The following is a 72,089-nucleotide window of genomic DNA, read 5'->3' as shown; positions in this document are numbered from 1 at the left end:
CCGCTGACGTTCCGGTTACCTACCCTGGGCGTTGAAGTAATTTTGGGCAGTGTATTTTTCTCGTTGTGTTGATGCTGTCCAGCACGGCGTGTAGTTCGACAGCTGAGGTGTGTTGGTAGTTTTGGACGTTTTTGTGACTTGGCTGGATTGGGCTCCAGTATCCAGAAAGCTTTGCTATTGACATCTTTTGTCGTTTTGCCGGTCAGGTGGAGCAGAACTGATCTTGTTGGTTGGTTTGTCGGTTGGCTTCCGGTTGGCTTGGCTTCCGATTAAGAGGTTGTCAGTCTGGCTGCCTGTCTCACCTAAACGTGCGTTAGTGTTACCTTCCCAGGCTAACCCTTGGAACCTTCTGAGCGCCGCTCCTTGTGTTTTACATACTGGTTTCCTTTCCAGTCTTAAGTACTCTGTGTGGCCTTCAGTCGAGTTTCATCCTTGCAAAATTAAAATTGAAGATTCTTTGTGTCTAGACCTTAAGCCATAAATTGGTTTCAAGTTGGTATGTGGCTTTAAGCCGAGTTTTCAGCTTTTCAGTACGATTAGTCGTAATAATAAACACAATGAAATTAAATAGTTATTATTATGCAAAATAAGCACAAATAACAAAATCTCTACATAACATTGAGCAATCAATAATTTTTTTGACCGTACCAGACAATGGCTGACCAGGAAGAGAGAGAACAAAAGGTTCCGAGTCTTTGTTGACTTAAAATTACATAGATAGTACAATTACAGAGATATTAATTTCATTGTAATTTAGTGTCTATTAAGCAGCGATAAAATCGTCGCAACACACAGTCATGAAATCCGCTAACACTTGGGGAACATTGCAAAGACTGGTAAACCAAAAACGAATAAGTGTGCACTCGGCAAACGAGTAGTCTGAGGTATCTGAAGTCACACTGTCGGTACAGGAAGAACTTCACCACAGGCTCCCAGTCTAAACTACTCGCAAGTGAAGTGAGTCTCAGGACAAGTCCCAAGTACCAACCACACATGCAAGAGCTTGACCAGAAGTGCTCACGAGACCAAAGTCCTGCATCCAAGTGCTTTGCACCTCTCAAGAAAAAAAAAATAAAAATAAAAATAAAAATAAAAAAAATAAAAAAAATATCCGTTTTCCCGCAAAGTGCACGGACGACACTGCCTTCAGACCGTCTTGAGCCAATCTTAGAGCTCTATAGGCGCTAAATCTCCTCTCCCATACGGCAGCACAAACTCAGGTCGAACCATGGCAAGAGTTAAAAAAACCTGCATCTCTGAAAAAAAGGAAGTTTTCGCCCAGGGGTAAGGGATGATTTTTTTTCGGTGTCCCTACCCATGGCATCAAGCAAACAGATACAATATCAAAGATCTTTATCTAAATCGCCTGTCCCTTGGAGCTTGTTTGTCCTAGCTATGAGATGTAATTAAGATTCAATCTCCAAACGTTTCTCAGACGCCGGATTTTTCTTTTACAACCGATGCGATCGGGGGGAAGTGGTTCACTGGCCTATTTGCACTATCGGCATATACAAAAACTTGTTAATTGTTATTACGCGTGGCTCTGCACGCAGTGCCCAGTTTACGACCTCACTGTGTAGACTCGTTCCTTTAGACTGTCGCCCCAGGCCTGGCTTCTACTGGCACCGCAGCAGGTAGTGCGGTATTGTTCTGCTGGAGACCTGTATCGACAAGGGGCTGCCCTGTCTACCCTGTAACGCTGTGGGCCTGTCTGGCAAGATTTACAAAGGGATGGGCTCGCTGCCAATTGGTTTCAACTCCCGACAAACCGTTTCTATGAGCTAAGAATCATAAAAATACTTCATGCTTTTAGCGCCCAACCAGGCTCCATCAACATCTGCTCAGGTCGTTTTACTTTCAGGAGTCTTGCTCATGGTGCATCACGTTGTAATGAAATCTTTAATATTTTTCCGTACGCGAAAAATAGGTGAGAGAGTAACTTGTCCTCTCTCAATTTGGTTGCCTGCATGATGTAATCTTTAGCGAGTGGCTTGGAAAGGAAATGGCGTAACTGAGGAAATTTGTGGAATCTCGTTTTCGAATATTTGAGCCCATTATAAAGGCCACAGGCAGTATTTGACAGAATGCGACATCTCCAGGAGTGACCATTTTTGTTGGTATGATTGCATAAGAGTACTGCCTGTAGCATTTGTCGTTTACTGAGATACCGCACAAGATGAGTTTGCAACAGTTGGTTCCACAAGTGCTGTGGACCTCAGCCCGCAGAAGCAACATCGCTGCGCGCAAATCAGTCACGCTGCCCGTGAGAATCCCATCCCCTGGAGCAGCAGTGCCACCAGGAAGAGATACGTGTGCTGAAGTATCAGTGCACAAGCAGAAGCTGTCAGCTGCAAGTCAGTCCGAATCTTGTTAGGGAGTTTCTGCAGAACTCTCGTCATGTCTTCAAGTCTCCAAGTCGTTGAGTGAGACAGAAACACTGGCTGTGAGAGAGACAGTGGTTGATCTTCAATAGATATACACTACTGGCCATTAAAATTGCTACACCAAGAAGAAATGCAGATGATACATGGGTATTCATTGGACAAATATATAATACTAGAACTGACATATGACTACATTTTCACGCAATTTGGGTGCATAGATCCTGAGAAATCAGTACCCAGAACAACCACCTCTGGCCGTAGCAGCGGCCTTGATACGCCTGGGCCTTGAGTCAAACAGAGCTTGGATGGCGTGTACAGGTACAGATGCCCATGCTGCTTCAACACGATACCACAGTTCATCAAGAGTAGTGACTGACGTATTGTGACGAGCCAGTTGCTCGGCCACCATTGACCAGACGTTTCCAGTTGGTGAGAGATCTGGAGAATGTGCTGGCCAGGACAGCAGTCGAACATGTTCTGTATCCAGAAAGGCCCGTACAGGACCTGCAACATGCGGTCGTGCATTATCCTGTTGAAATGTAGGGTTTCGCAGGGATCGAATGAAGGGTAGAGCCACGGGTCATAACACATCTGAAATGTAACGTCCAATGTTCAAAGTGCCGTCAATGCGAACAAGAGGTGACCGAGACGTGTAATCAATGGCACCCCATACCACCATGATACGCCAGTATGGCGATGACGAATACACGCTCCCAATGTGCGTTCACCGCGATGTCGCCAAAGAGGGATGCGACCATCATGATGCTGTACACAGAACCTGGATTCATCCGAAAAAATGACGTTCGTGCACCCAGGTTCGTCTTTGAGTACACCATCGCAGGCGCTCCTGTCTGTGATGCAGCGTCAAGGGTAACCGCAGCCATGGTCTCCGAGCTGATAGTCCATGCTGCTGCAAACGTCGTTGAACTGTTCGTGCAGATGGTTGTTGTCTTGCAAACTTCCCCATCTGTTGACTCAGGGATCGAGACGTGGCTGCACGATCAGTTACAGCCATGCGGATAAGATGCCTGTCATCTCGACTGCTTAGTGATACGAGGCCGTTGGGATCCAGCACGGCGTTCCGTATTACCCTCCTGAAGCCACCGATTCCATATTCTGCTAACAGTCATTGGATCTCGACCGACGCGAGCAGCATTGTCGCGATACGATAAACCGCAATCGCGATGGGCTACAATCCGACCTTTATCAATGTCGGAAACGTGATGGTACACATTTCTCCTCCTTACACGAGGCATCACAACAACGTTTCACCAGGCAACGCCGGTCAACTGCTGTTTGTGTATGAGAAATATGTTGTAAACTTTCCTCATCTCAGCACGTTGCAGGTGCCGCCACCGGCGCCCACCTCGTGTTAATGCTCTGAAAAGCTAATCATTTGCGTATCACAGCATTTTCTTCCTGTCGGTTAAATTTCGCTTCTGTAGCACGTCATCTTCGTGGTGTAGCAGTAGTGTAGAACAGTGAATACAATCACTGTGTATAGACACAGACTGCGTCCCTAGAGATTTAGATGAGTATTGTTAGTCTGGAACTGTTTGTCGACTAGTACATCGCGATAGGGGAGAATTTTTCCTCCGAATTTAGTTCAGACAACATTAGTTTGTGTTAATGAAATTTTAGTCAACGCAGGACGCATAGGCTAAAACTGCGTTCTACAATTGTTGTAACCAGCATTACCAAAGTTGTGCAATATATTTTACTATTCTGTGTTACTTTCATTATGTGTGTGCTGGCGTAGAAACCATGCATTCATCATACAAGGACACTTTCGTCGGAAGCGAGATTTTGACAGAAGTGGACGCTACTAGCCCACAACACCTGTTGTAGTTAAGACAACGGAGACGTTTGTGCATGAACTCCTTAAAGTGAGACGATGTTTGATACAGCACTCATTCGCACAGAAGTGTTTTAATGTATATATCTGTTTTGCATTTTTATATCTTATCTGACACCCTGTCACGTCTCGATGCATTACTCTCCTGTATTATTGTATAAAGAAGCTAAAATTATACGTTTCAGGCCGGACATTTACAACGAGCGTTCAAAGCAGAACACCTGTTTATCTAAAAAGTAGGTTAAAGAGAAACAGCTCATAATTTATCGGCCCGCCCTCGTATCGCTCCAGCAGCGGATCTCGGCCTAAGAAAAAAAGGCCTACCGTGAATGGGGTGAGATGGAGGGAGAGGGGCTGAGGGGAGCCTTTGTTGTGTGTGGAGGAGGGTGCATCGACCTGGCGCTGGCGTGCCACGGCGTGACAAAACGCCGAAAGAGCAGCTCCGGCCGGCCGGCGGGCGGGCGCGCCTGCAACGGCGGCAAAGTTCACGGGGCCGCTGCACGCCGGGTTCGTCGACCCCCGCGGCCACGTGGGCCCCCGTGACGTCACGCCCCGCGTGCGCTGCGCCTTGCGCCCTGCGCCGCCGGCTTTGTGCTCGGCGCGCCGACACCTGACTAGCGCCGCCGGCGCAGGCGGTAGCGGCTCCCCCTCACATCGGCGGTCGGGGAACCCCCGCAGCCAGCTCGCGTGTCCGCTCTCGGAAAATTCTTCTCCGAGTCTTCAAATCTTCTTTATTGTTTCCTCCCCTCCTTTCTCACTTCCTCACACCCTTTCCTCCTTCCGTCTGCGTATTAACGACTCCGCTACTTCTCAGATGCTCACTTTTGTTGGTGCCCCACTAACACTTCCTTTCTTTCGTACCGCAGCAAAAGAATGCATTCAATAGCTTTCCAAGTTAGACATGTTCGCATTTATCTACCGAAGAAAAAGGTAGGACTCCAGTGTGATGGTTGAGTGTCGAAGTAGCTACGTAAAACAGTATAACACCCATCTTCTTCCAAAGTGTCTCACCGTTCAAATTCTTAGATATATCCACAGTTTTATAATCCATGTTTTTCGCTTTATGAAAGCTATTTAATAGTGCGTCTTATTTATTAAATAAAAAACCCGTGACTGATACGGAATTCTGCTTTCCATACAGTACTGCTCATGAGCTCGTCATTCAGAGCCGGCCGCTGTGGCCGAGCGGTTCTACGGTCTTTAGTCCGCAACCGCGGTGCTGCTACGGTCGCAGGTTCGAATCCTCCCTCGAGCATGGATGTGTGTGCCGGCCTGGGTGGCCGAGCGGTACTAGGCGCTATAGTCTAAGTTCTAGGGGACTCATGACCTCAGACATTAAGTCCCATAGTGCTCAGAGCCATTTAGTTAGGTTTAAGTAGTTCCAAGTCTAGGGGACTGATGACCACAGAGGTTAAGTACCATAGTGCTCAGAGTCATTTGAACCATTTTTTCGTCATTCACTTGCCGTAGTCGAAGCCGATCGACACAATGTCGCCTACCTCCGACTGAACGCAATACGAGTGTGCGAAATATCAAACCAGCTTTCTGACTGAATTTTTGAGTTCCCAGTAAATAGAATACAGCATATCATTCTTCACGGAGAGAACTGCTCCGACATACAAGAAATTTTTGGCGTAACTCAATAGTGCATTATAGGAGAACCAGTTAGCAGTTAGCTTAGAACATTATCGCCTGCAATCCCAGTGAAATTGATTTGAGATTCAGAATCTGGCAATCAAAAACATTGGATATCGCGTAAACTTATTTATTGAAACTCTGTAGTTTGCGATAACGATGTAAGAGAACTGGGGTCAAAATATCTCTCCGGTTTATTCTTTATCGCTTCCGTTTATAAAATATCAGGAACGATTAACAACGCTGTCAACTTTCATTTAGTTTAAAACTGAAAAATATAACTATGGCCAAAAGCTTGGAAATAAGTCATTTGGTATTTTGAATGATCAAGAAGAGAAACGGAGTTTCCTTTCGGAAGAATTTTATTCACAAATGTTATCGGACTTCGTGAAAATAAATGACTGCAGGTTCTAATGAATGTAGTAAGTGATAGTTAAGCATAAAATGGCATTTGAAATCATCGCGAACCTAGCAAAAATCTTCCGGATTATATTTTTCACTTTTACTGAATAGAATTAATTGTTCTGATCGCACTCTTACTGAAAATAGTTAACTTTTATCCTTATTAGTAATGAAAAGCTCTTTTAAATGACGAAGTCACAAAAAAGAAATATATTTAGACTTTTTAATGCGAATTTGACTCACACTTGAAAATGAGACTCAGATTAAAAAATACAGCTTAGCGACAATAGGCATGGATTAAGCGGCACAGTAGTAGTTTTTTTTTGTCTTGATGCGTCGTATGTATAATTAATTAATTAACGCAAATATTTTTGTTTCTACAAACGATAATGTTAATGGTCACGAAGTTCACATAACGCTGCATTTCACAGAAGACGAATTAACAGTAAATTATGTATTATTTCAACTACGTGTACTTAAAGCTGTCATTACATACATATTCATTTGGAGGGAATGGGAATTATTTTTTAATATGGATGTGACGCCACATACTGTATACAGGGTGTTACAAAAAGGTACGGCCAAAGTTTCAGGAAACATTCCTCACACACAAATAAAGAAAAGATGTTAAGTGGACCGGAAACGCTTAATTTCCATGTTAGAGCTCATTTTAGTTTCGTCAGTATGTACTGTACTTCCTCGATTCACAGCCAGTTCGCCCAATTGAAGGAAGGTAATGTTGACTTCGGTGCTTGTGTTGACATGCGACTCATTGCTCTACAGTACAAGCATTGAGCACATCAGTACGTAGCATCAACAGGTTAGTGTTCATCACGAACGTGGTTTTGCAGTCATTGCAATGTTTACAAATGCGGAGTTGGCAGATGCCCATTTGATGTACGGATTAGCACGGGGTAATAGCCGTGGCGCGGTACGTTTGTATCGAGACAGATTTCCAGAACGAAGGTGTCCCGACCGGAAGACGTTCGAAGCAATTGATCGGCGTCTTAGGGAGCACGGAACATTCCAGCCTGTGACTCGCGACTGGGGAAGACCTAGAACGACGAGGACACCTGCAATGCACGAGGCAATTCTTCGTGCAGTTGACGATAACCCTAATGTCAGCGTCAGAGAAGTTGCTGCTGTACAAGGTAACGTTGACCACGTCACTGTATGGAGAGAGCTACGGGAGAACCAGTTGTTTCCGTACCATGTACAGCGTGTGCAGGCACTATCAGCAGCTGATTGGCCTCCACGGGTACAACACTTCTGCGAATGGTTCATCCAATAATGTGTCAATCCTCATTTCAGTGCAAATGTTCTCTTTACGGATGAGGTTTCATTCCAACGTGATCAAATTGTAAATTTTCACAATCAACATGTGTGGGCTGACGAGAATCCGCCCGCAGTTGTGCAATCACGTCATCAACACAGATTTTCTGTGAACGTTTGGGCAGGCATTGTTGGTGATGTCTCGATTTGGCCCCATGTTCTTCCACCTACGCTCAATGGAGCACGTTATCATGATTTCATACGGGATACTCTACCTGTGCTGCTAGAACATGTGCCTTTACAAGTAGGACACAACATGTGGTTCGTGCACGATGGAGCTCCTGCACATTTCAGTCGAAGTGTTCGTACGCTTCTCAACAACAGATTCGGTGACCGACGGATTGGTAGAGGCGGACCAATTCCGTGGCCTCCACGTTCTCCTGACCTCAACCCTCTAGACTTTGATTTAGGAGGGCATTTGAAAGCTCTCGTCTACGCAACCCCGGTACCAAATGTAGAGACTCTTCGTGCTCTTATTGTGGACGGCTGTGATACAATACGCCATTCTCCAGGGCTGCATCAGCGCATCAGGGATTCCGTGCGACGGAGGGTGGATGCATGTATCCTCGCTAACGGAGGAAATTTTGAACATTTCCTGTAACAAAGTGTTTGATGTCACGCTGGTACGTTCTGTTGTTGTGTGTTTGCATTGCACAATTAATGTAATTTGAAGAGAGGTAATAAAATGAGCTCTAACGTAGAAAGTAAGCGTTTACGGACACATGTCCACATAACATATTTTCTTTCTTTGTGTGTGAGGAATGTTTCCTGAAAGTTTGGCCGTACCTTTTCGTAACACCCTGTATATGCCTAGTGTGTTACATGGAAAACTCCGGGTGCTTGTCGGAGGATGATGCTATTGTATTTACAAAGGTCACATAGTCAGTAAATTGTAGCGAAATGGAGGCCTGCAGAGGAGTAATGTTTCGCGGATGGATATTCACTTGATTCTCAACATAAACAAATATGACGTACTAGCGGAAATACGCGTTATTAGTTCTGAACGATTGTTGAACAGTCACTGGAAGCATTCGCAATCGTCAAATATCTGGGAGTAAGCGTACGGAAGGACTGGAGTCGAGGAAAATCATAAAACTAGCTGCAGGAAAGGCAAAAGCCGTACTGTGATTCAGTGGAAGAATCCTGACGTAGTGTTGTCAGTCCACGAAAGAGTTAGTTTATAGAACAGACGTTCAACTAATACATCAGTACTGGTCGACAAGTACTCTTCGACACATTGGGACCTTTACCAGACACAATTGCAAGATTCTTCTTTTGACCTTACCCCGTACCTACACGGGATTCGTATGGTTATTGCTGGATTTGGCATTGTTAATGTTAGGAGGTGGCCAGGTGCCCTTCCTGATGCCACGCTTCCCCAGAGACAGACTTGTGTACCTCATCAGTCTGCGGGTAGTGTTATGCATGTTGAAGTGTGCGGACCTTTTCTAAATGTTTGCGAACTGTGAAACTGACGCGGGATGTGGGTTCGAGCCCAGTACTTACTTTGCGCGTGTGAAAAACTGCCTGAAAACGACATCCAGGCCGGCCGGTGGATCCATTCTGGTCGTTAATCCGCCGCGCGTTTTTATCCGCGGCTGGCGCGCTTGCCCGAATCTCGGAAGCGGCGTGCTAAACGCTCGGCTATCCGGGCAGATTAGATAGGATTGACTGTCACGTAAACTGACACACGGTCGGGCGAACGGTGTGCTGACCACATGCCCCTCCACATCCGCCTCCAGTGATGCCTGAGGTCTGAGGATGACACGGAGGACGGTCGGTACCGTTGGGCCTTATGGCCTATTCGGGCGAATTTAGTTTTAGATAGATTGAAAGATGAAATGGAGAAAATCCAAATAACCAGTGCGTTCCGTCATTGGTTCGTATACTAAACTTGAAAGCGTCACGGACCTGTCGTCTAACTGAAGTGGCACGCGCTACAAGAGAGGCGTTGTGGGTCACGGTATACACTGACGCAAAAAAATTGCAGCATCATAAAGTAAAGAAACACATTTGTGTAGATAACATATAGGTTACTGTAACCGCTACATATGCCATTAGGAATGAGAAATTCTGGTACTGTAATAATAACCGGTGTATGAATGCAAGCATGCGGACGTGCATGCATTGTATTTTACAGGTGCCGGATGTCTATTTGTGGGTGGAGTTCCTTGCCCGTTACGCTTCTTCGGTCAATACAGGGATAGTTAAAGCTGTTTGTGGATGATACTAGAGTTTTCTTCGGATGATGTCCCATATATACTCGACTGGAGACAGAGGAGCCCAAGGCAACATGTCGACACTCTACAGAGCATGTTGGGTTACCACAGCGGTATGCAGGTGAGCGTTATCCTGTTGGAAAACACCCCTGTAATGCTGTTCATGAATGGCACCACAACAGATCGAACACCAGACAGACGTAGAAATTTGCAGTCGTGTGGAATAACCAACAGAACGCTTGTATCGTCATACGACATCGCACACGGGAAATAACTCCAGGTGTAGGTCCAATGATCCTGCCTCGGGCATGGATGTGTGTGATGTCCTTAGGTTAGTTAGGTTTAAGTAGTTCTAAGTTCTAGGGGACTGATGACCACAGATGTTAAGTCCCATGGTGCTCAGAGCCATTTGAACCATTTTTGTAGGTCCAATGTGTCTAGTACACAGACGGGTTGGTTCTAGGCCCTCAAGTGGCCTCCTTCTAACCAAAACACGGCCATCACCGGCACCGGGGCTGAACCAGCTTTTATCAGAAAACACAGAAGGCCTCTACGGTGCCCTCCAATGAGATCTTGCTTGACACCACTGAAGTCGCAGATGGCGATCAGTGGAATACAGGTTACATGGCATCTGGCTCGAAGCTGCATTTAAATTAGTCGATCTGTAACAATTAGCTATTTCACTGAGCGCTCAAATTGCTGCTGCTGATGCAGAGCCATATGCCTGCGATGGTCTTCCCTCTCGGCAGTGTCACGGTGTCGTACGGATCCCGGTCTTCTTGCGACCGTACATTTTCGAGACCAGCGCTGCTAGCAATCACGCACAGTAACTACACTCCTGGAAATTGAAATAAGAACACCGTGAATTCATTGTCCCAGGAAGGGGAAACATTATTGACACATTCCTGGGGTCAGATACATCACATGATCACACTGACAGAACCACAGGCACATAGACACAGGCAACAGAGCATGCATAATGTCGGCACTAGTACAGTGTATATCCACCTATCGCAGCAATGCAGGCTGCTGTTCTCCCATGGAGACGATCGTAGAGATGCTGGATGTAGTCCTGTGGAACGGCTTGCCATGCCATTTCCACCTGGCGCCTCAGGTGGACCAGCGTTCGTGCTGGACGTGCAGACCGCGTGAGACGACGCTTCATCCAGTCCCAAACATGCTCAATGGGGGACAGATCCGGAGATCTTGCTGGCCAGGGTAGTTGACTTACACCTTCTAGAGCACGTTGGGTGGCACGGGATACATGCGGACGTGCATTGTCCTGTTGGGACAGCAAGTTCCCTTGCCGGTCTAGGAATGGTAGAACGATGGGTTCGATGACGGTTTGGATGTACCGTGCACTATTCAGTGTCCCCTCGACGATCACCAGTGGTGTACGGCCAGTGTAGGAGATCGCTCCCCACACCATGATGCCGGGTGTTGGCCCTGTGTGCCTCGGTCGTATGCAGTCCTGATTGTGGCGCTCACCTGCACGGCGCCAAACACGCATACGACCATCATTGGCACCAAGGCAGAAGCGACTCTCATCGCTGAAGACGACACGTCTCCATTCGTCCCTCCATTCACGCCTGTCGCGACACCACTGGAGGCGGGCTGCACGATGTTGGGGCGTGAGCGGAAGACGGCCTAACGGTGTGCGGGACCGCAGCCCAGCTTCATGGAGACGGTTGCGAATGGTCCTCGCCGATACCCCAGGAGCAACAGTGTCCCTAATTTGCTGGGAAGTGGCGGTGCGGTCCCCTACGGCACTGCGTAGGATCCTACGGTCTTGGCGTGCATCCGTGCGTCGCTGCGGTCCGGTCCCAGGTCGACGGGCACGTGCACCTTCCGCCGACCACTGGCGACAACATCGATGTACTGTGGAGACCTCACGCCCCACGTGTTGAGCAATTCGGCGGTACGTCCACCCGGCCTCCCGCATGCCCACTATACGCCCTCGCTCAAAGTCCGTCAACTGCACATACGGTTCACGTCCACGCTGTCGCGGCATGCTACCAGTGTTAAAGACTGCGATGGAGCTCCGTATGCCACGGCAAACTGGCTGACACTCACGGCGGCGGTGCACGAATGCTGCGCAGCTAGCGCCATTCGACGGCCAACACCGCGGTTCCTGGTGTGTCCGCTGTGCCATGCGTGTGATCATTGCTTGTACAGCCCTCTCGCAGTGTCCGGAGCAAGTATGGTGGGTCTGACACACAGGTGTCAATGTGTTCTTTTTTCCATTTCCAGGAGTGTACATTCCTGTCAAGTTTTCTGCAGCATTACAGCTTCTCGTAGCCCTGTTATACAACCTCGTTCAAACTCGGTGAGGTGCTGATAACGGCATCTTTGCCGCCTTTAAGGTATTCTTGACTAACATCAACTCACCACGTCCAGACTCAGAGGTAACTGACGCTCACGACCGTTACAGCGTATTTATTTAAAACCTGATGCAACCTCATAGTGGCGCTAATAGTGCCACTCTTATCCGACAGGTGTGAAGTTTTAATAGAGAACATATTTCAGATGTAGAAACACGCCTACCAACTTTCTTTTACGTCGCATAACTACTTTTTTGGTTGTGATTTTCTCTGTCATGTAGTTTCCTGTTCCAACCTCTTACGTCTCGTGAAAATAGCATCAAGATAAAATGAGAGAGATTCGAACTCTCACGGAGGCTTATCAACAATCGTTCTTTCCACGCACTACTCACGACCGGAACAGGAAAATGCGCGAAGTTATGGTGGTACACAAAGTACCTTCCGCGTAGCACCGTAAGTTGGCTTGCGGAGAATAAATGAAGGGCTAGGGGACAAAAAACTAGATAAGTCACTTAGCCGTGCTGCGGCTCGAGTTGGTGCTGTTTGTGGGTTCAAAAATGGTTCAAATGGCTGTGAGCACTATGGGACTTAACATCTGAGGTCATCAGTGCCCTAGAACTTAACTAACCTAATGACATCACACACACCCATGCCCGAGGCAGGATTCGAACCTGCGACCGTAGCAGTCGCGCGGTTCCAGACTGAAGCGCTTAGAGCCGCTCGGCCACACCGGCCGTCGCTGTTTGTAGGTATCCACCCTTTGTTGGAGGCCAGACGGTATCGTTTAGTTGGCATGGTTGTGGTTGTTTGTCATCTCATTGTGTTAACTGGCGCCACTCGGATTCGCAAGCGTTTCCTGTCCGCTAGTGGCAGCAGCGACAGTTATCGATATGTAGTAACTGTTGCCTATTTTTGGGGCGATGTCGTTGTTTTTCCGGGTTGTGTGAGTGGACCAGTTCGGTTGGGGAGTCAGGAGGAGGCAGGTCCGCGCAGTGAGGGAACACACCGGGACCGCTGCCGGCGCGCATGGACTACCGGATGGAAGGGCTGTGGTCACGAGGGTGCACGACCTCGTCGTAAATCGGATCCAGCAAGCCTTAAGATGAGTGCATTTCAATCCAAGTAGAGACTTGGGTTCATATTGCTGTTCGTAGTGTCGCCGAGGCGAAGAGCAGCGGGTGGAGTGCTTGGGGAAGGCGGATCTGATTAGTTTTCCTCGACTTCTTGTTATTATTTACTGCGTTAAACTTGTTACAATTTGTTAAGTTCAACCAGCGGTAATTTTTCTTGCCTGGTGGCCGTTAACGCCCCTGTTACCTGCACTGGTGGTTGGTGTATCCTACGGCAGTGTACGTTTCCTTGCCTTGCCGCTGCTGTCCGGTAAGGCGTGTAGTTTTGACAGATTTATTGATTGTAGGCCGGTTGGCGATTCTTCTACTCTGGTGGTAGTGATTCCTTTCTCGTTCTGGGCGCTCTAAACACTGTATTCTGGGGACGTAGTGCAGGCTGCCGGTTCCGGCTTTGGCGTATTGTTCCATCGTTGCATTTGGTCTATCGGACGTCAGGTAGCTTCAGCAAGATTATCATTAGTCATTCGCTAGACTGCCACTAGTCTGAGTTACCATCTTGTGAAGTGAATGCGACTCCTGGCTGCCTATCTCATCGCTCGCGAAAGTGTTTGTTGTTGGACATTCTCAGAGGTCGATTCCTGGAGCACCGTCTGTGGCCCCTTGGTTCTTGTAAGACATGTGTGTTCTAAAAGGAGGTCTGATAGCCAGTAGTTCAGTGTAACTCTCCTTCAACCCACGCCTTCTGCGGGTATAATCTGCCTCAGTACCCTTTAAGGAACTGGTGTAATGGTCCTTGTGTTTTATTATTGTATTATTTATAACAATACCTTGTAATGCCTACATTAAAGGTTACATATGTCTAGTTAATACTTCTGGTCGCCTTCTGGGATAAATCTAGCAGTGTAGTGTTCAGTGGATGTTAAGGGTTGTGTTACAAAGTTTACCATCATCTTATTTCACCCGTTTGGTGATCAGTTGCTTGTTTTTTAATTAACCTTTGCTGTTGTATTTGCTGTTTTACAGCAGGTTTCTAAACTTTTTATATTATTGCCGTTCTTGGCGTGTAAGGCCTTCAGCCGTGATTGTGGTAATTTGCCTTAAAATTCTAATTTGGTATTTATATTTTAGCAGTAAGCCTTAAAACCTTATTTACTGCCATTCTTGGCATCTGATGCCTTCTGCTGTGTTTGTGGTGACTTACCTTTAATATTTCAATACCTGTAAGTTGTAACTTTCAGCAAGTTCTTAAAAAATTCTTAATTTATTGCCATTCCTGGCGTGTAAGGCCTTCTGCCCAGATCACAGTGACTTGCTTTTAAAACATTATGTGCTGTATCTGTACTTAATGGTGATTTGCTAAATTGTAACTCAGTGAAAACACTATTATTTGCTCAGTTGTTTATTCCTTCGTTAATAACATGTGGTACTTTTATTTATTGTCGAGTCTGGAATTACTGGTTTAACATAGATTGTGTGTAACTGAAAAAGGCAACCAATAGTAACTGATTACGGCCCCGCCCACAATCGTAACCGAATCCTTCCTTCCCTTGACTACAGGGTTCCAGTCACGTTTTTTCGAAGTTACTGCTACCGCTCGATTCAGACTGACCATACGCATCTGTTGAGAAACTAAAACTCTAAAAAGCAAACGAGTCGAGAGATATTAGTATCCAAGATTTTGCTTTAAGGAGAAAGAACCAGGCAAGTCAGTTTTTCAGGGGAAAGAATGGAGCAAGTCAGTGGTGACTAATCCGACTACGAGAGGACAACCAGGAACTGCTGTAAGCGTTCTGATGCGGTTTTCACTAATAGACAGACTGATTAACGAGGAAGATCTGTGTCTATTATGTATTACCGCTACGCCAGACATTCGTCTGGTCATAGATACTTTCGGTTAGTGCTACCTGTCCGATGCAGGAACAAATCGCTAGTGAAATATACAGTGAGACTACTCGTACGGATCTTACTTTGGGATGCATTTGTTATTGGTCTTGCGTGTTGATCTGTTGATCTTTTACAGTACTTTCGGGATGGTACTGAGTGTTGTGACGTCAGTGTTCGTAAATATATGTCTTATTGCCTTTCTGGAATGTTTCTTGTAGAAAGGTCTGATAGTATCATATTTCAGCATGTCTACCTCTAGAAATATGCACTGTGATGTTTATTTACTGTGTATGTGACTGAATAGGTTACATTCATGCGAAATTATAATTTGAATAGTTTACTTGGATTATTATCTACTTTGCGGGAGTTTTTGAGAGAATTAATTACATCCTTAATTTCTTATGTTGGGAGCTGTGTTACCGCTAATTGAATGTATATCTAGGGCATTGCTTCTTGCGTATATTGTTTTGCTTTCAGTGGCGGATTTACATACAGGCCCGCTAGGCATGGGCACAGGGGCGGCGCCTTAAGGGGGGCAGCATTTTTTGCACTGTACTGATTTTGTTTCACATGGTTCAAATGGCTCTGAGCACCATGGGACTTAACATCTGTGGTCATCAGTCCCCTAGAACTTAGAACTATTTAAACCTAACTATCCTAAGGACCTCACATACATCCATGCCCGAGGTGGGATTCCAACCTGCGACCGTAGCAGTGGCGCGGTTCCGGACTGAGCGCCTAGAACCGCTAGACCACCGCGGCCGGCTGTACTGATTTTAACCTCTTACGTTTTAAAATAACTGCGCTTACAAACAACAAAAATTTTTTAATATTGTTAAGCAACTTGCTAGTTTAAATAAGCCTTAAGAACGAAATTCGACAATACATGCTTGGAAATATACATAGTATACTTGATGACAGAATGGAAATTTAACACTGGGTTTCTGTCTCGTATCAACTTCATGATTGTTCAAAATATTTTGAAGTAAACTGTCAGGACAGCAATCTACAATTCAATGTTTGAAACGTTATTATTCCGAGAATATTGTCTGCTTCCACTTAACCCTACCATATTTTCCCCGTGAAAATATCGGGACCCCTGAAAAGCTGTGATAAACTAATCAGCAGTTTCTTAAATACTGTAACATGTGTGGGCTTCAGTATGTAAAACCTGACTCTAATTTCTTGCAAAAATTATGAGGAAGTATCCAGTCAACCCTCCATTACTGGAATTAATGTGAAAGATCTGTGGTCTTCAATAGCTGAGCTTTGATTTGAGAGGTAACGGGCGAGTTGTGGCGCCCTAAGAATATTGTAAGTTTGGAGTTGGCATGGCTGCATGGGCCGCTCAGCAAGCCGGGGCCCGGCAGCCACCACGTGGTGCCGAACGTTAGCCGCGGTCCAGGGAGCGCGTGGCTGGGAATTCCTTGGTGACGCTGTGTCGATGAAAGAGACTTGTATGCCGAGAGTACCAAAGATAGAGGACTTTGTGAAACCTTAATGGCAGACGTTTCAGAGTTCGTATAGAAATTAATAGTAGCCAGATGAACCATGATACCTCAAAAACAAACATGTACATTATCATTATGTGCAGATTCCGATGGTGTAATCACATTTTCAATATCTTTATTAGATTAAAGTTTAGTATCTGACTGTAAATTGTACAGGTAACACCCAGCAACGAATTTCCATAAGCTAAATGGCTCATACGATTTTGTCGATCGACATGTCTTTAGAAATCTACACTCCTGGAAATTGAAATAAGAACACCGTGAATCCATTGTCCCAGGAAGGGGAAACTTTATTGACACATTCCTGGGGACAGATACATCACATGATCACACTGACAGAACCACAGGCACATAGACACAGGCAACAGAGCATGCACAATGTCGGCACTAGTACAGTGTATATCCACCTTTCGCAACAATGCAGGCTGCTATTCTCCCATGGAGACGATCGTAGAGATGCTGGATGTAGTCCTGTGTAACGGCTTGCCATGCCATTTCCACCTGGCGCCTCAGTTGGACCAGCGTTCGTGCTGGACGTGCAGACCGCGTGAGACGACGCTTCATCCAGTCCCAAACATGCTCAATTGGGGACAGATCCGGAGATCTTGCTGGCCAGGGTAGTTGACTTACACCTTCTAGAGCACGTTGGGTGGCACGGGATACATGCGGACGTGCATTGTCCTCTTGGAACAGCAAGTTCCCTTGCCGGTCTAGGAATGGTAGAACGATGGGTTCGATGACGGTTTGGATGTACCGTGCACTATTCAGTGTCCCCTCGACGATCACCAGTGGTGTACGGCCAGTGTAGGAGATCGCTCCCCACACCATGATGCCGGGTGTTGGCCCTGTGTGCCTCGGTCGTATGCAGTCCTGATTGTGGCGCTCACCTGCACGGCGCCAAACACGCATACGACCATCATTGGCACCAAAGCAGAAGCGACTCTCATCGCTGAAGACGACACGTCTCCATTCGTCCCTCCATTCACGCCTGTCGCGACACCACTGGAGGCGGGCTGCACGATGTTGGGGCGTGAGCGGAAGACGGCCTAACGGTGTGCGGGACCGTAGCCCAGCTTCATGGAGACGGTTGCGAATGGTCCTCGCCGATACCCCAGGAGCAACAGTGTCCCTAATTTGCTGGGAAGTGGCGGTGCGGTCCCCTACGGCACTGCGTAGGATCCTACGGTCTTGGCGTGCATCCGTGCGTCGCTGCGGTCCGGTCCCAGGTCGACGGGCACGTGCACCTTCCGCCGACCACTGGCGACAACATCGATGTACTGTGGAGACCTCAAGCCCCACGTGTTGAGCAATTCGGAGGTACGTCCACTCGGCCTCCCGCATGCCCACTATACGCCCTCGCTCAAAGTCCGTCAACTGCACATACGGTTCACGTCCACGCTGTCGCGGCATGCTACCAGTGTTAAAGACTGCGATGGAGCTCCGTATGCCACGGCAAACTGGCTGACACTGACGGCGGCGGTGCACAAATGCTGCGCAGCTAGCGCCATTCGACGGCCAACACCGCGGTTCCTGGTGTGTCCGCTGTGCCGTGCGTGTGATCATTGCTTGTACAGCCCTCTCGCAGTGTCCGGAGCAAGTATGATGGGTCTGACACACCGGTGTCAATGTGTTCTTTTTTCCATTTCCATGAGTGTATTAGTGTAAACCTAAATTGGTATGAATTACAGGCATGTAACGTGAATAGCACATGAGTTATTGGAAGTCAAAGTGGCCGATTACTGCTAATCACGTCAGGCCATAAGTACTCCACAACGCGAAAAAACGGTAGAGTATGCTAATAAATGTATTTATTCGTCTGTGTCTTTGTTTATATCCGATATATACTATTCCTGAAGAAATTGGTTAAATATTTACTGTGTTTTAGAAAGCACAGAGACATTAGGCTACTGGCTTACCTTTTGTTCTATTCCTTTGAAATATGTCTATTTAATTTGTTTGTGTATCTAATAATGTGTGTTAGAGAGTGTTTGTGGTCCAGCCATAGGAATATTTATTTAATTTCAAATTATTTAAATGTAAATCAAGTATTTGTAATGTGTTTCATTATGTTTGTGTGGATGCGTTGGCTAGAAGACATGGCATGAGCGCTCTAGCCAATCACAGTGCTCGTGAATGGGGAGACTGGATGGAAGCGGGAGAAGCGTTCTGGGCAGGACGGCACAGGACAGGGAGAGCTGGACGTGACGGCGCGGCGGACGCACAGTCGCGGGAAAGACTTGGAGTGGAGCAGTTTGCGCGTGATCGCGAGAGGTAGAAATACACTCCTGGAAATGGAAAAAAGAACACATTGACACCGGTGTGTCAGACCCACCATACTTGCTCCGGACACTGCGAGAGGGCTGTACAAGCAATGATCACACGCACGGCACAGCGGACACACCAGGAACCGCGGTGTTGGCCGTCGAATGGCGCTAGCTGCGCAGCATTTGTGCACCGCCGCCGTCAGTGTCAGCCAGTTTGCCGTGGCATACGGAGCTCCATCGCAGTCTTTAACACTGGTAGCATGCCGCGACAGCGTGGACGTGAACCGTATGTGCAGTTGACGGACTTTGAGCGAGGGCGTATAGTGGGCATACGGGAGGCCGGGTGGACGTACCGCCGAATTGCTCAACACGTGGGGCGTGAGGTCTCCACAGTACATCGATGTTGTCGCCAGTGGTCGGCGGAAGGTGCACGTGCCCGTCGACCTGGGACCGGACCGCAGCGACGCACGGATGCACGCCAAGACCGTAGGATCCTACGCAGTGCCGTAGGGGACCGCACCGCCACTTCCCAGAAAATTAGGGACACTGTTGCTCCTGGGGTATCGGCGAGGACCATTCGCAACCGTCTCCATGAAGCTGGGCAACGGTCCCGCACACCGTTAGGCCGTCTTCCGCTCACGCCCCAACATCGTGCAGCCCGCCTCCAGTGGTGTCGCGACAGGCGTGAATGGAGGGACGAATGGAGACGTGTCGTCTTCAGCGATGAGAGTCGCTTCTGCCTTGGTGCCAATGATGGTCGTATGCGTGTTTGGCGCCGTGCACGTGAGCGCCACAATCAGGACTGCATACGACCGAGGCACACAGGGCCAACACCCGGCATCATGGTGTGGGGAGCGATCTCCTACACTGGCCGTACACCACTGGTGATCGTCGAGGGGACACTGAATAGTGCACGGTACATCCAAACCGTCATCGAACCCATCGTTCTACCATTCCTAGACCGGAAAGGGAACTTGCTGTTCCAAGAGGACAATGCACGTCCGCATGTATCCCGTGCCACCCAACGTGCTCTAGAAGGTGTAAGTCAACTACCCTGGCCAGCAAGATCTCCGGATCTGTTCCCCATTGAGCATGTTTGGGACTGGATGAAGCGTCGTCTCACGCGGTCTGCACGTCCAGCACGAACGCTGGTCCAACTGAGGCGCCAGGTGGAAATTGCATGGCAAGCCGTTCCACAGGACTACATCCAGCATCTCTACGATCGTCTCCATGGGAGAATAGCAGCCTGCATTGCTGCGAAAGGTGGATATACACTGTACTAGTGCCGACATTATGCATGCTCTGTTGCCTGTGTCTATGTGCCTGTGGTTCTGTCAGTGTGATAATGTGATGTATCTGACCCCAGGAATGTGTCAATAAAGTTTCCCCTTCCTGGGACAATGAATTCACGGTGTTCTTATTTCAATTTCCAGGAGTGTATTTCGGAGTGCCGACTTGCGTACTTGTGAGATTTCCGTGGCTTCTGCAGTGAAGACATAGTAAGCGTTTGGAAGTGAATATCTGGCGAGCTATGTTGTTGTTCATAACTAATTACGTGAAGTAGGAATATATTGTTTCCCTGTTATTCAACTTACATTTTATTTGATTGCTGGACCATCGACATCAATAAGTGTTTTGCGGAAATATAGCACATTCTCAAAAGTACTTTTACTATCATACTGATCATTTAAAGTTATAAAGATAGTACCTGCAGATTTTATTTAATTGAAATCTTTCATTTATAAATTTCTACGTTACATTCGCAGTCGCCGAGTGATAGGAACCTTCAACCATTCGATTCATGTGTATTTTCACATTCTATACTGTAGACTCAGCAGTATCTGGCTAGTAATGCGGCAACTACGTATCCCAGCCCCTGGACAACGAAACCAGCCAAAACTTTTAATATTTCAACACTGATTCGGAGGGTACGTAGTTGAGAGCCATTTCATTTCATCGTTTTATTGTTGTGAAAGCCCGCACGTTTAACAAAACATGTTGATACTGGGAATGTTTTACATTTTTAAACACACATGATTATACCAAAAGAACATAAGCAGTATTTCTAATAATGTGTGAAATACACTTCACAACTGTTTAAAAATTTTATTTATTTATTTACTTCTTTTGGCGAAAAAAGAAGAAGAAACCAACTTTTGTTTGTCTCATTTATTGCGATGTAGCCTGCACGATATCAAAGTTCCCACTCTATGCAATCGAATAGAACGTGGAATTGCAAATTTTATATTAAACTTCTTAATTAAGCTGTTTTTCTTTGAGGAAAGGTAATTTTTACTTTATGTTGGAACAAAAGGTGCATTTGCGTGTAGACATAACAGCAGTATACACAAATAACAACACACCACATGAACTGCCAACAATAATGAAAATAAATCCTTGGAGATTGTGTCTGCTGTAGACTATGAATACACCTATAAAAGATCATGAAAACCCAAACTTCATGATGACGAAGAAGCGGACTCTGAAGAAGTTTTTCTGACTGAAAGGGAAAAATTTAGAGTCAAAACATTCTCCCAGTACTCGACAACTCGTACACCGAATTAGTGAGGTGGAAGGAAAGTTATAGAACACTGTTGGACTCCTTCACAGTTTTCAGTAACCTTAAGAACAGTTCACCAGACGATATTTCTGAACGTTCAGCAAAACTACAAGCATCATATGACGCAGATTTAGAGACTTCCTTCCCTAGTGAATGTGTTCATTTCGCGGAACTTTTGAAATCTTCTGAGATTAGTGATATACCAGCCAAAATTTTTACGAAAAGAGAGGTTACAGCCCGTGTTTCCGAATGTTGACATTGCTCTTAGAATATTTCTATGTATGGCCTTTACAAATTCTTCAGCAGAACGCTCGTTTCCGGTCTCAAAATGCAGAAATCGCACCTACGTTCTACGTTGTCTGAGAAGAGACTGAACGCCTTGTCCATTTTTCACACCGAAGCCGATCTCCTAACTGATAACCATCTGAACTATGAAGATGTGATCAACGAGCTTTCTGCCATCAAACCAGACGCAAACTTTGCTGACTGGTGAGTTTGTTCATTTATTCATATTAGTTTTAAAAATTTAAGATTGTAATGTGATATTTATTTTAGCTTAGAGCACATTATTTGGATTTACAAACTACGTATTACTTGTTCATTTTACAATTACCGATGACAGAACTCGGAACCAAACCTCGTTTACGTGCAGACGAGACTGAAGGCGGCCGACAATACTAAACAATACCCGAATGACCCAGGCCACTCGGCGCTGAAGAGTCAAGTGATACTCATACTGTAGTATATTAAAACTGATGCGTATTCTTGGCGTCTGCTGAAATGTATAGTTATCGCGGAAATATGCGTTATCGGAGAGTACGCTCAGATGAAAAAGTGTTAATAAATAACGTAGTTCAGTTCTGTCGATAAATACGTAAAAGCTTTGCTAATAACGTTGGAAAGAGCTATGGTGAGAGCAGTAGCCAGTACAAAACTGTTCAGCCCTTACATGGATTAAAGGTATTGTGTACACTTATTATGCAGCATCTAGTTACACAGACCCTAATGCTTTACACGTTAACTATTAGATTATAAAACAAATTTGATTTTTCTACACTAGTCTGTAAAATTATGTAACAGCAAATCCAGTTCTGTGTTTGTTCGTCTGTATTTAGTTATTAGTGTGTGCACCGAAGTCTCTACTTCATTTTCATTTCTTACGCTTTCCTATAGATTCACTTGATAATATTGAACGTTTTTTTTTATCTGCTGCACATTAAAGTTATTAGATCGTAAAACGACAGTTTAATTTTAATTTTGAACGCATCTCTGTAAAAGTACGTATTAATTTCTAGTGTATGTCACGTTCGCTTCAATTTTTAGATCGTAACACAACTTTTTTATCTTCATTTTCAACGGTTTCGCCACAAAAGAAAAGTTATTTTCCTAGTGTTCGTTTCTGTTGTCTTTCGACATAAGAATGTGTTAGCACAATGCAGTTTTAAGTTTGTTTTATCCGCTGCCGTACACCAAGTACAGTTCCGGAACCATATTAGATTTTGATTGAGCGCGACTAGACCGCTGACGCGTCCTTCAGAACAACGAATAGCAGAGCGCGGAAACAGCTCACAGCGCTCCCATCCAAAACGGCAGTTGTGAAGTTATCGTGTAATACTTATTATTTAAAACATGTTTTTTTTGGGGGGGCGCATATAATATGTTGTACCTAGGGGCGCAAAATTTTTAAATCGGCCACTGTTTGCTTTATACTTTAAACTGTTCACGCCAGTCTTCTCAGTTTCTTGCAGGAAATGATTATCAAATATCTTGACTACCTGACTGGTATCGCTCATTATTAGTCTGTTTTGATTAAGAACTAAATCATTTCATCTCTTAAGTAATTTTTTAGGTTGTATTTCAACTACTGCCCATATAGATTTGATTTCGTGAGGTGAAATCTTAATTTCATGCATTATCAGTAGGTTTAATATTTGAAAGGTCAGGAGCCACATTTTCACATAAATTGCTTTTGTTCAGTTTTGTGTTCAGACATATTTAACGTAACTTATTGTTTTCGCATGCCCATTTCATTTGTATTGTAATTAACTGTGTCGTTGCTAGGTATAAAGATCGACACCGTCTGGAAATTGAACGTGGTGTAACAACAAGTTACGATCAAACATTTCGGGACAAACTCCCCAGGCAGAGAATAACAAAATGTATTACACGGACATAGGTTCGGAAACGCTTTATTTACACCTTCGTACACATTTTCTATAACTCTACGTAGCAGACTAACCATAAGAAACACACACAAGCAGAACGTGCCAGCGCACCAGACGAAACTCATTCACTAAATGCTGTCGCACTGAATCTGCGCTGATACATCTATCAACTGTTTTGTATGGTTTCGAAGCCTTTCGCAGCAAGGGCAGAAAGACTCTGCATCTTCGATACACGAGCTTTCAAAAGATCGCATGAATAAAAGGCTACCAAGTTTAGATCCATTGGATACACAAAAGGAAGGGGCCAGGGAATCAGTCCATCTCTTTCTATCCATCTGTAAGGAATCTGTTATTTAGAAGCTGTAAATGCATACGCTACGAAATTGCGTATTTTTTCAATGCCATGTTGCTTGAAAAACTGGATGTTTCTCGATGGCACGATGGTTACAGTACTGTATATTTTATGCGTCAATTTACAATTTTTAATTAGTATTGCATACAATAACTGCAAATACTACAATCGTAAACCTTAGTACTGCTTCCAACTATATCTGGAAGTATTTCTGATCCGGAGCGTAAGGTAAGCAGAGTTGAAAAATTTCTGCACGAAATATGACAAGTTTATCGAGATAATCTAATCAGCAGGATGAGAGCCTCCCCTTCTCGAAGGCTCGGAGCAATTACTAAAAAGTGCACACCTATTTTGTAGCTAAGGGAAGGAGACGTGTCAAGCTCTATGAACAACAAAAATATTGCTTTTCTGAATGACAGTAACTTTGCAACTTTGATCAGTATATCATTTTATTTTGCTATTATCACTGCTGCACTACTTCGGATGAACAGCCATTATCGAGTGTTTTAACTTTCAGTTCGGCTGTGAACCCGGTTTCAACTAAAATTTTTTATGTTGGTAGACTTATGACAACCACGGGAGTAAGGACATATCGACGTGCGAAGCTAGTCTAAAGAATGATATTCAAAAATAATTTGAGGGTTCCTTCTCTTCGTATTGACTTCCTGTCATGACGAAGCTTGTGAATTATTCGCGTTTTGATGAAGCTATTACTTTCTAGCTTGCTGGGATTGTTTGTGTTTGGAACTACTATCTCTCTTTTCTACAGCCTCTTATGATGTCACTTGTATTATGAGACGAAACTTTAGGCACAGAAACTTGCTTTAGACCATGGCATCAAATAGGATGCAAATACCGTCCGTGAAAGCCTCTACTGTATGATTACTCCATTGTAAGATTACTCCAGCTGACGCAGAATGTGTACCGCGGGGATGCCTATCTTTGCAGTAAGCCCATGTGGCCATGGTGTTACTTCTATCGAAAACTAACTGTTCTAGATGTACTGTTACTATACTGTTTCTTCTCTTCTTGCGAATACCACCACTGCAGAGATCGTCAAACTTTCTTGCTCAGGAGCCAATACTGACATTGTGGGGCAGTTCATCGAGCCACATACTGTATGTCCCGATGTTATTGCTAACTGGTAACCAACATAAATTAGTGCCAGTAGACTAGCTATAGTGAGGGCACGAAACGTTCACTGTCGACCCCAGAGTAGTGACCGTTTGAAGTCGGCAACATTCGGAACACTTCGTCTCAATTGTTCTCTGTTTCATATTGCTGCCGCCCTCAACGACCCCTAAGTTCTGACACCATGACTGCCTGACGAAATGTTGTGTTATCTGTGTGAGTGGATGATTAACTGAGATTAACTGATTAATAACAATAATTGTACTCATATTTAAATGCACTATTGAATATGAGACACCATCACGAAAGTTTGATAAATGGTTTAAGTGAATTTCTTCTCCTATGTTGTACTAAGCAGCTTTCATCAATTTATTGCTCCTAGCTACAAGTAATTAGCACATCTGAAAACGACTGTCAGTGTAATGTGAACTGCTAATCCATGTCACTTCTGTGCGAAATTTATACTATAGTAGTTGATCGGTACGAGTGGTGGCCTCGTGAGCTGACGGTAGTGGATGACCAACAATAGAGCAGTCGTTCTCTCACATCCTCTAGCCCCGCAGAGGTCGCGTTACTTACCTCTCTGCCATAGATGTAAGCAGCAACCTTTACTTAGCTCATGGCAGAATCCACCAAAGTGACTTACAATAAGCACATCTTAAAATAATACTGTCTCTGTAAATATTTTTGTTTATTACTGAGCAGGAAAATTACACTCTTAAGAAGTTCTTCACGTTAGTTGACGTTTTTGCATTCGGCTGTTAGTTGCTATACGCAAGTTGTTAAAAAAAATAGCTCAGAACCGCGGGCCCCACGAATACTTAGTTCGAGCCGCATGCTGCTTGCGGTCCGCAGTTTGTCGACTACTGAATTACAGAGGCATTGCGTCTCAACTTGTGGTATGCTGTCAACAGTCTAAGTGTTGCGTGTCTGATTCAACGAGAACTACAAGTCTGCAGATGTTTAGCCCGTGTCTCATGTACTTCCAGGAATAATAACAAGGAAACATACGCTGTCTCTTTTGTATCTGAGTACCTACGAATATAATTTTTTTTCATACATGCACCAGGAGAATAATAAAATTTTCCAGTTTCTTTTTAAATTTAGCTCAGTGATGATTAATTATTTGATAGACGAAGTATAAAGTTCGTGTGTCTGAACTGATCAGAAGTGCTTAAGCAGGACGCAAAAAGAAGTTACACCCACACTGTGCACCGCCTGATGCACTGCCACGTATTATAAAACAAAGATACTCTCTGATACAACCACAAAAGAATTATTGGAATGGGAAGGAAATCGATAGATGTGACGAACAGGTACAGACAAACAATGTTTTTCAGAAAACTTGGATGATTTATTCAAGAGAAAGAGTTTCACAAACTGAGCAAGTCAATTACACGTTGGTCCGTCTCTGACCTTCACCAAGCAGGTATTCGGCTTGGCATTGATTGACAAAGTTTTTGAATGTCCTCCCGAGGGATATCGTGATAAATTCTGTACAACTGACGCGTTATATCACCAAAATTCAGAGCTAGCTGGAGAGCCCTGCCCATAATGCTCCAAATGTTCTCAATTGATGAGAGATCCGGCAACCTTTCTAGCCAAGGCAGGCCTTGGCAAGCACGAAGACAAGCAGTTGAAACTCCCACCATGTGCAGAGGGGCATTAGCTTGCAGAAATGTAGGCCCATAGTGGCCTGCCGTGAAGGGCAACGAAACGGGTTGTAGAATATCGTCGACGTACCGCTGTGCTGTAAGAGTGCCGCGGATGAGAGTGAAAGGGATCCGGTTGTGAAACAAAATGGCACTCCAGAACATCACTCTTGGTTGTCGTGCCGTATGGCGGACAACGGTCAGTTTGATATCCCACCGGTGTCCGGGGCGTCTCGAGACACTTCTTCTCTGGTCATTTCGGCTCAGTTCGACGCGGGACTCACCACGGAAGACAATTCTACTCCAGTCAGAGAGGTTCCAGGCCGAAAGTGCCCGACTTCAGTGGAAACTGATTTCTTGATGTACAGTGGTCAATGGTAGTCGGCAGAAGGAGCGGTGTAGGCTCAGCCCCCATTCTATGAGCCTCCTATTAGTGGTCCTTGTGATCACTGAAGCACCAGTTGCACGTCAGGTCAATAACATTGATGAATCCGGGGCGCTGAGTGTTTCTATGGTGACTTCTCAGTCCTCATGTTCTGTTATCTCTCTAGGTCGACCGCTTCCTTCTTGGCGCGGTGTTCGGCCATGGTTTACCCATTCTCGCCACCATCGTGGAATAGTGGCTTCACTGCTGTTCAAATGATCAGCGATTCGCCGGTTACTCCATCTGGCTTCTTTGAAACCAACTACACGTCCTCTCTCAAATGCGGACAACAGAGTATGTTGTTCATCCGCCTGCCTGTGAGGTATAGTTAAAGTGCGACTGAGTACACGGAATGAAATTCGCGAAAACTCTATGCACTGGTATCGACATGCACCCTGTTCCCTACCCCTGCAAGCTAAGCAATGAACTTGCGTTGCAGCGTCACGCATTCATCCATCGGCCGCCAAACTTCACAGCTTTGCATTTTCCGTCGATACCTGTGTGAATTTCAATTTACTTCGTGGTTAGGAGATTCTTTGCCTTAGAGTGTACCTATCTTGAGAAAACTTAATAAAGTAGGCGATGTGGTATCACTGACGGAACGGTAAGTATCTACAATGAAGAAACGTATTTGGGAACTATAAGTACTACAAAAAATTTAGTGTTGTAACTTGTTCGTGTTCATGTTGACGACAGTGCCGAGCGCAGGCTTAAACCGCTAACGTGTTTCCACTAGGCCAATGAACATCTGAAGATCGTCGCGTCTCTTGAGCGAAAGTGGCGAGATAATAGGCGAAAGAATTAACATGTGTGACTGTGTCCTTGAGTGGGTGTGAGCATTCGCGGAATCTAGCGGCCGCCGACCACCGCCATGTTCAAAATGTCATGCAAGGTGTGGAACACGAATCCATGGCTGATCTCCGCTTTTTCCATTAAAATTTTGATTGCGATACGCCGGTTTTCGAGCACTAGGCCTCTACTTCTCTTACGATTCCCGGTTTCTCACAGAGAAGTGGTCTGTCACTTCGTTCTTCGTCATTTTGACCTGTCTGGTAATACAGGATCTGCACCATCCAACCGCGATGTCATACGATGGTAAAATGTTGCTGCACAGCTCTACCAACAAGCATGAATTGTTGCAGCGATATTCCCCTTGAAACGCAGAAAGCGAATTACAACACGAGACTTAACTCTACGAATGCGTAGCGCCATTTTCTTCCGGCTTTTCCAGTGTCAAGTTACTGCAGTGTGGCGCGGATATTCCTGCGAGTAGGAGTATGGTGGCTGAAAACAAACGAAAGAAGTTAAGGAAATCTGATTCTTAGGTAGTAAAATAATCGAAGGTGGACGGAGCAAGGAGGACATCAAAAGCAGACTAGCACTGGCAAAAAGGGCATTCCTGGCCAAGAGAAGTCTAGTAATATTGAAATGCCTGGGCTGGCAGGTCAGAGCGGATTAAATTGTGGAAAGGGGCCAAAATAAGTTGCTGTCAGTTGCACTCAACATACAAACATTATTCATCAACACGCAATAATACAACATGGATGCAAAACACTTAAAACTTTAATCGACCTCCTTTGATTAACTTTAGATCGGCTGAAGGCCATACTCAAAATCCAAGACACAAGGCCTAAGTAAGAAATTGAAATACAATGTTCTTTTGGAGGTTTCACCCAAGAATATTTTCTAAATGGATGTATATGGAAGCAGCGCAGAAGTGCGGCGTATATACTGAAAGAATCTTGATGTCATCCGTCTCGGTCAGCGAAGTTAATGTGATATTTAGGTTTGGTCTGCTGGAAATGGCACTACCGTATTTATTAAGGGGCCATTCCAAAACAAGTTCCGTGCCTGCAATTTTGGGCCAATGTCTATTGTAGCCTCGGTGATCTTGTACTAAAAGGATGTCAAATTTATATTCCGTACATAAATCAGCCAGTAAGGTCTCCCTGGCACACGAAAATCGCTCAATATTTCTCGAGATCATAAAAAGTGGTCTCAAAGAAAACCTTTAGGAAGATTACTACACTACTGGCCATTAAAATTGCTACACCAAGAAGAAATGCAGATGATAAACGGGTATTCATTGGACAAATCTATCATACTAGAACTGACATGTGATTACATTTTCACGCAATTTGGGTGCATATATCTTGTGAAATCAATACCCAGAACAACCACCTCTTGCCGTAATAACGGCCTTGATAGCCTGGGCATTGAGTCAAACAGAGCTCGGATGGCGTGTACAGGTACAGCTGCCCATGCAGCTTCAACACGATACCACAGTTCATCAAGAGTAGTGACTGTCATATTGTAACGAGCCAGTTGCTCGGCCACCATTAACCAGACGTTTTCAATTGGTGAGAGATCTCGAGAATGTGCTGGCCAGGGCAGCAGTCGAACATTTTCTGCATCCAGAAAGGCCCGTACAGGACCTGCAACATGCGGTCATGCATTATCCTGCTGAAATGTATGGTTTCACAGGGATCGAATGAAGAGTAGAGCCACGGGTCGTAACACATCTGGAATGTAACGTACACTGCTCAAAGTGCCGTCAATGCGAACAAGAGGTGACCAAGACGTGTAACCAATGGCACCCCATACCATCACGCCGGGTGATACGCCAGTATGGCGATGACGAATACACGCTTCCAATGTGCTTTCACCGCGATGTCGCCAAACACGGATGCGACAATCATGATGCTGTAAACAGAACCTGGATTCATCCGAATAAATGACGTTTTGCCATATGCATCCCAGTGTCGACTGTCAAGCGCAGATATAGTGTAGTGCTGTTGCTAATTATCACAAGGCTGCGCTCATTTTTAAGCGCTGACTTACTCTCATATTTCATAGTGCAGTTATCTGTTATTCAGTTCATATACCGACATGTTGTTTGTCGACGTAGAGCATACGGCAAACAGTTAGAGCAAATTATTCTTGGTAGGTCACATTAATTTTAACTGATATTCGTCTAATAACCAGTTGTTCGCGGAATTTAAATTTTGCAGTCAGTACGTGATAAGCACACAATAAACAGTATATCAAAATGCAAAACCCATTTGTGTAGAATTTCCCAAAACTAATTGTGGACAGGTCACCTCCTTAAAATTTGCCTCTAAATGTTTGTGCGCAATGTTAAATGGATGACGCGTAAATTATTGTCCTACGGGTAGCTCTTAAAGTGGGGAATTTGCACAAAATTTCACTCCCACTAACATTGTATGACTGGAATATTATGGTGGTTATGATTTAGACCAGGCTCCTAATATCTTCTTGGATATAGCTTAAAAGTCTAAAACTTACCGAGCGAGGTGGCGCAGTGGTTAAACACTGGACTCGCGTTCGGGAGGACGACGGTTCAATCCCGCGTCCGGCCATCCTGATTTAGGTTTTCCGTGATTTCCCTAAATCACTCCAGGCAAATGCCGGGATGGTTCCTCTGAAAGGGCACGGCCGACTTCCTTCCCCATCCTTCTCTAATTCGATGAGACCGATGACCACGCTGTCTGGTCTCCTTCCCCAAACAACCAACCAATCTAAAACTTAATGCACGTGAAGGGGTCAAACGCAAACAATCATTAAATTAAATACTCATATTTGTTTATAAACACATTTATGGGATTGACATATAAATGAATAACCAACACTTTTGATAGTTATTTCTATCGAAATTTGCGTGAAGATTAGATGGAAAGCAGTGTCACTCCCGTATCAGCTAAATTGCTTCTTACCCTCTGACGAATTTATTCTCTCCCGATGTTCAACGGTAACTGAAAACTGTTTAGTCTAGTAATTCTCGATTGGAACAGTGCCTGGAAGCTGGTGACTAAATTCCGGAAGTCCACACAGTCTTTACCAGTGCAAAAAGAGATGAGACGGGCAATCGTCCTAGATTCCATAAGTGTGAAATCAAACTGAACTACTCTGCACGTGCTCTGAACTATGCCCATTGGAAGTGTGATGGAACGCACCCGTGGTCTAGGTCATTGATTAGTAATCAGAACGTCCTCGGTCCCTAGTCCAAAATCCGCCATCGCTCAAAGTTTGATTAATAATCAGCATTGGAGGCCAAAGATTTCCGGCGTAAGATGTCACCCTAATTCTGCCAACAGCCTTGTTAGGCAGAGCGGAGGAGCGGGCAGAGGTTCAATGTCTTGTTCTTGCGGTGGGAAACTGCCTCTAAAGGCGGAAGAATCACCAATGATCAATGGCCTGAGGATGCAGAAGGCGATGGAAACCACTGCATTAAAGACACATAAGGTGTATCCACAGGACATGCGGCCTGTAACTGAAACAGTGTCATGATGATCTGTCCCTTGGCAAAAGATTCCGGAATAGTCCCACCATTTGGGTATCAGGGAGAGGACAGCCAAGGGGGAGGTTACCATGAGAAAAAGACTGAATAAACAACGAAAGAATCACGTTCTACGAGTCGAGGCGTGGAAGGTCAAAAGCTTGAACGTGGTAAAGAAGTTAGACAATTTGGAAAGGGAAATGCAAAGGCCCAATCTAGATATAGTAGGGGGCAGTGAAGTGAAATGGAAAGAATACAAGGGTTTCTGGTCACATGAGTATAGAGTAATATCTGCAGCAAGAGAAAATGACAAAATTGGAGTAGGAATCGTTATGAATAGGAAATTAGGCCAGAGAGTTTGTTACAGTGAATAGATGAGTGATAGAGTTGTTCTTATCAGAATCGACAGGAAACCAACATCGACAACGATAGTTCAGGTATACAGGGCTATTACAAATGATTGAAGCGATTTCATAAATTCACTGTAGCTCCATTCATTGACATATGGTCACGACACACTACAGATACGTAGTAAAACTCATAAAGTTTTGTTCGGCTGAAGCCGCACTTCAGGTTTCTGCCGCAAGAGCGCTCGAGAGCGCAGTGAGACAAAGTGGCGACAGGAGCCGAGAAAGCGTATGTCGTGCTTGAAATGCACTCACATCAGTCAGTCATAACAGTGCAACGACACTTCAGGACGAAGTTGAACAAAGATCCACCAACTGCTAACTCCATTCGGCGATGGTATGCGCAGTTTAAAGCTTCTGGATGCCTCTGTAAGGGGAAATCAACGAGTCGGCCTGCAGTGAGCGAAGAAACGGTTGAACGCGTGCGGGCAAGTTTCACGCGTAGTCCGCGGAAGTCGACGAATAAAGCAAGCAAGGAGCTAAACGTACCACAGCCGACGGTTTGGAAAATCTTACGGAAAAGGCTAAAGCAGAAGCCTTACCGTTTACAGTTGCTACAAGCCCTGACACCCGATGACAAGGTCAAACGCTTTGAATTTTCGGCGCGATTGCAACAGCTCATGGAAGAGGATGCGTTCAGTGCGAAACTTGTTTTCAGTGATGAAGCAACATTTTTTCTTAATGGTGAAGTGAACAGACACAATGTGCGAATCTGAGCGGTAGAGAATCCTCACGCATTCGTGCAGCAAATTCGCAATTCACCAAAAGTTAACGTGTTTTGTGCAATCTCACGGTTTAAAGTTTACGGCCCCTTTTTCTTCTGCGAAAAGAACGTTACAGGACTCGTGTATCTGGACATGCTGGAAAATTGGCTCATGCCACAACTGGAGACCGACAGCGCCGACTTCATCTTTCAACAGGGTGGTGCTCCACCACACTTCCATCATGATGTTCGGCATTTCTTAAACAGGAGATTGGAAAACCGATGGATCGGTTGTGGTGGAGATCATGATCAGCAATTCATGTCATGGCCTCCACGCAATTAAAACAAGGGTTTTAACACTAAGAGCCAACGGGAATTCCATTGTTAAATGCAGAGGAGTGAGCGGACAGATGGAAAGAGTCGATTTCTTTCTGTGGGGTTATGTGAAAGATTCAGTGTTTAAACCTCCTCTACCAAGAAACGTGCCAGAACTGCGAGCTCGCATCAACGATGCTTTCGAACTCATTGATGGGGACATGCTGCGCCGAGTGTGGGAGGAACTTGATTATCGGCTTGATGTCTGCCGAATCACTAAAGGGGCACATATCGAACATTTGTGAATGCCTAAAAAAACTTTTTGAGTTTTTGTATGTGTGTGCAAAGCATTGTGAAAATATCTCAAATAATAAAGTTATTGTAGAGCTGTGAAATCGCTTCAATCATTTGTAATAACCCTATACATACCGACATCGCAAGCTGATGATGAAAAGATAGAGAAAGTATATTAGGATATTGAAGGGGTAATCGAGTACGTAAAGGGAGATGAAAATCTAATAGTTCTGGGGGACTGGAATGCAGTTGTAGGAGAAGGAGCAGAAGGAAAGGTTACTGGAGAATATGGACTTGGGACAAGGAATGAGAGAGTAGAAAGACTAATTGAGCTCTGTAATAAATTTCGACTAGTAATAGCGAATACTCCGTTCAAGAATCACAAGAGGAAGAGGCATACTTGGAAAAGGTCGGGTGATACGGGAAGATTTCAGTTAGATTACACCATGGTCAGACAGAGATTCCGAAATCAGATACTGGGTTGTAAGGCGTACCCAGGAGCAGATGTAGACTCAGATCGCAATGTAGTAGTGATGAAGAGTACGCCGAATTTTTAAGAGATTAGTCAGAAAGAATGAATACGCTAACAAGTGGGATACGGGAGTAGTAAGGAATGATGAGATATACTTGAAGTCCTCGGAGGCTATAGATGCAGCAATAAAGAATAGCTCAACAAGCAGTATAGTTGAAGAGGAATGCACATCCCTAAAAAGGGCAGTCACGGAAGTTGGAAAGAAAAACATAGCTACAAAGAAGGTAACTGCGAAGAAACCAAGTGTAACAGAAGAAGTGCAAAAATGTAATTCTTCAGGCTTTTACGGCGATCTGTTGACATTTTGAAAAAAAAATTGATAATATTAGAACAAAAATGTTCATCGATATTCAGTAATACAGAAATACAAGTCGCTGAGTAATGAAATCAATAGGAAGTGCAGGGCAACTAAGGTGAAATGGTTCCGTCAAAAAGTGAGGTAATCGAGAAAGCACTGACTCAGCATATAGGAAACAATCTTTGGTGCAATTAAAACAAGGGTTTTAACACTAAGAGCCAACGGGAATTCCATTGTTAAATGCAGAGGAGAGAGCGGACAGTTGGAAAGAGTCCATTGAAGGCCGCTGTGAGGGGGCTGATGTGATAGAAGAAGAAACAGGACTCAATTTAGAAGAGACGGGGGATCCAATATTAGAATCAGAATTTAAAAGAGCTTTGGAGGACTGAAGATCAAATAACGTAGAATGGATAGATAACACTCCATCTGAATTCCTTATATCATTGGGGAACGTGGCAACAAAACGACTATTCACGTTGGTGTGTAGAATGTATGAGTCTGGTGGCATACCATCTGACTTTCGGAAAAAAATATCCACACAATTCCGAAGACTGGAAGAATTGACAAATCGAGAATTATCGCCCAATCAGCTTAACAGCTCATGCATCCAAGTTTCTAACAAGAATAATATGCAGAATAACGGAGAGAAAATTGAGGATGTGTTAGATGCCGATCAGTTTCGCGTCATAAAAAGCAAAGGCACCAGTCAGGCAATTCTGACGCTGGGGTTGGTAATAGAGGCAAGACTAAAGAAAAATCAAGACACTTTCATTGGTTTTGTTGATCTGAAAAAAGCACTCGAAAATATAAAACGGCTCAAGATGTTCAGAATTCTGAGAAAAATAGGGGTAAGCTATAGGGAGAAACGGGTAATATACAATATATACAAGAGCCAAGAGGGAATAATAAGACTGGAGGACGAAGAACGAAGTGCAGGTATTAAAATGGGTGTAATGCAGGGATGTGAAGTTTCGCCCTACTATTAAGTAGAAGAAGCACTGGTGGAAATGAAAGTGGGATTAAATTCAAGGAGAAAGGATATCAATGACACGATTCGCTGATGACATTGGTGTCCTGAGTAAAAGTGAAGGAGAATTACATGAACTGCTAAATGGAATGAACAATCTAATGAGAGTAGAATATAAACTGAGAGTAAATCGAAGAAGGACGAAAGTAATGAGCAGCAGCAGAATTGAGAAAAGCGAGAAACGTAACATCCGTTTGATGGTCAGGATGTAAATGAAAATGAAGTTAATGAATTCTACTACCTAGGCACCAAAGTAATCAATGATGGATAGAGCAAGGAGGACATGAAAAGCAGACTAGCACTGGAAAAAAAGGCATTCCTGGCCAAGAGAAGTCTACTAGTGTCAAACATAGGCCTTGATTTGAGGAAGAAATTCCTGAGAATGTACGTGTGGATCACAGCCTTGTATGGTAGTGAAGCAAGAGCTGTGGGAAAACCAGAACAGAAGAGAATCGAAGCAATGTGGTGATACAGACGAAAGTTGAAAATCTGGAGGACTGATAAGGTGTGGAATGAGAAGATTCTGCTCAGAATCTGAAAGGAAAGGGATGTGCGAAAACACTGAGAAGGAGAAGGGAAGGGGTGATAGGACATATATTAAGACTCACGGTATGACTACCATGGTACTAGAAGGAGCTGTAGAGAGCAAAAACTGTAGAAGAAGACATACACTCCTGGAAATTGAAATAAGAACACCGTGAATTCATTGTCCCAGGAAGGGGAAACTTTATTGACACATTCCTGGGGTCAGATACATCACATGATCACACTGACAGAACCACAGGCACATAGACACAGGCAACAGAGCATGCACAATGTCGGAACTAGTACAGTGTATATCCACCTTTCGCGGCAATGCAGGCTGCTATTCTCCCATGGAGACGATCGTAGAGATGCTGGATGTAGTCCTGTGGAACGGCTTGCCATGCCATTTCCACCTGGCGCCTCAGTTGGACCAGCGTTCGTGCTGGACGTGCAGACCGCGTGAGACGACGCTTCATCCAGTCCCAAACATGCTCAATGGGGGACAGATCCGGAGATCTTGCTGGCCAGGGTAGTTGACTTACACCTTCTAGAGCACGTTGGGTGGCACGGGATACATGCGGACGTGCATTGTCCTGTTGGAACAGCAAGTTCCCTTGCTGGTCTAGGAATGGTAGAACGATGGGTTCGATGACGGTTTGGATATACCGTGCACTATTCAGTGTCCCCTCGACGATCACCAGTGGTGTACGGCCAGTGTAGGAGATCGCTCCCCACACCATGATGCCGGGTGTTGGCCCTGTGTGCCTCGGTCGTATGCAGTCCTGATTGTGGCGCTCACCTACACGGCGCCAAACACGCATACGACCATCATTGGCACCAAGGCAGAAGCGACTCTCATCGCTGAAGACGACACGTCTCCATTCGTCCCTCCATTCACTCTTGTCGCGACACCACTGGAGGCGGGCTGCACGATGTTGGGGCGTGAGCGGAAGACGGCCCAACGGTGTGCGGGACCGTAGCCCAGCCTCATGGAGACGGTTGCAAATGGTCCTCGCCGATACCCCAGGAGCAACAGTGTCCCTAATTTGCTGGGAAGTGGCGGTGCGGTCCCCTACGGCACTGCGTAGGATCCTACGGTCTTGGCGTGCATCCGTGCGTCGCTGCGGTCCGGTCCCAGGTCGACGGGCACGTGCACCTTCCGCCGACCACTAGCGACAACATCGATGTACTGTGGAGACCTCACGCCCCACGTGTTGAGCAATTCGGCGGTACGTCCACCCGGCCTCCCGCATGCCCACTATACGCCCTCGCTCAAAGTCCGTCAACTGCACATACGGTTCACGTCCACGCTGTCGCGGCATGCTACCAGTGTTAAAGACTGCGATGGAGCTCCGTATGCCACGGCAAACTGGCTGACACTGACGGCGGCGGTGCACAAATGCTGCGCAGCTAGCGCCATTCGACGGCCAACACCGCGGTTCCTGGTGTGTCCGCTGTGCCGTGCGTGTGATCATTGCTTGTACAGCCCTATCGCAGTGTCCGGAGCAAGTATGGTGGGTCTGACACACCGGTGTCAATGTGTTCTTTTTTCCATTTCCAGGAGTGTAGTTTGGAATACATCCAGCAAATAATTGTGGACGTAGGTTGTAAGTGCCACTGTGAAGTGAAGACGTTGGCACACGAGTGGTATTCGTGGTGAGCCGCATCAAACCAATCAGAAGACTGATGACTCAAAAAACCAAAACGATTGTGGGCTGTGCCGAGGTAAGCGCTGCAGAGGGGCAGGCCTGTTCACAAAAACGGAGTCCTCAGCACTTTTGCGACACTCCAAGATGTGGCAGCCTCTATCGTGCTGCTACTCCAAGTCGAACCGGACGCTGGTGCGTCCTACTGTCTATTCCAGGCTCATCCAAGAATTGCGCCCGGCGGGCGCAAGGCAGTGTAGTTTAGCGCCCCGTCCGCGACAGTGTGTCGCTAGTGAGAGAGAGAGAGAGAGAGAGAGAGAGAGAGAGAGAGAGAGAGAGAGCTGCAGAGCGAGTGAGACCGCACAGCACTACTCTGCGTTGGACTGTCCCGCGGTCAGATCTAACGTACACAAAATATTCTGTTTTAAAAATAATTTTATGTACGGGATATAGAGTCTCATTCTTACTGTTAGTAGTTACAAGTAAGTATTTTTTGTTATACTTCGTGCTACAATTTTTTGTATCCATTTTCAGAGTTTAGAAATCGGATCCTTAGTTTGCTGTTTTGTACGTAATAATTTTAACTAACCATGTTTGAAAACTTATTAAAATAGAAATAAGGTTATAAAGCTCTTTAATTCTTACAGTCAACATAGTTAAAGAAGACAATTAACATTTTACACGTTTTTCTTTTTCGAGGAAACGATTTTGTCTAGGCTTGGTACAATTTCCGTGAGACTGCTAACCTCAAAGAATTGGTCAAATTTTTATCGCCAAGGAATGAACGGTTCTTAGTTTTAGCAAGCTGTAAAAGAGAGGAAAAGCGCTCACAAATATACGTGGAACCAAATATTGAGAGAACTTTGGCCGCGTGCTTGTGCAAAAGAGGATATTTCTCTCGTGGAAGACAGCTGCAAAAGTCATCCAAAGTTTTACACATAAGAAAGCGGTCCTTCAGACGGATATGGCACTGTAGGTCAATCAGCTCTAGTTGAAGCATTTGTGAGACTTCCTCTGCCCGAAGGGAAAACGGGCGAACAAATACATCTATCGGCTGGCGTTCGGGCGCTCCGTACGGCCAGCTAAACGGCACGGCTCGGCCACTGCAACAACATACGAATTCGCCCGGGGCGCTGGCCGCGGGCGATCGCGGGCGCTAGCGCCCCAGGGGCACAGTTTGGACGAGCCTGGTCTATTCGAACCGGGCTCTTCCACGTCCTAGCGGCAAGTGCTCCGCTTGCGAAGCTCATGTACATCCTGCATATTTATTGCTACTAGAAGGTGCCGTTCGCCAATCGTAAAATTAGCGAACCAATGCGACCAAATCAGGAGTATTCCTCCCAGCAGTGAGTCCCGCCAAAAATAGCGCGTCTCTTTCTATCCTCCAATTACAGCCTGCTGCGAAAAAAAACATCGATTTTATCGCCGCGATCTGACCTCACACTTATTTACGCCAACCGCATGTTCTCCTGCCTCGGGATTTGACCGCTGCGCACTTTGTCTCCTCTCACCTGTAGCTGACTGTGGCCCTAACAAACCACAGCAACAAGAAAAAGTAAAAAAAAAAAAAAAAAAAAAAAAAAGGTGTCGCAAAGGACAGCGCATCAGACTACGGAAAATGAGGTGACATGTTCGAATCCTGCGGGGTAACGCTTTTTTAAAAGTTTTACAGGAATATGAAAATAGCGTTAGTAAGACCAGATTGTAATAATTGTTTCGACATTGGGATTTATTATATATACGTACCTTCACATTAATCTTAGTCTGAGAAGTGGAGAACAGAGGATAAATCCATTGACTGTGTGAACATACAATTCACTTTTTGGAAAGCATTACTAGTAGTGAAGATATTGTAGTGGACTGCCAAGACAGCCAGTCCACAGTGACGGGTAACCGAAAGGCACGCGTTTACACACGCCGGCTGGCGTTAGGTCTGAAACAGGATACGTAATGAATGCTATAAAGAAAAGTACGTAGCTGCTGGAATACTTAACTTTAATCCATCATTTGTATACAGCATTCTTGATGATACAAGTGAGACTCTCTCTAGAAATGGTTAATGGCGCCTTGCTAGGTCGTAGCCATGGACTTAGCTGAAGGCTATTCTAACTATCTCTCGGCAAATGAGAGAAAGGCTTCGTCAGTGGAGTCGCTAGCAAAGTCGTCCGTACAACTGGGACGAGTCCTAGTACGTCTCTCTAGACCTGCCGTGTGGTGGCGCTCGGTCTGCAATTACTGACAGTGGCGACACGCGGGTCCGACATGTACTAATGGACCGCGGCCGATTTAAAGCTACCACCTAGCAAGTATGGTGTCTGGCGGTGACACCACAGATATCACCAAAAGCCCACAATACAACGAAGTCTATGACGATGAGGTTTTCTATACGGAGAAACATACAGAGTGTACAATATGTAGGTAACACAAACGTAAAGTCTGTGATGTTTGTGAGTGTAAACTAACGACAGAGTCTGAAGCAGACTTATTCTTCATTTAACATAATGAAACTTCGGAAGTTGAATGAATAGGGATCCTAGTTGAACTGGACGAAGATAAAAAAAACATTGTTTCTAAAAAAGTAAAAAGCGTGTGGTCATATTAACTACAAAACATCTTTTTGAAGGTGACGTGTATGAACAGCGATTCCAAATGTAAATGCATGTAAACAGCTAGGAGAACACAGTAATGTTCTGTTTCTGATCGGTGTAGTGAAGTTTTGTAACTGTGATTTGGTTGTCATATGATAGGACTGTGGAGTCGTTTTACAAAAAAGTTAAAATACTCTTACGGGCTGGAGTCGAACCGGCTAACAGCGGACATCATGTTGTAAAATTCGACGGTCTACCGATTTAACAACAAAGCTACGGAATTACATTTATTGAACATCTGTAGGTTGTGAATCCCCACAAATACAAAATTTTAAAAATAATATTCGTATGAGAAGAGAGAGGTAGGAATAGTTACAATAAATAATGGAATGAAAATACCGATACAGGAGACGAAATCGTGATTAACCGAATCAAGCCGCTCAGAAGGTTGAGGACCAGAAAAAAAATGTTTTAATTAACAGAAGAACTGCTGTATACAGAACACCAACAAACGAAAACGTTATAGTCGATGGATGATCTTCCCATCTAGTATAAATGGTAACTGTTAAATATTTTACTGAAAAAATAGAAAACTGGAAATGAACCATAATTAGAGACATCTCATAAAAGGTAATAAAAACTAAGACTCGAAAAACTTAAGGTTCCTTTTATTAACTCGTGAAAAGCTGATCGGTGACTGAACAAAATCATTGGAATATTCTCAAGATCACTGTTAATTGTTGTCTACATTGTCGCAGTTATACTCTGTTCATCATAAGAATAAACCTGACGCAAACGAACACAAACGCGATGATTGGTCAGAAGCCGTAGCTCACATACGTTTTTGTTACGCTCTTGGAATTAGGTCCTACTTATGTTCAAAAATGTTCAAATGTGTGTGAAATCTTACGGGACTTAACTGATAAGGTCATCAGTCCCTAAGCTTACACACTACTTAACCTAAATTATCCTAAGGACAAACACACACACCCATGCCCGAGGGAGGACTCGAACCTCCGCCGGGACCATCCGCACAGTCCATAATTGCAGCGCCTTAGACTGCTCGGCTAATCCTGCGTGGCCCTGCTTATGTATTAGATATCTTATTAATAAGTTACGTTGAATGAAACTTTAAGATATTCTAATGTATTAACAGCCATCAACGTTTTTCTTAATCACGCTTTGACTATGTAGTTTTTACTTCAAAAATCGTGCCTAGCTACAGTCTCTGAACGGTGGTGTTCTGAATATCGCGCTGTTAATGCTCAGTATGGAAATGGCTGAGGCTGCTTCCTGCTCCGTACGCAACAGGCGTGTGCAGACGGTTAAGAAGTGCCGAGAAATAGGTCATTCTTAAAGTTTTCATAAATTTACAGAAAAATCGGCTTTGAAGTTCTCCAAGGGACTGTATTTGATACAGTTGAGGTATTGGTACACATTCCATGTACAGCGGAATCGGTAGCGTGGTACAATGATAACACGGTGCAGTTTGTGGATTGCTGGTTCAAAGTCTCGCCTTGGTCATTCCCTTTTTTTTTTTTTTTTTTCAAATTGAAGTACCTACATCTCGTAGTTGTAAAATTCAACATCAATTTTTATGAATAATGCACGTCTTATTGTTTCTAATTAAGTGTTGCTCACAAAATTCCTATTTTCATTTCAAAGATAAATACTTAGTTACTGATATTTTATGAAAGATAGTTAATAAAGATTTCTTAAACTAAGAAAACATAGCAGTTCAATTTTTAGAACGAAAATGAAAATCCAAGTGCTCTTTATTTGGACTCTGTCCATTGTATAAGGGGTGTTCAAAAGGAAACGAGCCAGAGGCATAATTGCAGAAACCAGTACCTGTATGTTAGAAGTATTGACCTGGGCTGCAGAGACACTTGTCTCACTGTGACACAAGGCGGTGAATGGCTGTCTCATAAAATTCCCGGGGCTGCGATGTAACCAGTTCCGCACGTACAGCTGGACGTCGTCGTCCGAGGTGAATCGTTTGCCCCTCAGAGCCTTTTTAAGGGGACCAAAAATGGCGTAATCACAGGGAGAGAGGTCCGGATTGTATGGAGGGTGGCCGAGATCTTCCTATTTGAATTTCTGCAGGAGTGCCGCGACGGTGTGGGCCGTATGAGGCTGTGCATTGTCGTGGAGTTGTCTGGTCGTTTTGATTTGATCGCTTGGCGAAGGGTGGTAAAGGTTTGCGAGAAACATTGGGAATTCACTGTTGTGACCCGCTGCAGGAAGTGAATCAAAAGGGGACCATCTTGGTCAAAGAAGAACATCAGCAAAGCCTTTCCTGAAGTCATGTGGACGACGACTTCTAGCTGTACGTGCCGAACTGGTTAACATCGCAGTCATTCACCACCTTGTGTCATGGTGGGACAAGTGTCTCAACAGTCAAGGGCAATACTTCTAACATACAGGTACTGGTTTCTGTAATATGCCTCCGGCTCGAATCTTTTTGAATGCCTCTTATGTTATACCACAGATTCAGTCTCACACGAACCAGAATCATGAGTGTCGTAGAAACATGAAAAACAATAATTTTCACAGCATCGAGCACATCACACAAATGTTGCATTTTTACATTTGTCACTGTACCATTATAATATGAACCAAACAGAACTGATCAGGAGTCAAGTTAAGGGGTTTGTCGCGAGGAATAATAAGACTTTGAAGCTGCCAGACATACAGGAACTATTGCACTCAGCTTTTTCACACGTCACTGCCGAACGCTGGCGGGATATACGGGGTGATTGTAATTAAAGTTGAACTTTCAAAACTCTGTACAAATAACAGCACTGGTCAGAATGACGTCAAATTGCAACGGAATGTTATTGGAGAAGTGAGAAAACGTATGGCAGAAGTGTGAAACTTTATCAATAGATGGCGCTGACTGTGTCAGAATACGTAAATGGAAACACCTGTCATGCGCACGACCCATTGATATTGGTATAAACACGCCGGGTACACGAATTTTCCTTCTTTCGCGTCTGCGACGTTCGCCATGACTGTCTCAATGCAGGATCGCGCTCTGCTTGTAAAGCTGAATTACAAGAATTGAACCGTGATTTTAATCTTCAAAGAATATTCTTAAGAATTTATTTTATTTACTAGCGATTCATCAAGAACATTAACACATTTAATCACACTATGTGAGCGTGGAAGTAGTTGCCAGGGAGTAACTCATGAAATCATAATCAAATTGCTTTTAACAAATGGAAATTTTATTAAAAAAAGAAACAGATTTAAAATTATAACCAGAAAACTCTCTCTAAATATCAAGTTACAATTTATTCAGAGGCAGAAAGAAACAAATTTTTGTGTGTATGAGCTTTCGGGCTGAGAACCTTGCCGCCCCCTTTGGACACGGCCGTAGTCACAACCGCTCACAACAACCTCTGACAGACTACACTGGTGCAAATCTGCAACACACCAGATTACTATAAACTAAAAGTCGTAATAATTCACATAAGCACACAAACTGTGCACCCTGTAGGATGGATGGAAATGGTGCAAAACACTAAAATTAAAAGATTAACTTGCCACCGAAGGTGCAACTTGATTTTAACTTCTAAGAAAAGTCTTATGGTGGAAGGGTGGCAACTTTATATACTAAAATGACCATTTAAATAAAAGCCCATGAAATGCAATCTTATATAAAATTATACAAAGTTGGCCAAACGAATTAACATGCTCTACAGTACACATATACCACCTGTCAAGATGATAGGCAAGATCAAAACATATTTCAGGGATTAGGCCGTTACACTCCAAGCAAAAAAATTCGTTAACACACCGAATCCGACAAACATGACAGAGGCAGCTACTAACGTACGGCAGATTGTTAGGGAGATTACCGAACAACCCGAGCCGCAGGTTGCTCTAACTCGCCACTACTCCACAAGGGAAAACGGACCACCCAATTCATAAATAACCACCTTCCCGCGGGTGGGCAAACGGAGAAGAGTGGTGGGACGACCCCAAAACAAAGCGGCTGGTGACCTCACCAAGAAAACAAGTAGAATTTAACAAGTAAATGAAACAACATATCACCAATCACTTAACTTCTAATAAACTGCGATTTGTCGAGAAGACCTGACGCGGCACCCCCAAATCGCTCTCCCGAACTGTCCGCTGCCAGCCGCTTCAACGGACGCAGGAAGGCGCGCTGATCTCCCGTGTTTCCTGATGCGAACCAACCGACCGACTGCCCGCTGCTCCGTCCGCGACTGCTGCTCCGTCGCGACTGCACTGCTGGTGCGTCTCCCACTCACTTCCAGACACACGACGGCGGAAATACTGGTTCGGACCCAACCATGCAGAGGAAACACGCCCACTGGCAAAACGACATCCCTGCACCAGGAAAGGACCGAGCCAAGCTCCACAAGATGGTAACTGAAGAGATCCACAAGTGCTCGGAGAACCAGTTACACCACGGCGTCGCAGCTCGCACCGGCCAGACTGATGTCGTGGGTTGACTCCTGTTGCTCTCGTGTCGACCGCGAAGTCACTACCCCTCGCTATACGCCGCGGCCCACTGGACTGACGTGGCGACCTCACATGCGCCGACGCTCAAGACCAACAAGTCCTCTTGTGTCTCAGTGCGCGACCGACCAACCGATCGATCCAACCGCTAATGACCATTGCCTGAGCAACTCGAGCAGACTGGTGGCCTAACGCGCAGACTCAGATGCAGGAACTAATCCCCGACAGGGCGACCACTCGCTGAGTTCTCTTACTGGCGGAGTGGAAAGACTCTCATTTATCCGGCTTTAAAGACTGATCCGAACGAAAGACATACTAGCACTCCGCACGACATACAGACACTAACTGCCTAACAAATGCGGACGACAGACAGACTAGCAAGCTGGGGCCGAGAGACTGACCCAAACTGACCCTGACTGACCGACTGGCGAGTTCATAGCACCCCTTAAATGCACGTGAACAGGCAACCTTTCCCCTTTCCTACCAGAGGGAGACACCAAAGCTGCGATTGCCACAGCGGCGCCACCGCCAGAAACGAAGGGCGACTGCTTCACATACGCGCTGCGGCGCGCTCTTCAAAACAGCAATTTTTACCACGGCTCAAGAATGATGACTGTACACACGTCGCTCTGCAGAAGACACTGAAGGGTTTGAAAAAGGACTTTGGTCCGATGACTGCCGAGGGTCCGGAGAAAATGATTCGGAGGTTCGAAAAGACAGGTTCTTTTGGTGTGCAACCTGGTAGAAGGAGGAAACGAATTGATTCGACGTCAGTGGAAGCAGTGGCCACAGTAAAGCAAGAGGAAACTAGTGGTGGTATGCAAACGTGTAGTGCACGGAGAATTGCCCGAACATTGCACGTATCCGTTAGCATGGTGCGTAAAATCCTCCGAAACATCCTTCTTTGCTATCCATTCAAAATTACCCATGTGCACGAGTTGCTTCCTGTTGACCTGCCAGCAAGAGAGACCTTCTCTTTAGAATTTCTTGCTCAGATGGAAGTGGACAATGACTGGCTGTGGAAGGTTCTGTGGACAGACAGAGCCTACTTCCATCTAACAGGATATGTCAATACACAGATTTGTCGAATATGAGGAACGGAAAATCCGCACGCAAATCAGCCAGTACCACTTCAAGCTCTGTGGTGCGGGTTTACGGCATCATTTATCATAGAACCATACTTTTCTGAAGAGACAGGTGCTTCCACTTCCTGTTACCTGTGCCATCATAAGCACTTATGGTGTCACCGCCAGACACCACACTTGCTAGGTGGTAGCCTTTAAATCGGCCGCGGTCCGCTAGTATACGTCGGACCCGCGTGTCGCCACTGTCAGTGATTGCAGACCGAGCGCCGCCATACGGCAGGTCTAGAGAGAAGTCCTAGCACTCGCCCCAGTTGTACAGACGACTTTGCTAGCGATGCTACACTGACAACTACGCTCTCATTTGCCGAGACGATAGTTAGCATAGCCTTCAGCTACATCATTTGCTACGACCTAGCAAGGCGCCATTACCAGTTTAGATTGAGATTATATAATGTATCATCAAGAGCGATGTACCCAATTATGGATTAAAGTTAAGTATTCCAGCAGCAACGTACTTTATTTGCTACATTAAATTACATTGTCCTGTTCGTGACTTGGCTATCTTGCAAGTCACAACAGTTTGGCGACGAGTGTAAAAGCGGTCTTCTTCTTTATACTTGCTTAAATTACTTGTGTCATGGCTTCGCCACAATCTCCAGATGTACTGTCCGAATTTTATCGTTTACAGAATCAGCAGACGCAGGCCTTATTGGATGCCCTTGGACAGCTCGTCCAGGGTCAACGTGCACTGCAAAACGATGCGGCAGCCGCAGCTTCACCTCTACCGCAGCCACAACACGCAGTTGCACCACCTTTTCGTCCTTTTGATGTGGCACTGGAAAGCTGGACGGAGTGGTCACGCCAATTTGGATTTCATCTCGCCGCCTACAGAATTCAAGGTAACGAGCGGCAGCCTCACTTATTGGCGTGCGTAGGCGTCCAGACGTACCGAGTGATAGTGAAATTGTTTCCCTGACGCGACGTAGCAACTCTGTCCTACGAAGAAATTTTGTCTGCTTTAGATGCCTCTTTCAAAGAATCAGTTACTGTAGTTGCAAAAAGGTATACTTTCTTTCGTACAAAACGTATGGCCGGTCAGACTAATCGGGAGTGGGTTGCAACTTTGCAAGGCCTTACAAGGGATTGTGCTTTTGAGTGTCAATGTGGACTCCCTTATTCAGATACTATGGTACGTGATGCAATTGCCCAGAATGTTGCTGATGTTCGTATAAGGGAACATATTTTGAAACTAGTCAATCCCTCCCTTCAACAAGTGCTGGACATATTGGATCGGCAGGACACACTTCACTTTGCTCAGGAATCATTTGAAACTTCGCCAGCCGTGTGTCACGTTAACCGGTTAACCGGCCCACCGGGAGAGCTGCACGGAACAGTAAACAGCCCTCGCGCCCGTCCGCGCAGACACATGTGCCGCGCAAGCAAGCAAATGCAGTACTAAAGTCATGCCCGTGGTGTGCTACTAGACATTAGCGTTAGAATTGCCCGTCACGCCAAGCTATTTGCTTTTTCTGTAATAAAAAAGGACATGTTCAAAGTGTTTGCCAGAAAAATCTCCAATCGGACACTCACAACCATTCCAGGCCCTTTGCTTCGCGCCAGAATCGTACCAAGAATACTCGGGCTCGTGAACCTTCGCCCATGGACATTCATGTAGTTAATCCCACTCTGCACAGTGCCACTCTCTCTAACAATGACTGTGTTCGTTCCACAAAAAGTGTGCGTCGACGTCGACGGAAATCCCGTCACGTCGCCAGTGATTCTGTACCTGTGTCAGTTAACGTTGCACGAGACAGTCGCATACGTCAACATGGGGTCCTCCCCACGGCGGGCGGAAGCCTTATACCACAACCGTTCGCCGATTTGCGGGGGAGGAATGTGGTGTCACCGCCAGACACCACACTTGCTAGGTGGTAGCCTTTAAAGCGGCCGCGGTCCGCTAGTATACGTCGGACCCGCGTGTCGCCACTGTCAGTGATCGCAGACCGAGCGCCGCCACACGGCAGGTCTAGAGAGACGTCCTAGCACTCGCCCCAGTTGTACAGACGACTTTGCTAGCGATGCTACACTGACAACTTCGCTCTCATTTGCCGAGACGATAGTTAGCATAGCCTTCAGCTACGTCATTTGCTACGACCTAGCAAGGCGCCATTACCAGTTTAGATTGAGATTATATAATGTATCATCAAGAGCGATGTACCCAATTACGGATTAAAGTTAAGTATTCCAGCAGCAACGTACTTTATTTGCTACGTTAAATTACATTGTCCTGTTCCAGACCTCACGCCAGCCTGCGCGAGCTTAACGCGTGCATTTCGGCATCCTCGCATAGTGACTTGGCTGTCTTGCCAAGTCACAACAGCACTATTAAAACCTGATAGTCAAGGGAAGGCAGGATTCGGTTACGATTGTGGACGTGGCCGTAATCAATTGCTATTGGTTGCCTTTTACAGTTATACACAATTTGTTTTAAACTAGTAATTCCAGACTCAACAATAAATAAAAATACCACACGATATTAATGAAGAAATAAACAACTGAGCAAATAATAGTGTTTTCAGTGAGTTACAATTTAGCAAATCACCATTAAGTACAGATACAGCACATAATGTTTTAAAAGCAAGCCACTGTGATTTGGGCAGAAGGCCTTACACGCCAGGAATGGCAATAAATTAAGAATTGCTTAAAACTCGCTGAAACTTACAAATTAGTTATTAAAATATTAAAGGCAAGTCGCCACAAAGACAGCAGAAGGCATCAGACGTCAGGAATGCCAGTAAATAAGTTTTTAAAGGCTTACTGCGTAAACACAAATACCAAACTATAATTTTAAGGCAAGTGACCATAATCACGTCTGAAGGCCTTACACGCCAAGAATGGCCATAAATTAAGAATTGCTTAAGAACACGCTGCAATTTACAACTTACAGGTATTGAAATATTAAAGGTAAGTCGCCACAAACACAGCAGCAGGCATCAGACGCCAGAAAGGGCAGTAAATAAGGTTTTAAGGCTTACTGCTAAAATACCAATACCAAATTAGAATTTTAAGGCAAATGACCAGAATCACGGTTGATGGCCTTACACGCCAGGAACGGCAATAAAGTAAAAAATTTAGAAACCTGCTGTAAAACGGCAAATACAATAGCAGTTTAATTAGAAAAAAGGACCAGTATGTAAGTTCCTTAAAGGGTACTGAGGCAGATTATACCAGAGAAGACCATGACTGAAGGAGCGTTACACTGAACTACTGGCCATCAGCCCTCCTTTTAGAACACACATGTCTTACAAGAACCAAGGCTCCAGGAATCGACCTCCGAGAAGATCCGGCAACAAACACTTTCGCGAGAGATGAGATAGGCAGCCAAGAGTTGCATTCACTTCACAAGATGGTAACTCAGACTAGTGGCAGTCTAACGAATGACTAATGATAATCTTTCTGAAGATACCTGACGGCGAATAAACCAAATGCAACGATGGAACAATACGCCAAAGCCAGAACCGGCAGTTGGCACTACGTCCCCAGAATAATGCGCTTAGAGAGCATGGAACAAGAAAGGAATCACTACATCCTGAGTAGAAGAATCACCAACCGGTCAGCAATCAAGAAAGCTTTCAAAACTACACGACTTACCGGACAGCAGCGGCAAGGCGATGAAACGTACACTGCTGTTACATGCACTTACCCCCAGGGCAGGTAACTGAGGCGTTAGCGGCCACTAGGCAAGAAAAACTACGATTGGTTGAACTTAACAAATTGTAACTAGTTGAATGCAGTAAATAGTAATAAGAAGTCGAGGAAAGCTAATTTGATCCACCTTCCCCAAACACTCCACTCGCTGCTCTTCGCCTTGGCGACACTTAGAGCAGCAACACGAACCCAAGTCACTGGAGAATCGCGAGATATCACAATGGTGGAGGTTTATCTACTTGGATGGAAATGCACTCATTTTAACGCTTGCTGGATCCGGTTTGCGACGAATTCGTGCACCCTCGTGACTTCATCCCTTCCATCCTGCAGTCCATGTGTGCCACCAGCGGTCCCGGCGTGTTCTCGCACTGCGCGGACCTGGTTCCTCCTGAGTCCCTAACTGAACTGGCACACTCACATGACCTGGAAAAACAACGACGTCGCCCCAAAGATAGGGCAACAGTTACTACATATCGATAACCGCCGCTGCTACCACTAGCGGACAGGCAACGCTTGCGAAACCGAGTGGCGCCAGTCAACACGAGAAGAAGAAAATCTACTACAACTATGCCAACTAAACGATACCATCTGGCCTTTAACAGGGGGCGGAAACCTACAAACAGCACAACGTGAGGTGCAGCACGGCCCAACTATGAATGTCTTTTGTGCGACCACGTCATTCCAGCTCTGCAACAGCTTTGATGTGTGGATGGGATAATTTCTTTGCACGATGGTGCGCTTCGGCACATTTCAAATCCAGTTAAGCAGCTGCTGAAGCGCCATTTCGTAAATGCTATAGTTATCAGCCGCCATCCCCTTACAGCCTGGCCGTCCTGATCACCTGATAATCCGTGTGGCTTCTGGCTGTGGGACTATCTGAAAGACGTTGTGTTCAGTGATCTGATTGCAAACGTAGCTCCACTGAAGGCACGTATCACTCTGAACATGACGCCAGAGACACTTCGCCAGTTCTGGAACTTGCTGTTTCTCGATTTCAGCTTGTTGCAGTACATGGGGACAGCATTTTTTCTTTTTTTCTTTGGCCTTGTCCCGCGCCAACGTGGGATCGGACTTTATTTGCGGATTCGGTAGAGTTAGTTGCAGAAGGTGGCCGGATGTCCTTCCTGCTGCCACCCCGAAACCCCTGGGATGTAAGTAGTTTACCTCAGTTGTCTGCGTCTAGTGTAATCCAGGAAGTAGTGCGAACATGTTCAAACGCCTGTGAGTCGTATAACTGAGGCGGAACTTGGGGACCAGCCCAGTATTCACCTTGCAGGATGTGGAAAACCGCCTAAAAGCCGCATCCAGGCCGGCACTCGTCGTTAATCTGCCGAGTGGATTCGAACCAGGGCAGCTGCGTCTACCCGAGTCCAAGAAGCAGCGTATTAGCACTTTTGGCTACCCTGGCGGGTAAACGATGGACAGCATATTGAACATGTTTTGCACCAGTCACATGGAAATTAATAATCTGATTTGATTTTTATTGATGCATTTTATGCAATTTTTGGCCTCAGGACAATTAAAATCCGATGTGATTGATGATTTTCATGCGGTTTTTGGCCTCAGGACATTTGGAAACCGATGTGATTGAGGTTTTTATTCGGTTTTTGGCCTCAGAACAATTAAAAACCGATGTGGTTGATGGTTTTTATGTGGTTATGGGGCTCAGGATAATTGTGAGTGATGCTTTTTATGCTTTTTTGTCTCCAGGACAATTACAAACCGATTTTTCCCATCCGATGTGATATTACCTTGCCATGGTGGATGGGCTTATGTAATTAACAGCACTATACCTGTACACCAATGCACACTGAGTAGTACAATTTGTTTATCGATAAACGTACACCTTAGGTATTGTTGTATGATTCAGATATCATTTGTAGTCGACCACTATTAAATTATGATGCTTACAGCGCCTTCTATTGCTACATTTTGTAACTATTTATTTTCTTCTGCCATACGTTTTTCCCCTTCTCCGATAATATTCCGTTGCAATTTGAAGTCATTCTGACCAGTGGTGTTATTTCTACAGCGGTTTGAAAGTTTAACATTAATTATAAAAAGAAGAGGACAAAATGAGCTTCGTGGTTTCTGTTATTGATTGATTCGTTATCAACTTAGAAGAGCGTTCCAGAACTGAAATGTATTCCTCTGATTCGGATAACGAAGGAGCTAAGAGATTACCAGACGATTGATTATAACCAATACCTTTAGTGGCGTCAGTATTCATCAATACGGCAAAATCCCTGCAGTATGCTTTTGCATCACTCATACCTCGTTCAGAAAAATTACCTTGTTTTTAAGTTAGGAATTTTCATACTTTTGTTTGTAATTAGAATACTATGCTATATGAGAAGGATAGCAGTTTATGCTTTCATTCTGGTCACCTAAGAATCCGGCTACCGCTGGAGTTTTTCCGAATGTTATTTCACTGTCTTAAAACATTAAATGACATTCGAAGCTATATTGTTTCTCCGCTCGTCGCTTTTTACGTTTTAACTGCATCTGCTCACATTTTTGCAGTTTGGTTGGAACAGCTGGCTGGCCAGTGCTGTCGAATTAAACGCGCCGGCAAAGCTGTTGTCCCCGCTCTATATCTCAATCTGTATGCATAAAACGTATCCTTACGATCGTACCTAACTGTCCTGGGCACAGCTTGGCTTCCGCTCCACGTGAAACGAAACCCAGTGAGATTCAAGCAAACGCGGAAAAATACATCGTGTAATGTTTACATCAGGTTTGTTATGATGAACACAGTACAGTAACCCTACTAAGTTATACATTATGTGGGCTTATGTGGTTATACGTTATGTGTGCTTTGCAAATACAAAGCTACATTAGCATGTTTCATTCAGTAAAAATACTATAACTACAAAGTATTTCGTACTTAGCGCACCACAGTCGAAATATTCCCTGCTGAATGGCCGCAACGCTTTTTCCTCAAGCTGTCTACATTAAAGAATTCGGGGGTACCATAGCCCCCCTTTTTTCTATTTATGGACGTTCGTTCATTTGCTAGGTACAAGTTTTAAATACTTGATGAGAAAGTTGAGGAATGTGCTGTTTGCGGCTTTTCAACAGAACGCTTCTATAGACTGACTATAAACACCTAATGATGCAAATATACAGTAGCTTGTGAACCCGGTCGCGTCTTTGAATACAGATTTTTAACAGGTGCAGCGGTTTATTCAACGTAATTATAAAGCATTAATACAGCGACACTGAAAAGATAGCACAACAGACGCAGAATAAAATAAACGGAACACAAGCCATAAAAGGACAATTAACTATTGTCTTCGTACGGTTTGCAGTAGGACTTCTGTAAGAATTAACATATTAAAAGTATGAAAGAAAAGGCAAGGAAAGAAAGTTTACTGCCCATCGCAATTTATACACTGAAAACAACGCTGGAGTTGAACTGTTGTTCAACGTCCTGGTTGTTCCTCCGATAATTGACTTCACGAAGAGCGCAGAAGTTTCTCTCGCGGCGTGAACTTTAATCTGCGGACCGCCTGCGACCTTTACCACGCGCAAAGTTTTATGCAAAGTAGCTGCGCGTTAACCACGCTAATTTTTCACCTCATCATCAGTCGTATTGTTTGCGACGTGACTACAGGAACCCCAACTTTCAACTTTTGCTGGTGGCATTGTGTGTCAGAAAAACAGCATAGTGGACGTTATCTAGTGTCACAAAAACTGCACTGGGCGGAACAAATGTAGTTACGTTCCATGTTCAGGACGATTTTTTTAAAGAACGATTCCATAGGTACACAGGTCAATGCAAGAAACGGAAGTTGTGTGATTTTGATGACTAGCAGATCCTAAAGGGTTACTTCAGCAGTCCAACAGGAAAAGTTTCCTTTCTTCCCACACACTGGCATCTTTTCATCTTTAAGTGTTGAGTCCAAATTGCATTGTATGCTGCAGGTGACCTAAGATAGTGCGTGTTTCTGTGGTGCTCATGAAGGCCAACGGCCTTGCAGATGTGGTAACACTGGCTCCCGCCAGATCACCGAAGTTAAGCGCTGTCGGGTTTGGCTAGCACTTGGATGCGTCACCGTGCGGGTATGCCGAATGATGTTAGCAAGTTGGATGCCTTTGTGGCGCCAATTGAGGAGCTATTTAACTGAGAAGTAGCGGCACCGGTCACTAAAACTGAAATAGCCGCGAAAGCGAGGGGCGTTTGAAAAGTGTGTGCAAAGTCCGAGAGATGGTACCACTGGCACGTATAGAGGTCTTATTTAGTTAGTAGCATCTTTGGAAAGAACGCACACCAAGTTTCAGCCATACTGGTCTACTTGTTCGTGTTTGGCATTCGTGTTAATCAAGGAAGTCGAGCGATTGTCAAATAATAGACGAAAAAGAATTTCGTGTGATGATTAAACATTACTTTATGAAAGGCAAAACGCCTCAGGCGACTAAAGACAATCTTCATAAACATTACGGTGACTCTGTACCTTCGATTAGAACAGCTTATAAGTGGTTTCAAAATTTTCGTAGTGGCCATATGGGCACAAGTGATGCTGAACGTTCTGGACGCCCTGTGGAGATTACCATTCCAGAAATCATTGATAAAATCCATGATATGGTGATGGATGACAGAAGAGTTAAGGTGCGTGAGATCGCTAGTGCTGTGGGCATATCGAATGAACAGGTACATAAAATTTTGCATAAACATTTGGACATGAGAAAGCTATCCGCAAGATGGGTTCCGCGATTGCTCACGCTTGACCAAAAACGGAATCGTGTGAAGTGTTGCAAGGATGGTTTGCAGCTGTTCAGGAAGAATCCCCAGGACTTTAAGCATCGCTTCGTCACTGTGGATGAAACATGGATACATTACTATACTCCCGAGACCAAACAATAATCTAAAAAATGGGTTACCAAGGGAGAATCTGCACCAAAAAAGGCGAAGACCATTCCTTCGGCCGGAAAGGTTATGGCGAGTGTCTTTTGGGATTCGCAAGGGATAATCCTCATCGACTGTCTGGAAAAGCGTAAAACTATTACAGGTGCATATTACTCTTCGTTATTGGACCGTTTGAAAACCGAGCTGCAAGAAAAACGCCGACAATTGGACTGCAAAAAAGTCATTTTCCATCACGACAATGCGCCAGCACACACCTCAGCAGTTATGGTCGCAAAATTAATGGAAATAGGATTCCAACTCGTTTCACATCCCCCCTGTTTTCCGGATTTGGCTCCCTCGGACTACTATATGTTCCCCAATTTGAAGAAATGGCTGGCGGGAGAAAGATTTGATTCAAACAAGGAGGTGATTGCAGCAACTAATAGCTATTTTGCGGACTTGGACAATTCCTATTATACGGGAGGGATCAACAAATTAGAACAGCGTTGGACAAAGTGTGTAAGTCTAAAAGGAGTATATTTCGAAAAATAAAACAAGGTTTACCCCAAACACGTAAGTAGTTTTTATTTTTGCATAGACTTTTCAAACGCCCCTCGTAGTAACCACATGCGCCTACGCATCCGTATTCGGTGACGCCTAAGGGCTGTGGATGACACTGCGACCCTCGGTACCGTTGGGTCCTCAAGGCCTGTTCAAATGGTGTTTGCTTGCTTGTTTGTTTGTTTTTGGTGCTCAGGACGGTGCGAGGGAATGGAAACGATCAAACCCAGTGCCAGTCACTTCGTGCTAAGCATCACCACACAACCTTGGCTACAGTGACTGTATTCGTTCTATAATTGGACGTGAATTATGCACACTGTTTGTTTCTCGTGCACTTAATGACTTTGTAACTATGCGACGAACTAGTTTACGGTAACATTTCATAGCAACTCTAAGGGTATCATATCTACCTAGGCCAAATTCTTTGCTAGCCAAGCCGACAAATTCTTGTGGATTGCAGTTTTGATGATTTGCGGTTTCTCATGTGTGCGTTGGTGCGTTTATATGTGCTCTCTGGGTCTTTCGATTCGGGTGAACTCATTTCTGAGTTGATCGGAGTTAGAGGAGTGGAACAGGGTACCTGCCTGTTTTCTGGAAATTGTCTTCAATGACTAATTATGTCATTTTATGCTTCTGACATGTTTTTTCTGCTTTTGAATTTCTGTACTTCTTTATAAAAACGGAAATGAAATTCAAATAACTTGAAAGCCGCTAAAACGCTCAATTCGAGTCATGTGATGGTTAGCTCGCTGCTCGTACTGTCATAAAGTTAATTCACAGGAATGTCTTGTTTTGGAACTTGTGTTTCGGAAAATGGGCTACAAATGGTGTGTACCGCCGTAATATACAAATACTTCTATAAATACCCCTGAAAAGTTTTTTGGGTGTTCCACATAATGAGAAAATAATATTTTATCTTAATGTGAGGTGCGTAAAGTGTTATTTATACATGGCGATGTATGCAGACAATGTAGTGCTTTTCTATGTTGGTTTTAGGGTGCTTGATAATACACGTATTCGAAAAAAGCTAATCGCACGCATAAATAAAAGTTACATTACAGCCTATCACGGACCACGTTAAATGTTATTCTATATGACTCTTTCAAGTGCTACATAAGCTGTTCCCCGATTTTTAACAAGTGTAGTACAATCCATTGTCTTCTACGTATTTCTTTCCTCGATGATTCTGCGTAGAACCTCGTGCTTTATTATCTTATCAGTCCACTTAATTTTCGTCATTCTTCAATAACACTTCATTTCAACCCCATCGGTTTTGTTGTTTTTCGGTTTTCTGCCCATGTGTGTTTCATTCTCATCCAGTTCTATGTCTCAAATTGTGTCTGATATTTGTAGACGTTTTTCGGCCGCGAATGGTTTTCGAGCGCTAGTCTGCTACTTACGTCCTCCGCGTTATTTTACCTCGTAGAATTCGTTTTGTTCATGTGCTACGGAGTTCCTAGTTTTCATGTATGTGACTAGTATTACGTTTGTTGCTCCACAATGATTTCGTTTTGCTCTGTGTGCTCTCAATCCATGTTTCATGCACCCAGGATATGAAGTAATTCCATTAGAGGGATTTATTTGATTTATTCGAAGCAGCATGCAAAAATGTTATCATGGCCGTTATTTTGTACGTTCCCAATCTCTCCTTAATCCATTTTGTCAGCAGTTGTGTTTGACGTATTAAAACAAAATGTTTTAATCTCATCTCCTGAACGAAATGCATGAAAGGGGCTGAGGGATTGCAATATGATTAAGATATGACGGAGGCAAATTTACCGAAGAATGTGGACAATAGGGTAAGTTATTGCGTATCATGAGATATATGCTACACATATTCTAGGTAAAGAATAATATGACCGATGTAGACTGCATTTAACATACATCATGCGAGAAATATGACGTATGTTACATACGTATGTTACATGCATTTTATATCCAGTACAGTAAGGATTGCTCGGAATGTGTTCATTGTCGGGTACGTTACGTGTTAAGCACATATGCAGTGTTGTTCTATAGCTGTTTTCAAACATGTTTGACATTTGTGTTATAAATTACGCGTGTGCATTGGAAGTCAGTTCTGGAAGCTGGAGAGACTGAATAGGAGTCCCTAACCGTTCTTTCCACCAAACAGTCGTCTTCTAAAGTTGTGTCCCCAGCGCAGAAGACAGCTTGTCGATCGTGGGATCTTCTTCGGCGGAGGCTGCTATGTTGTCAACTTGAAAGTATGATTGTTTTTTTGTAATGGGATGTCACTTGCCCAGGTTAATCTCCCTATCTAAAGAGGGCAAGATCTTTAGTACTGACAATGATTTCTCTGCCTCGTGATGACTGGGTGTTGTGTGATGTCCTTAGGTTAGTTAGGTTTACGTAGTTCTAAGCGCGTGTGCTGTTTCACCAAGACAACGCACCCTCACATCGAGCTAATGTTACGCAACAGTTTCTTCGTGATAACAACTTTGAAGTGATTCCTCATGCTCCATTCTCATCTGACCTGGCTCCTAGTGACTTTTGGCTTTTTCCAACAATGAAAGACACTCTCCGTGGCCGCACATTCACCAGCCATGATGCTATTGCCTCAGCGATTTTCCAGTGGTCAAAACAGACTCCTAAAGAAGCCTTCGCCGCTGCCATGGAATCATGGCGTCAGCGTTGTGAAAAATGTGTACGTCTACAGGGCGATTACGTCGAGAAGTAACGCCAGTTTCATCGATTTCGGGTGAGTAGTTAATTAGAAAAAAAAATCGGAGGCCTTAGAACTTGAATGCACCTCGTACTATTGGCACTACACACGCTGGCAGTTCGACGTTCACCGGGTATTCGCCATACCCACACCCCGCCGTCGGATCGCCACATTGTGTACCGTGATTCGTCACTCCAGAAAACGTTTTTCCACTGTTCAAACGTCCATTGTTTACGCTCCTTACACCAAGCGAGGTGTCGTTTGGCTTTTACAGTCTTATGAGCAGCCGCTGGACCATGAAATCCAAGTTTCCTCACCTTCCACCTTACTGTCATAGTACTTGCGGTGGATCGTGATGCAGTTTGGAATTCCTTTGTGATGGTCTGGATACATGTCTGCCTGTTACACATTATGACCCTTTTCAAATGTCGGCGGTCTCTGTCAGTCAACAGAAGATGTCAGCCTGTACGCTTTTGTGCTGTACACGTACCTTCACGTTTCCGTCTCACTATCACGTCGGAAACAGTGGACCTAAGGTTGTTTAGGAGTGTGGAAATCTCGCGTACAGACGTATGACACAAGAGAAACCCAATCACCTGACCATGTTCGAAGTCCGTGAGTTACGCGGAGCGCCTCGTTGGGCTCTCTCACGATGTCTAATGAATACTGATGTCGCTGATATGGAGTACCTGGCAGTAGGTGGCAGCACAATGCACCTAATATGAAAAACGTATGGTTTTAGGGGTGTCCGGATACTTTTGATCACATAGTGTACATGTCCGTCAGTGAAGAACCGAGGAACAGTCTGACTAGCGCAGTCGAAGAACTTCGTCTCCGTAGGTGCACCAAAGCGACCCGAAGGTGTCTGAAGCGCATCGGTTGCAATATCGTTACTCTTACATTTCTCGTAACTGGTGAAATTTAATAAGCAAATATAATAATCTCGTAGGGTTACCGTGAGAGATTGTCATACTGAAAACTGGGTTAAACAAATGTAAACTGTGTAAATCATTAATATGAAAAGTTAGGCGTTCTGGCGCTTAACACCCGAATGTGCCGACCAATCACAAACAAGTTGAATACAACAGGCGGACTCTCCCACGGGACTGGTACATACTGTACCATATGTCGCTTGTACCTCATCCGACTTTTGTACCATATGCTATCCACGTGTAACAAGCTGCATCAAGGCGAACTTCTAGCAAAATAAACTACTAGCGGCCACAGCCAGGAATATCACAGTGTTCTGCAGATTTTACTTCCTGATATAGTTTCAGTTTTGGAATTAAATGGATCACTTTGCTCGCAACGACTTTAAGTAAATATTTTTGTAACTTAGCTTCTTTACAAAACCTGGTTTTTTATGTTCACGCTTTTGAAAAACTTACCTATACTTTCTACATAGATATGAACTATATGTTCTTCAACAAAAGTTGTTTTGTCTGTTTCAAGTTTGCCTGATGAAAATGAATGATGACTGTAGCGCGTCCAGAAATTAAATACATACATGAATATTATCGTTGTGAGTAAGAAGAGAAAATACAAAGGAATGTTTGATTTAAATTATAGCTTATAATCTGGTATTTGAATGATTTATGTAGGTGATTTGTAGAGAAACACTGGATTCTACTACGGAGCAAACTGTACAGTTAAACTCTGAGAGAGCATAGTTGGTATCAGTACATCAACAATCATTCTGAGAATTGGCAGCAAATGTTAATAGCTAACAAGTGCTTACAAAGATAAATGTTGCTTTTTCCACCTAATGACTGCAGTGTAGCTATGCGCTTCATAATAGACCTTGTTATAACGTAACATTAGCGTATCTACAATTTTTGTAGGAATGAATGTCTGCAGTGCTGCTGTAAGTTTCTAGACGCGTAACGCAGGCCATGTAGCCCAGAGTACAAGCGCAGGTGCGACACCTCAACGTGTCTCTGATGGAGTAAGTCGATGGGAGGGATTTTAGTCAGCCAGTCAGCCCGAATGAAATATTAGTTTAGGGCCCACATCTATGGGCATGGGACGCAAAACCAGAGAGAAGAAATGATGAACTTTCTTAACAAAGAACGTTTATACTGCATGAACGGATTTAAAAAAATTGGATAACGAAGTTATAACAAGTCATCTGTAACATTACCTTTTCTAAAATAGAGATAACCGATACCATGTATAATATCGATTCTTGTGTAGGTTAAAATTATCTCAGCTGTTTCCCTAAGAGAATTCATATGATTTTGTATAGGATGTATTATATTTCAGGCTAATATATACAATAAGAAATTAATGTGTCACAGTCGATATGTACTAACAATTAAAATTAATCTTCTTTTAAGAATAATTGAAGTTACAAAATTTCTGGCACACTTTTAATTCATATTATTAATTGCACAATCTCACGATTATTATTAAATTTGTTTCTGGATTTATTGATGAAATAATGATATTATTTGGTAAAGATTCTTCTCCTGTCGAGAAAGTTTGTAAATTGTTTTGCTTTGTAAACTCCTTGGAAATGGTGAGTACTGCAAAATGTAAGGAGAGGAGGGCATGCCTCAGATGGAAACGCACGAATTTTGTTACTCTTGTGTCTAATAATGTAATTTGTGGTGTGACAGAAATAGAGATTGTGAAGTCAGTGTGGTATAAGAGAATGGGATAAAATAAAAAGATATTTACAGCAACAGGCAAATCTTTATCAGCTATTTAGTGCAACAAGAACCCGCTATATTAAACCAAAATTTTCAGCAGCAAGAATGTACTCCTAGACACAACAAAATTTTGTGTCAGCTAGAACAACAAAAAATAGATAATCAAGAAAAGTAAAAAAAAATTATATTATTTTGTATATCTTACACCTCTCGAAACTTCTGAAAATAGTGAAGATACTAAGACAAAGAATTTAATAGTGATGTGTGGGAGGGTTAGATTATAAAGTGGTCTTGGACAAACCCTGATGGCACAGATCCCTGATGAAACAGATCACCTCCTCGCATCGAACAACCAAGTGTGCTCAGAGGTGTCTGTCATAATTTGCTTTTATAGAGGCAGTGGCCACAGGCTAGATAGAGTGAGGAGCCCTATTAACACTCGAGAGAAACGTGAGATGCAAAGGAAGATCCGAACTGTGAGAGTGTGCTGAAAAACAATGCCTCTGAATCGTTTATTCTGATCTCAACGTCGGCTGAGGTATGAAATGTCAGCGGCCGGCCGATGTGGCCGAGCGGTTCTAGGCGCTTCAGTCTGGAACCACGCGACCGCTACGGTCGCAGGTTCGAATCCTGCCTCGGGCATGGATGTGTGTGATGTCCTTAGGTCAGTTAGGTTTAAGTAGTTCAAAGTTCTAGGGGATTGATTGTAAGTAGGCTGTTTATGTTTTCTTATTGGCAACGTTACGTAGCGCTCTGTATGAAAATCACTGGCTGTGCTGTGTGCAGTCTGTGGCTAGTTTGCATTGTTGTCTGCCATTGTAGTGTTGGGCAGCTGGATGTGAACAGCGCGTAGCGTTGCGCAGTTGGATGTGGATGTGGGAAATGAGATGGCGGATTTTTGAGTACAGAATGGATGTCATGAACTGCTATATATATTATGACTATTAAGGTAAATACATTGTTTGTTCTCTATTAAAATCTTTCATTTGCTAACTATGCCTATCAGTAGTTAGTGCCTTCCGTAGTTTGAATCTTTTATTTAGCTGGCAGTAGTGGCGCTCGCTGTATTGCAGTAGTTCGAGTAAACAAGATTTTTGTGAGGTAATTGATTTGTGAAACGTATAGGTTAGTGTTAGTCAGGGCCATTCTTTTGTAGAGATTTTTGAAAGTCAGATTGCGTTGCGCTAAAAATATCGCGTGTCACTTTAGTGAATGTTTGAGTACGTTCAGTTTTGCTCAGCTGTTTGAAAAGCAAATAATGTAAGAGGTTTATCAGCACTGTAATTCAGAAAATGTTCTAAGGGGACGTTTCATATGGCGACCCTGCCAGGATTCGAACCTGGAATCTTCCTTAGGTCAGTTAGGTTTAAGTAGTTCAAAGTTCTAGGGGACTGATGACCTCAGATGTTAAGTGGCTCTGAGCACTATGGGACTCAACATCTGAGGTCATTAGCCCCCTAGAACTTAGAACTACTTAAACCTAATTAACCTAAGGACATCACACATATCCATGCCCGAGGCAGGATTCGAACCTGCGACCGTAGCGATCGCGCGGTTCCAGACTGAAGCGCCTAGAACCGCTCGGCCACATTGGCCGGCCGATGTTAAGTCCCATAGTGCTCAGAGCCATTTGAACCATATGAAATGTCAGGAATATTAATTGATCGACTTTCCTGCTTTGCTGGTGCAAGGTCGGACCTTCGGCCTTTAGATGGCTCTGAATTTCAGCATGTACAGTACGCGTAAAATGGTGTGACCGCTAGATGCGCAGTCGGCTGGGGAAGCGTGGGGAGAGTGGCAGTGGTCGGGGGCACTCAGAGTACTGTAGAGGAAAGCCGAGCGCTGGAGGGGAAGTGCCTTTCTAAATCGAAGCCTACGCTCACAATATTAAGTGGGGCCTATCCCAACCCACAGTTGCATGGTGACCATTAAAGAAGATCTACTGTCATCTCTGCTTTTGTTAGTACCTAAAAAGAATTCCACCGAAAATGCAGCGATTTACTTTCGCCTGTCTTGTTAACCATTTGTAACTCGCGGAAAAGCGTCGTGGGTGGCGAATTTCGAGTAAAACCTAGACAGTTCTCTGGTTGCCACGTCAAAATTTGATTCTTTTGCCAACACACAGTGGAGTTTACACTGTCTCACCTCACTAACACGTTTCGCAGACGCAGCTGCGAGAGAATTTTGAAACAGCACTTTATTAAGTGAGGAAATGAGGAAAAGCAAAGTCAGTAGCTTATGAAAAAGCACATCATCGATACAAAGAAACGAGTAATGTCTTCAAATATGTAGTTCCAAAATCCATAGCCTTTCTCGTTTCACCAGCTATCGATGGCCCTTAAGTATTACATTCTTTCACCGAAATAGTATATAGTTATTGCAATAACATGGTAGATAATGAAGTTTTACATAATAACGGGGTTGTAACATACTTTTTTCTTTGGGTGGTGTCTGTTGCCAAATGTCATGTTAATATTTGATTCTGTTTATGAAATATGAGGAATGTTGCAGATATTTCATTCTGGCTTTATCGCTAGTGCGGCGCGATCGCAAATGAGTGTGCTATATCAGGTCAGTTTTCTCGAGATTGGTAACAGACACCTGTACCCAAGCCTAAAGGAAAATTCAATATGTTAGCTAAATTTCATACGCAGCAACACACTGTGTAATATGCACCAAACGCAAAATCATAGCGACCTCTCTTTTAATTGCCCACATTTCCGAATTACAAGCAGTGTCTCATTTTCACTTAAATATAACAATAACTATGAACATTAACGAAATGATGAGCACATCGTCATGGATCTAACGTATAAAGCTGTAAGTAAATTTTAAACATTGTTATCTAAGGCGGCAACCGTGTTTTGGAATAAAGCTATAGTTAAATTTTAAACATTCTTATCTAAGGCGACAACCGCGTTTTGCGCCGATAGAAATCTGTCCGACTTCAGTCGAGTCCCCTTTGGCCTGGCCACAGGCGCGGCGGTTTTGCCTCATGTGTTGGATACGGTCTTAGGCGATCTCAAATACACTTGTGTCTACATCTATCTGGATGACCTGATCGGTTTTAGTAAATTCTTCTCCTACAACCTCGAGCATCTGGTTCAGGTGTTTTCTCCATTGCGTGCCGGCGGTCTGACCGTCAAGCCATGTAACATTGATTTGTGTCGATCTTGTACACTGCTGGCCATTAAAATTTCTACACCAAGAAGAAATGCAGATGATTCATTGGACAAATATATTATACTAGAACTGACATGTGATTACATTTTCACGCAAATTTGGGTGCATAGATCCTGAGAAATCAGTACCCGGAGCAACCACCTCTGGCCGTAATAACGGCCTTGATACGCCTGGGCATTGACTCAAACAGAGCTTGGATGGCGTGTACAGGTACAGCCGCCCATGCAGCTTCAACACGATACCACAGTTCATCAAGAGTATTGACTGGCGTATTGTGACGAGCCAGTTGCTCGGCCACCATTGACCAGACGTTTTCAATTGGTGAGAGATCTGGAGAATGTGCTGCCCAGGGCAGCAGTCGAACATTTTCTGTCTCCACAAAGGCCCGTACAGTACCTGCAACATGCGGTCGTGCATTATCCTGCTGAAATGTAGGGTTTCGCATGGATCGAATGAAGGGTAGAGCCACGGGTCGTAACACATATGAAATGTAACGTCCTCTGTTCAAAGTGCCGTCAATGCGAACAAGAGGTGACCGAGACGTGTAACCAATAGCACCCATTACCATCACGCCGGGTGATACGCCAGTATGGCGATGACGAATACACGCTTGTAGTGTGCGTTCATCGCGATATCGCCAAACACGGATGCGACCATCACGATGCTGTAAACAGACCTGGATTCATCCGAAAAAATGACGTTTTGCCATTCGTGCACCCAGGTTCGTCGTTGAGTACACCATCGCAGGCGCTTCTGTCTGTGATGCAACGTCAAGGGTAACCGCAGCCATGGTCTCCGAGCTGATAGTTCATGCTGCTGGAAAAGTCGTCGAACTGTTCGTGCAGATGGTTGTTGTCTTGCAAACGTCCCTATCTGTTAACTCAGGGATCGAGACTTGGCTGCACGATCCGTTACAGCCATGCGGCTAAGGTGCCTGTCATCTCGACTGCTAGTGATACGAGGCCGTTGGGATCCAGCACGGCGTTCCGTATTACCCTCGTGAACCACTGATTACATATTCTGCTAACAGTCATTGGATCTCGACCAACGCGAGCAGCAATGTCGTGATACGATAAAACAGCAGTCGCGATAGGGTACAATCTGGCCTTTATCAAAGTCGGAAACGTGATGGTACGCATTTCTCGTCCTTACACGAGGCATCACAACAACGTTTCACCAGGCAACGCCGGTCAACTGCTGTTTGTGTATGAGAAATCGGTTGGAAACTTTCCTCATGTCAGCCGGCCGTTGTGGCCGTGCGGTTCTAAGCGCGTCAGTTTGGAACCGCGTGACCGCTACGGTCGCAGGTTCGAATCCTGCCTCGGGCATGGATGTGTGTGATGTCCTTAGGTTAGTTAGGTTTAAGTAGTTCTAAGTTCTAGGGGACTGCTGACCTCAGTAGTTAAGTCCCATAGTGGTCAGAGCCATTTGAACCATTTTTTTCCTCATGTCAGCACGTTGTAGGTGTCGCCACCGACGCCAACCTTGTGTGAATGCTCTGGAAAGCTAATCATTTGCATATCACAGCATCTTCTTCCTGTCGGTTAAATTTCGCGTCTGTGGCACGTCATCTTCGTGGTGTAGCAATTTTAATGGCCAGTAGTGTATATCGTTCTTGGGGCATCTAGTGTCGATAGAAGGGGGTAGGACTGACCAGGAGCGCACTAAGGCTCACAGAGAGTTCCCGCCCCTCTGGATAAGGAGGGCATTGCACGATTCATCGGATTGACTTTTTTTTTCCGCAAATTCATTCCCAACTTTGCTCAGGTCGTTGCACCACTAAATGATTTACGCAAGAAAAGTCAACAATTTGTTTGGGGGCAAGATCAGCAGCGTGCCTTTGAATCAATTAAACAACTATTACCTGTCCTCCAGTTTTGGCGGTGCGCAATTTTAATGGCATCTTTATTGTACAAACCGAAGCGTCACATGCTGGAATTGACGCGGTACTTCTCTAAGAATAGCAAGGAGAATGACGCCCGCTCGCATCTGCGACCCGGCGCCTTACCAACGCCGAGCGCAATTATTCTATGAATGAGAGGCCCTGGCCGTGCTCTTTGGTCTCGAGAAGCTTTTATTTTGAACATCTGGAATTTCTTCTCGAGACTGACAATCAAGACCTGAGTTGAGTATTAGCCAGGGCTTGCAGTCGGGCCGCATAGCGCGGTGGGCGGTACGGATCTCTGCTTTCCGCTTTCAGGGGAACCGAGAATCCCGTCGCTGATGCGCTCAGTCAGTCATGTTCGCGGAAGAGTCCGGGGAAGGTCAGGAGATTACTCAGCCGGATCTCGGGGCGAATTACTGTTATACTGTTCTATCCGAGATCATAGGCTGTTCTGGAATTTAAGGGCTAAGCTGGCACGGGACCCATATGGGCGCCTATATGCGTGAAGTTGGGAGAGGCGGTTCCAAGGTTTTGTCTCAATGAAGAAGTGCTATGTAAGCAAGTAGGGGACGAGCGTGAATTAAAGGTTCGAATGGTGTTAAGATATATCCTTGACTCGGCCTTGGGGGGCCACCTCGGATTATACAAAACCTTGAACAGGGTTCGTGAGGTTCTGTTTTGGCCGAGCATTTATCGCGATACCCAGCGTTTCGTGTCTGGATGTGAGCAACGCAAGTGTGCTAAACTTGATTCCAGAGGGCGGAGAAGGCGGTTACAATCTCAGAGGGAGTTATACCCCTGGACCGGGTATTATTTGATTACATCGGGCCCTTACCTCGAACGAAAAAAGGAAATATGTATGTGCTGGTGGTGGGAGACGCCTTCTCTCGTTTTACCTGGTTATTACCTACTTGGGGGGTGACAGCCGAAGTTACGGTTCAGCAGTTATCCAGGGTTCTTCCCTTGTGAGTGATAACGCGCCCGCCTTTCTGTCAAAAATCTTCAAGAGTTTCTGTTTTAACCATGGGATCAAACATATTACTACTACTTTATATTATCCCAAGGCGTCGTTCGCCGAAAGGGGGGACAGAAACCTTAAGGCGGCTTTTAGCATTAGCCATGCTAAGAGTCTGACTCGATAGGTTGCCACTTTACATCGGTTTAATCAGGCATTTACGTTCGCATATACCTTGAATTCTCCGCTGTCAAACCTGCTGAGTATCTTCTGCCTGCCACAGTTATCCCGGCAAGCCTCCAGGAGAAATGGGAGCTGGCAAGGTGAAATAACAGCTTGGCCCACCATCGACAAGCTGACAGGTATAATCGGGGAGGCGCCCCTTTGAGGGAAAAATCGGTGATCTCGTCTTTATTAAAAAAATTTTCCTCAGGTGAGGACCAGGATATTAAGGGCAAGACGAGGCCGCGTTACCGGAGCCCCTGTCGTATCATTAGCCCTGTTAATCTCGAGGTGAAGGAGGTGTCCTCTGGCAGACGATTCAGAGGTCATCTTAGTCAAGTAAAGCCCGCGGGGGGAGGGGGGGAGGGGGGGCAGGAGGGGTAAGCCTCTGGTCAGTTCTGATGGAGATCGTGGCCTCCATTGAGAGGCGGAAGATTATACGTTGCGCTGTTGGCTCCAGGCGCTTCTCTTTATTCATTTAAGATCTCTGCGATCGACTCTGTATTGCGTGGCCGCGGTTTTCCTCTTTGTTCGCTTTTCGGCTATTTAAGCGCACGCCGCTGTGGGGAGAGGGGTGGTTTTGGTCGGTTGGTGAGCAGTCTGGTTGTCGGCGGTCACTCTTTGCGTATGCTCTGCCTCTTTCTGTCACGTGGGCAGTGCAGCTGCGGATGGAGACGAAGGTGCTGTCGGGGAGTGTGTATCTACTGCGTCTGTGCTGCTGAGCGATGTAAACACGTGAAAGTGGCTTTGGAATGTACCAGCCTGCAACAAAATACGCTACAGAATCAAACTGTGGGAATTATTCCGGTTCTTAAAGTCCTACTGTGTATATGTATATCGAATTTTGTGCTGTTTGCAGTTAACGGCTCTCCCAGTGTTTGGACGCCCGTGTTATCTGTTTCGTGTTGACCACTGGTGCACAGATTATTGAACAGTGGTTACCTGCGTGAATGAGGTTTGCCTGTTTGGACGCACTTCAGATATGGGCAAGGAGTGTATACCTAAGTGCGTGTCTGTGCACTCCGAAATAACCACAGGTTCGATTTTATGGCTGTCTGCTGGTATTTAGGTGATGTGTTCAGAGGTAAAAAAGCAGGCGCTTAATGATGAAAAATTTATTGTGTGGTAGAGTCCTGTCGTATTGTCCTTATTGAGTGTGTTTTTATGGTGTATATATATATATATATATGTGTGGTTAATCGGCTCTGGGGTTATATTATGAATAAAGTTACGAGTGTGTGATTTAGCACTATGGCCAGCTTCTTATATATTTATAATTTATCATTTCCTGCTCTGCACATATTATTAAGAAAAAATAGTGCAGGTATTAAAGTGGTAATTCTGAACGTGAATGAATGGCTTGGGGTCCCTTGTGGCCGTATACCTGCTTTGAAATTTTTCTAATTTTTTAAGGATTGTTTTACTGTGGATACTGCCGAGTTGCTGTGTGGTTCTATGTTGTTGTTTCAGTGGTATAATCAGCGATGCGCGTCGCCAGTTGTAGCTGGTCGTTTATCTGGGGGACGACGCCTTGACGGCGGTCAATTTGAATTGTAATCGATAGCGCGGTCGCTGTGTTTATCAGTAGATTCCAGTTCTTCGGCGAATCTGAGTATTTTATTGATTGTTCTTGGTGACGGACAGGCTTCCGTCTTTCCTTCTTCACCGTTCCTTTTAGTTTTCACTCAGGCTCGATCTGAGTTGTAGTTTCCGCTTACCTCTGATGTGCTATTAGTTGTCTGTGAAATTTTGTAATACCTGAAATATGCCTTTCACTGTACTGGGATTTTAATATTTTATTCAGAATGAGAAATTGTGAATTGTTTCTGCTGTTATATCTTAAAAGGTGTTATGCCTTTTACTGTTTGTATGGTTCTTATGTAAAGAGGGTTTCAAAATTGTTTATTGTTTGGCGTCGGCATTGAAGCACAGACATTTCGTCTGTTTAGTAATGTTTCAAATTCTAGGGCAGTTATGTATATTACTGTGGGGTAACAGTAGTTTGCTGTTGTCACGCAACTGTTAAATAAATTTAGCTGGAAATTACAAGCCAGAGTTTGTGTTTGATTGGTAATTATTGCCTTGTCTTTACTGAGTTGAAGTATCCTTGAGCGATTGTCCCATGTCACAGTCAGTGTAAAAACGGAGAAATTCAGAATTCAGCCTTGCAACAAAAAAGCTTATAGAAAAAACTACAAAGAGTGACACTTACCTAGACACAGACACCTCGATAAAAACGTACAAAAGGCGAACATAGAGCACAAAAACAGAAGACTGATGGAGGAGATCATTAAAAACAAGGTGAACATGTGAGTCCTTCGTTCCTGGCAGTCAAAAGGCAAGCTGATCATCCGTAAAATTCGGAATGGCCGAAGAGAAGTTGTGACTGAAGCAGACAAAACTATAAAAACTATTGAGGACTTTTATGGAAAGCTCGACACTCAGTCACTGACAAGACCAAGACTGTATGATGAATCACGAAGATCTGTTATTAATGTGGGATGAGAAGTACTAGGACCTATCGATAAAAATGAAATGTAAATAGCTCTGAAACAGTGCAGAATTATAAAGAGCGGAAGAAGGTTTGATCACCAGTGAGATGCTTAAAGAAGCACTCCCAGTTCTATAAAATAAATGTCTCGATGAATGTAAGATTCCAGAGACATGAGCAGTGTATAAGTGATTATGCAAAAAAAGTGTCGACACGAACATCAACAGGTCTATTAGTATTTTATATATCTTTTATAAGCTGCTAACAAAAATCATTAAGAAGCGAATGAGTCAGAATAATTTCTACCAGTCAGTCAAACAGGCTGAATTCAGAAAAGGTATCACAACCAACTGATCATATCCAAGCAGTGCGCGCACTGACAGAGAGGTATACGGAGTATTACATCCCGCTTCACATGGGCTTCATAGATTACCAAGAGGCTTTTGGTCGACACTCTGGCGGTAACGAGGGCAATGATCAGAGACCGCATTGACTACAGATATATCAACTTAGCCTGCAACGTTTACGAGAATACCACTCTACATGTGAAAACGAAGGAAGATTCTGAAGCGTATTGAATAATAAGTGCTTAATTTTTCATCCCTTTTGGTAAGCTCTTGGGAACGGTCTTGCAGCAGCGGATACACCGGTTCCCGTCAGATCACCGAAGCTAAGCGCTGTTGGACGTGGCCGGCACTTGGATGGGTGACCATCCAGCTGCCATGCGCTGTCGCCATTTTTCGGGGTGCACTCAGCCTCGTGATGCCACTTGAGGAGCTACTCGACCGAATAGTAACGGCTTCGGTCAAGAATACCATCATAATTAGTCTCTGATTTTGTTCCATTGTGTCTAACTTTTGAAGATTTTGTCCCATTTGTTTCTGATTTTGTTCAAGCGTTGTGTCTCACTTTTGTAGCCTTTGTCCCATTTGTTGCATTAACTGTAATAACAATGCACTGGTGTCTGAAACATGTTCCTCAGTGCTTTTCGGCAGTGAATTTGCACCGGCAACATTCACATTTTGACAAGCGGAAAATGTGTCTTGACTCATTTGAGCAAACGGTGAGAACCCAAAACTTTAGCCTACAGTATTTGCAAAATTGTGTTCTGTCATTCCCGATTCCTGAGGCGAGATGTTGCCGACCGATCGGTCGATAATGCTTCCCTGTTTACTACCTGTTTCACTGTCTACACCATTATTTGACGCCTGCTCCATTTCCCTATGCACAGTTACCAAATTACTACTTTGAATATTAGTTAATTCATTACATGGTGGCGTTAACACCCTGCTTTCGTCTTCACTGTCATTTCTCAGTTTACTTTGGAGCCTAGAGTTACGTTTTTCACACGCCATTATTGTCACACTATTTCACACGACAACACAGAAAAACACAATCTAGTTAATTGCAAGCGCAGCTGCGAAATACTTGGTGCAAATCTACATGCATGCCACAACTGTTTTACTGTACAAAAATGAAACACTACAACTACAAAGGAAATTCTCTGTACAATTACGTGCTAGCAATAAACAAAAGCTACACTAATTACACAAACTAGAAAAAAATATCAGAAGATTCCAGTGAATTATCCTCGGCTAAGGGTCGACATATGAAACGTCCCCTTCGTCCCCTTAGAACAATTTTATACATGACTGTGCTTAAACTGACACACAATATTTCCAGCGCAACGCAATCTGACTTTCAAAAATCCCTACAAAAGAATGGCCCTGATTAACATTAACCTATACGTTTCACAAATCACTTACCTCACAAAAATCTTGGTTACTCGAACTACTGCAATACAGCGAGCGCAACTACTGCCAGCTAAATAAAAGATTCAAACTACGGAAGGCACTAACTACTAGTAGGCATAGTTAGCAAATGAAAGATTTTAATAGAGAACAAACAATGTATTTACCTTAATAATCATAATACACTCCTGGAAATGGAAAAAAGAACACATTGACACCGGTGTGTCAGACCCACCATACTTGCTCCGGACACTGCGAGAGGGCTGTACAAGCAATGATCACACGCACGGCACAGCGGACACACCAGGAACCGCGGTGTTGGCCGTCGAATGGCGCTAGCTGCGCAGCATTTGTGCACCGCCGCCGTCAGTGTCAGCCAGTTTGCCGTGGCATACGGAGCTCCATCGTAGACTTTAACACTGGTAGCATGCCGCGACAGCGTGGACGTGAACCGTATGTGCAGTTGACGGACTTTGAGCGAGGAGGCCGGGTGGACGTTCCGCCGAATTGCTCAACACGTGGGGCGTGAGGTCTCCACAGTACATCGATGTTGTCGCCAGTGGTCGGCGGAAGGTGCACGTGCCCGTCGACCTGGGACCGGACCGCAGCGACGCACGGATGCACGCCAAGACCGTAGGATCCTACACAGTGCCGTAGGGGACCGCACCGCTACTTCCCAGCAAATTAGGGACACTGTTGCTCCTGGGGTATCGGCGAGGACCATTCGCAACCGTCTCCATGAAGCTGGGCTACGGTCCCGCACACCGTTAGGCCGTCTTCCGCTCACGCCCCAACATCGTGCAGCCCGCCTCCAGTGGTGTCGCGACAGGCGTGAATGGAGGGACGAATGGAGACGTGTCGTCTTCAGCGATGAGAGTCGCTTCTGCCTTGGTGCCAATGATGGTCGTATGCGTGTTTGGCGCCGTACAGGTGAGCGCCACAATCAGGACTGCATACGACCGAGGCACACAGGGCCAACACCTGGCATCATGGTGTGGGGAGCGATCTCCTACACTGGCCGTACACCACTAGTGATCGTCGAGGGGACACTGAATAGTGCACGGTACATCCAAACCGTCATCGAACCCATCGTTCTACCATTCCTAGACCGGCAAGGGAACCTGCTGTTCCAACAGGACAATGCACGTCCGCATGTATCCCGTGCCACCCAACGTGCTCTAGAAGGTGTAAGTCAACTACCCTGGCCAGCAAGATCTCCGGATCTGTCCCCTATTGAGCATGTTTGGGACTGGATGAAGCGTCGTCTCACGCGGTCTGCACGTCCAGCACGAACGCTGGTCCAACTGAGGTGCCAGGTGGAAATGGCATGGCAAGCCGTTCCACAGGACTACATCCAGCATCTCTACGATTGTCTCCATGGGAGAATAGCAGCCTGCATTGCTGCGAAAGGTGGATATACACTGTACTAGTGCCGACATTGTGCATGCTCTGTTGCCTGTGTCTATGTGCCTGTGGTTCTGTCAGTGTGATCATGTGATGTATCTGACCCCAGGAATGTGTCAATAAAGTTTCCCCTTCCTGGGACAATGAATTCACGGTGTTCTTATTTCAATTTCCAGGAGTGTATATATAGCAGTTCATGCCATCCAGTATTACAAATTTCAAAACTCCGCCATCTGTCTCCCCACATCCACCACTGCTGGTGGCTCACCAACCGCGCAACGCTACGCGCTGTTCACGTCCAGCTGCCCAACACTACAATGGCAGACAACAATGCAAACTAGCCACAGACTGCACACAGCACAGCCAGTGATTTTCAT

The sequence above is a fragment of the Schistocerca cancellata genome, chromosome 1, assembly GCF_023864275.1.
Source record: "Schistocerca cancellata isolate TAMUIC-IGC-003103 chromosome 1, iqSchCanc2.1, whole genome shotgun sequence".
Lineage (NCBI taxonomy): Eukaryota > Metazoa > Arthropoda > Insecta > Orthoptera > Acrididae > Schistocerca > Schistocerca cancellata.
This window is presented reverse-complemented; position numbering follows the sequence as displayed.